The 72,089-nt window shown below is 43.3% G+C and overlaps 1 protein-coding gene across 1 annotated transcript; it reads left to right on the top strand.

The window, feature by feature from the left end:
• Positions 1-8,157: 8,157 nt before the first annotated feature.
• LOC124622223 (leucine-rich repeat-containing protein 38-like) lies at positions 8,158-56,089 on the top strand. The gene is made up of 4 exons (XM_047147875.1): positions 8,158-8,211; positions 33,241-33,599; positions 39,625-41,200; positions 56,001-56,089. Exons 1-3 carry the CDS (start codon positions 8,173-8,175, stop codon positions 40,163-40,165), a joined length of 939 nt encoding a protein of 312 aa, XP_047003831.1. The 5' UTR covers positions 8,158-8,172; the 3' UTR covers positions 40,166-41,200; positions 56,001-56,089.
• Positions 56,090-72,089: the final 16,000 nt, after the last annotated feature.

The following is a 72,089-nucleotide window of genomic DNA, read 5'->3' on the forward strand; positions in this document are numbered from 1 at the left end:
TTTCTTTGTTTGGAACACGCAAAAACAATTTTCTGGAGTTGTTGTAGATGTACAGTGCAGTACTACGCAATATTTTTAGACAATTTCCCAAAACGTGAATGCCCAAACAATATATCACTGCTATACTGACTGTTACGGCAGCGACAGCAGCATGCTGGACTGACGTCACAGGCTACACAAGACTCACGTGGAGCGTCTTAGCGGGCTTTCAGATTATTTGGATTTCATTTCCATTTAATAAAATAAAATACTCAAATTTACGATGGAAAAAACCATGTTATGATCATAAGATGACGCCATTAACCACTTAAGACGATTTCTAGAAAACAGACAAATACCGTGTTGCAAAGCACTGCCAGGTTCGCTATTTATACAATAAAGGGCGCCAACTGGACGACTCGCCCGGGGCACCTGGATGGCTAAGGCCGGCCCTGCAGGTAAATGCCAACAATGAGCAACGACCAGAACGCAGTACCGCCGGGAGAGAAACGAAATCCAGAGCGAGTACCAGACTGGCTGGACTAGGGTTTTTTTTTCCTTTATTGAGTTTCGATTCCCCCTAAAGGGGGCGGGCTGGCAGCAGCTTATTACGCCGCTCTTCAGCCTACAGAATTTGTTTTAAAAAGATGAAGATAATAAAAAATAATAACAGTTGGCGATAAAATCGGTGACTTAAAGGTAAAATGGCAGAAAATTCTGGAGCTTAAAAAATAAAACACAGGGTTGATGATGCTAATAAAATACACAGGAAGCAGAAAAATAATAGACAGACAATTAAAAAACACGGCGACAGTCTGGGTTCTGTTTGCAAGAGATATAAAATGCACAACCAGCGACAGCATGATTTCTGTTCGCAACACTGTGGAAAGACGCACAACACTGAACACTCACTTAAACACTGCACTGAAATTTAGCACAAATATGACATACCACACCCGAGAGCAGGTGGGGGGGAAACTGGTCAGATGACGGTAAAAAAAGGGGGGGAAGGAGAGGAAAAGTGAAGGGGGAGGGGGGGAAGGAGCCAGTGGAAGATGAGGATCCATAAGAGGGGTGGGGGGGGTGCTGAGCAGACGTGCCAGGGAGTGGGGAAGGCAGAGGAGGGGAGTACAAAAGGACTCGAGGGGGTGGGGAGAGAAAGGAGATAGGGAGAGGGTAGGTGGGGAGAAAACACAGGATGGAAGGGGGGAGGAAGAGTGAGCCCAGGGAATGGACGGAGGAAAGGAGGGGGGTGAGGATCAGAGTTGATAGGAGGGATAAATGGAGGGAGAGAGGGCACCATCTGGGAGGGGGAGTTGATGGAAGCCACCTTGGGAAAGGAGATGTAGGGTGTAGTGATGGAGGGTAGGGGGGATACAACAGTGAAGATATGGCAGGGGGCGGGGATGGGAGAGGAGAGTAGCAACCAGGGGGTGAGGGGGTTCAAAGCGGCAGGAGGTGTAGAGGATGCGGATATGTTCGAGGAAGAGGAGCAGATAGGGGAATGGACTAGGGCAGAGCGGGTCCCTATATACGAAACCGGAGGGAGCGGCTATTGGCCGCTGTCTGCACGTGGCTTAGCGGTGGCGCCCTCGCTGCGCGAGAGCCGCTGCTCGGAATAGCTGCCGCGGAGGCGGAGCCCTCTATGGACTGACCACGTCCATTTGTTCTGCCGCGTGTTCGACTTCCGCGGAGGAAGGTACAAGAAAATGAATAAATGAATAGAGTAAAATTACGTTCTGAAATAACAGATGAGATTTTAAGTGAATATAAATTTATTACACCAAAAGGAGTGACACTGGACGTAAATTGACAGACGCAACATCAATTATGTTCATGTTCTTGTATAACGCAATGGCTGCAGGGAGAATTGGCGACTGTCCTAAACAGCTGGAAGCTGTGTTGACTACTGTCGACAGGCTTCAGACTGCAGCTCTGACCTGTGGTGGCGTCGGGGCAGCTACGGGGAATGCTTTGGCATATCTTTAGCCGACAGTATCGCCTTGGATCCCCAATGCCACTGTGCCTCCCGATTCGCACTTCGCGGCCGGTCGACAATTACCTGACGGTGATTGGCGCACAGTGACAGGGTTACGATCCCTGAGTGGCAGGTGAAAGTAGGTACTGGTCGCACCGATGCCCCCTTACGTCTTAAAAACAGTTTCGTGGTGTTACCTGCTGCTGAAAGTACGTCTGAGCCAACATGGGACTCCTGACTGTTGGGACTGGGGCTGATCTTCCTGGGAAGTCCGGACAAGGGTCTAGGATAGTATTGCTTATCACTGGGAGCTCCCACTGTTAGGTAGGCGACGGAGTCCCTCAGGAAAGTAATTGGCAGGGTGAAAAAGAAGGCCAGTGTCCACTCTGTTTGGGCGCACTGGGTGAACCTGACTGCACATCATGGCTCATGTAGGCACGAATTACTCTGCCGCCGGGGTTCAGAGATCATCTTCTGTTTCTACAGGCGGCTAGTTGATTTGGTCAAGCCAGCTAGCCTCGCCCATGGGTTGGAGGCAGAGCTATCGTTTCGCGGTTCGTTCCCAGAACCGATCACAGTCCTCTGGTTTGGAGCGGAGTGGAAGATCTAAACCAGAGGCTCAAGCAGTTCTGCGATGGATGGGAAGCAACTTTCTCGACTTCCGCTATCGCGAAATGTCTCCAGAGGCTCGATAAGATGCCGCCTTCTGGACAGAGAAACATTCGTCATAGCAGATCGGAGAAAGAAAATTTTAATATAGTAATAGTTAACTGCAGGAACATACATAGAAGGGCCCCATAACTAATCTAAAAAGTAACAATGTCCACATAGTCCTTGGGGCAGAAAGCTGGCTGAAACCAGTGGTTAACAGCAATAAGGTTCTAAATTCCGACTGGAATCTTTACTGCAAAGATAGGTTGATCGCTAGTGGTGGTGTCGTGTTTATAGCAATAAAAAAACACGATGATTTTCAGTGAGATTAGTACACACTGAGAATGTGAAATAATTTGGGTGAAGGTAAGTATTAAGGGTGGATCAAACGTGGTCATAGAACGCTTTTATTGACCCCCTGCGTCAGCAATAGTTGCTGCGGGGCAGTTGAGAGGAAACTTGGAGAATATTTCGCGTAAATTTCCAGGTAATGCTTTAGTTGTAGATGGAGACTTTAACTTATCAGCTATAGACTGGGAGACTCAAGTTATTAAGACGGGTGGAAGGCACAGAGAATTACGTGAAATTGTTCTAAGCTCCTTGTCCTAAAATAACCTTGCGAAGTTAATATTCGTGAAGGTAATATCTTAGACATGTTGGTGGCGAACAGCTCCGAACTTTTCGACTCAGCGTAGAACAGGGAACCAATGTTCGTAAGACCGTTACAGCGTAACTGAATACGACTGTAAATAGTAACACGAAAAAAGGCAGGAAGATCTTTCTGTATAGCAAAAGAAAGAATAGACAGGTTTCAGATTAGCTGATAGGTCACCATGAAAATTTCATTTCCAGCACTGGCGTTGAACATCAATGAACAAAGTTCAAGAACATTGTTAAATACCCTTTAGACAAATATGTCCCTAGCAAAACTGTGAGGGGTGGAAAAGACACACCGTGGTTCGACAAACGTGTCAGGAAGCTGCTACCAAAGCAAAGAGAGCTTCATTGCGAATTTAAACGTAGCCACAGCCTCACAGACAAATAAAAACTAGACGAAGCCAAAATTTGCATAAGGAGGGCTACAGATGAAGTGTTCAGCGAATACGAAAATAAAACTCTGTCAACTTGACAGGAACTCCTAAGAATTTCTAGTCTTATGTCAAATCAAGAAACGGATCGAAACTATCTATCCAGACACTCTGTCACCACAATGGCACTGCCACAGAGAGTGACGCAGAAAGGAATATTGAACGCCTTTTTCCAAAACAGACGAACATCACACTGTAGTTCCACCTTTAAATCATTGTACGGATGACGAAATGGCAGTAATCGAAATAAAAGAAAAGCAACTCAAATGGCCTAGCAGAGGAAGAGCCATTGGACCTGATGGGATACCAGATCGATTCCAAACAGGGTATGCGAAATAACTTGCCCCTCTTCTAGCAGCAGTCTATTTTATGTCTCTTCAGGACCGAAGCGTTCCCAATGATTGGAAAAAGACATAGGTCATTCCCGTTTTCAAGAAGGGCCTATATCTCTGACGTCGGTGAGTTGTAGAATTTTAGAACGTGTTTTATGCTACCTAGTTAGTAATTGGTAGTAAGTAAGCTAGTAAGTTACCTGTTACATGGATCATTTTGCACGACGGATAATAATGATATGGAAAGGGCATTATGGCATTTCTGTTCGAAAACAACGATCGTGTGAGGATCAGCTCACTTTGTTCGTCCACGAGACCCAGAAGGCGGTAAATACCGGCGCCCCGAAAGATGCTGGTTCCTCGACTTCCGCAAGGCATTCCATACGGTTCCGGACGGCCAGCTGCAGAAAAAAACACGAGCGCATTGAATATCAAACCGACTGAAGAGTTTATAGCAAACAGAACACAGCATGTCATACTGAACGGTGAGAAGTCTTCATACGTAAAAGTGACTGCGGTTGTACCCCAGGTGAATGTTATAAGACCATTAATTTTCACATTATTTATAAATGACCTAGCAGATAATGTCGGAAGCTCCGCGAAGCCTTTCGCGGATACTGCTGTTCTGTATAGAGAATTCGCTTAGAAAATTGCAGCGAAATGCAGAGGATCGTCACTTGGTGCAGGATGCGGAAAATGACCCTCACCGTACACAAATGTAAAGTATTACTGACAAATAGAAAGTAAGCCCCTTTATCGTATGACTACATAACTGCAAAAGCATCTACTTCCATAAAATTGTGATTATGGCTACGGAGCGATTTGAAGTGGAACCATCTTACAAAATTAACTGCGAGTAAAGAAGATGCCAGACTGAGACTCACTGGAAGAATCCTCAGGAAATGCATTCCATCAACGAAGGAGGTAGCTTACAAAGCACTCGTTCGGCGGACATTTGGAAAATGCTTGTCGGCATGGAAACCGTACCAGATACGACTGGTAGAGGACACAGAGAAGGTCGAAAGAAGAGCAGCACTTTTTGTCACAGGTTCATCTGGTAAGCGCGAAGGCGACACGGAGATGCTCAGCCAACTTCAGTCGCAGTCGCTGTACGAGAGGCACTCCACATCACGTTACAGTCTACTGGTAACGTTCAGATAGTGTACATTCTTAGAAGGGTCAACCACCATACTGATTTCTCCTACGTATTCTTGAGAGAAGACCATGAAGATAAAATTAGAGAGTTTCGGGCTCACACGAAGGCTTATCAGCAAACGTTCTTCTTGCGAACCGTATGCGACTGGAACAGAGAAAGGGGACTGTGACACCGGTACACGAAGTACACTCCGCCACACACCGTAAGGTGTGTTGGGGATATATATATATATATAGGAGACGAGATACTGGCAGAAGTAAAGCTGTGGGTACCGGGCGTGAGTCGTGCTTCGGTAGCTCAGATGGTAGAGCACTTGCCCGCGAAAGGCAAAGGTCCCGAGTTCGAGTCTCGGTCGGGCACACAGTTTTAATCTGCCAGGAAGTTTCATATATATATATATATATATATATATATATAATCAAAAGTATCCAGAAACCCACAAAGACGTATACGTTTTTCATATTAGGTGTATTGTGCTGCCATCTACTGCCAGGTACTCCATTACTCCATATCAGCGACCTCAGTAGTCATTAAACATCATAAGAGAGCTGAATGGGGCGCTCCGCGGAACACGCGGAATTCGAGCGTGATCAGGTGATTAGCTGTCACTTGTGTCATACATCTGTACGCGAGATTTCCACAATCCTAAACATCCCTAGCTCCACTGTTTCCGATGTGATAGTGAAGTGGAAACGTGAAGGGACACGTAGAGCACAAAAGCGTACAGGCCGACCTCGTCTGTTGACTGACAGAGACTGCCGACAGTTGAAGAGGGTCGTAATGTGTAATAGGCAGACATCTATCCAGACCATCACACAGGAATTCCAAACTGCGTCACGATCCACTGCAAGTACTATGACAGTTAGGCGGTAGATGAGAAAACTTGGATTTCATGGTCGAGCGGCTGCTCTAAGCCACACATCACGCCGGTAAATGCCAAACGACGCCTCGCTTGGTGCAAGGAGCGGAAACACTGAACGATTGAACAGTGTAAAAACGTTATGTGGAGTGACTAATCAAGGCACACAATGTGGCGATCCGATGGCAGGGTGTGGGTATGCCAGCTGGAGTGGCCGAGCGGTTCTAGGCGCTTCAATCTGGAACCGCGCGACCGCAATCCTGCCTCGGGCATGGATGTGTGTGATGTCCTTAGGTAAGTTAGGTTTAGGTAGTTCTAAGTTCTAGGAGACTGATGACCTAACATGTTAAGTCCCATAGTGCTCTGAGCCATTTGAACCATTTGGTGTGGGCATGGCGAATGCCCGGTGAACGTCATCTGCCAGCGTGTGTAGCACCAACAGTAAAATTCGGAGGTGGTGGTGTTATGGTGTAGTCGTGTGTTTCACGGGGAGGGCTTACACCCCTTGTTGTTTTGTGTGGCACTACCACAGCACAGGTTTACATTGATGTTTTAGGCACCTTCTTGCTTCCCACTGTTGAAGAGCAATTCGGGGATGGTGATTGCATCTTTCAACATGATCTAGCACCTATTCAAAATGCACGGTCTGTTTCGGAGTGGTTACACGACAGTAATATTGATGATGTCGTGTGACGAGAGCCTCCCGTCGGGTAGACCGTTCGCCTGGTGAAAGTCTTTCGATTTGACGCCACTTCGGCGACTTGCGCGTCGATGGGGATGAAATGATGATGATTAGGACAACACAACACCCAGTCCCTGAGCGGAGAAAATCTCCGACCCAGCCGGGAATCGAACCCGGGGCCTTTGGATTGACATTTCGTCGCGCTGACCACTCAGCTACCGGGGGCGGCCTGTTACACGACAGTAACATCCCTGTAATGGACTGGCCTGCAAGAGTCCTGACCTGAATGTTATAAAACACCTTTGGGATGTTTTACAGCGCCGACTTTGTGCCAGGCTTCACTGACCGACATCGATACCTCTCCTCAGTGCAGCACTCCGTGAAGAAAGGGCTGCTATTCCACAAGAAACCTTCCAGCAGGTGATTGAAAGCAAGCCTGTGACTGTGGAAGCTGCGATCAAGGCTAAAGGTGGGCCAACACCTTATTGAATTCCAGCATCACCGTTCGAGGGCGCCACGAACTTGTAAGTCATTTTCAGCCAGGTGTCCGAATACTTTTGATCACATAGTGTGTAGATGTAAATGTGGATTAACAGATCGGCTGCTTCCCTATTATGGCGATAAACGATTCTACAACTAAATGAAACAAAACAGAGTTGTATCACGTTTCAAACTCTGAGACCTTATGCGGTCTCTGTACTTTTGAATATTATTGTTCCGAACACCGTTATAAACAGCAAAACCAGATCTTCAGAAGCCAGAAGTAACATCGCACTATCTCCGATACACGCTGACTGTATTTCCCTGAAATCATTCCAGGGTCTACTGAGCACGTGTTAGAGGTTACTTCTAAGAGAAAACTACCTCTAATCTGCAATTGCACGGCACCCCCACGGACTCAGGTCCACAGATGTTTGTACATTTCCAGTACAAATCGTCAAATCATTTCGTTACCCAAAATTTTTCTGAAACGTCGATACAAATACTGGAATCTCGCCACGTTTGTAAGTAGTAGTCTAGCAAGTTACTTTTTGAAAAGAAATTTCTTTCAGCAACGAACTTCTTTCCAAGTTGCCGTGGTAAGATTCGGTGCTAGAAAGAGCACTTAAACTGAGATACAATACGAATCGTATTTTGCGCGTTATGCATGTCTTCCTAAATACGTAAACATATCAGAAAATTAAGGCTGTCCGTGTACTATTACTTGGGGCGACTTTATAATTATTTTGCAATAATCTCAATGTACAGTATATTCCCCGTAAAATGTTTTTTCGACGGTTGAAATAGGTTTTTCCTGCTCGTTTCTTTGAAGCACCTTAGTGTTGGAGAAGCAGACATTATCAACGCTATTGCTGAGATAGCTTTCGTGTTATCTTGTTACTCGATAAGGCACCCTATAAGTGAAGAGATTTTCCGAGGCTACGTGATTAGTACGGGAACCTCTCGTATGCACATGTATTTTGGTAGCCCCTCAGCTACGGAAATGGTAAGTTCCTACAAGATTGTTTTTTACACTTATAGAGTAGCCAGTCATATGTGGACGTTATCTAACTGTCGTATGAGCTTTTATAAAACAATAAACGTGGTGCTCAATAAATTGCAACCACTGAAGAAGAAGAAGAAGAAATATCTCGACTTCTGTGCTTAGAGGCCTTCTGTCGGTCATACTTTCTCTCGATCTCTAACATTTCGACGATAGTTGAGTTCTTCAGTCTGGAACCGCGCTACTGCTACGGTCGCAGGTTCGAATCCTGCCTCGGGCATGGATGTGCGTAATGCCCTTAGGTTAATTCTAAGTCTAGGGGAATGATGACCTCAGATGTTAAGTCCCATAGTGCTTAGAGCCATTTTTGATAGTTTAGTTGAGGATTTGGTTAATTAAAGAGCAGATCAGATAGCTGACGTCAGTCGTATTCCAGGATTAACTTTAAAAGATGCCCGGTCTGCTAGCAGTCCGCTAAAGTCAGTAGTTACAGGTGTCTTCGGCAGATGAACTGAAAATGTAGTACCTGATGCTTAGCCAATGTGGAGCAACCGTTATACGTTGAAACTGCTCGACAGATCTTGACTGGGGTGTTCATATTTCTAGCTCCTTCAGCATTCTACACTTTTTTTTTGTTATTGGGTATTCCATCCATCAATTATTGTGAAACCTGAAATCCGGTATTTTCCACATCTATATCGTACTTTGCAAGCCACATAACGGTGCGAGGCGGAGGTTACTTCTGGTACCACTAACTAACACCCCTTCCTCTTATACTTGTAAATAGTGCGTGGGAAGAATAATTTCGGTAATTAGCTCTAATTTCTCGAATTTTCTCGTCCTGATCACTTCGCAAGGCGTCTGTGGGAGGAAATAATGTGTTGGCTGGCTCTGAGCACTATGGGACTCAACATCTTAGGTCATAAGTCCCCTAGAACTTAGAACGACTTAAACCTAACTAACCTAAGGACATCACACACACCCATGCCCGAGGCAGTATTCGAACCTGCGACCGTAGCAGTCCCGCGGCTCCGGACTGCAGCGCCAGAACCGCTAGACCACCGCGGCCGGCAAAATAATGTGTTACCCGATTCTTCCCGGAAAGGGTTCTCTCGAAATTTCAATAGCAAACATCTCCGTAACGCACAAATCCTGTCTTGTAATATCCGAAACTTGAGCTAATTAAATATCTCTTTAACGCTGTCTCCCTGACTAGACGATCCCGTGACCAAACGAGCCACTCTTCCTTGGGTATTCCCTCTCTCTCTTCTATCAGTCCTACCTGGCAATGGTCCCATACGGATGGAGAGTACTTAAGAATCTATGGAACAACACGCTGTAAGCCGCTTCCTTCGTGGACGATTTACATTTTCTTAAGGTCCTTCCTACGAATCTTAGTCTGGTGTTTGCTTTTTCTCTAACCGGCAATACTGGACGGTGTCAATTGCCTTCCTGAAATGAAGGAACACGGTATCAACCGGAGCGCCATTGTCTTCAGCGCTGTGGATCTCACGGAGGAAAAGAGCGAACTGCGTTTTCCAACATCTCTGTTTGCGGAATCCATGTTGATTTTTATAGAGGAGATTTTCGTTCTCCAAGAACGTCATAGATCTGGGAAAGCCGTAGAAGCAACGAAAAAAATCAAAATTTCCGAACTTTCTGCAAGTAGCTGGGTGTAGTTTCCGCATAAAGTACCGAAAGATACATATCTCTTCTCTGTGGAGACTAGCAGCTAACGGGAACAGCCTTCGGACCCGGTACTATATACAGAGGAGTGGAGCTGGTGTTCCTCACACACCTAAGCAAATACCTTCTTTCATCAAGGCCACTGGTGGTGGACGGCATCTCTATCTACCCCTGTTTCTTCCCGATGCCACGTGACCATGAGCTATTCACGCGATTCAGGCGGGAAAAAGTGACTGACTGTCGATCGCAGCACATTCTGTACGGAAAGGGAGATGTGATGGGCACTGCACCCAGCATAAATGTTTACTGTGAAGTCGTTTACCGTCTGGAAAATACAATTGCATCACATTTGTCATGTGCAGAAGCTTACGCGTTGTTATCCTGTTCTACCTCGTGCTCAATTCAAATGGCTCTGAGCACTATGGGACTTAACATATATGGTCATCAGTCCCCTAGAACTTAGAACTACTTAAACCTAACTAACCTAAGGGCATCACACAACACCCAGTCATCACGAGGCAGAGAAAATCCCTAACCCCGCCGGGAATCGAACCCGGGAACCCGGGTGAGGGAAGCGAGAACGCTACCGCACGACCACGAGCTGCGAACTCGTGCTCAATTACGACAGATTTTTGGGGCTCTGGCTTTTTGTATGTACTGCCAAAGCTATTCATAGCAGCTACCAACGAGGGACGAGACATGAGTCCATCTACATTTCTAATGACTCGTATTGAATTACACCTGCGCTAAACTGGAGGTACACGTTTGAAGTTCTTATAAGAACAATTTCATCGAACTCGCTTTGTTTCATTAGGTACACATATTGAACTTAAGCTCAGCGTCTACCTCCAGCTAGAAGTGTTCACTGCAGAAAGATTAATATCGCTGTGCACTACGACGGAAAGTCACGTAGCACCAAAGTGTCATTGCTCAACCTTTTCAAAACACACCGAGAGAAAATTTTACACCATACAGCAATAGTTCTATATTTATCTTATTTTGTGGAAATGTTCATCACACAGTAAGTATGAAATGATTCAACTTTTATTCTATTCCGAACTGATGTCAACCTCCATACGTCATTAGTTACATGTTCCATAGTTCATTTGGACGATTCTTCTTTCGAAATGTCGTGGAACGAACGAGTCAGTTTACAAGGTATGTATACATGGATAACGTTAACATTAATTAACACATTATTTTACAGTCCCACATGCAGAAAGGAATCTTTTTATAGGCTATAAATTTTTATATAGAAATTCGTTCGTAGAATAGAAGGCTTAGACCAGGAAAAAGGATTTGTGGGTTACATTTAAAACTAGTATGTATAAATTCGTTCGTAGAATAGAAGGCGTAGACCAGGAAAAAGGATTTGTAGGTTACATTTATAACTAGCTTTGCTACCTGTCAGACACTTTGTGTTCCTGGGGAAATGATAAAAAAGTTTTGTTGCTGTATATTGAACTTCTTTCTGGGCCAGTGGAGCTTTAGTAATGGTTAATAGAGGTTATTTTTTTCCTCTAGTGTTGTGCTGGGTTACTTATGACGAATTTCATTAGCGAATATATTTATTGCGACGATGTACTTAAAATATATAACTCTAGGAAGAGGTATCTGCATTAATGCCTCGGGTGAACACTACATATTGCCAGCCGGGGTTGCCGAGCGGTTCTAGGCGCTACAGTCTGGAACCGCGCCACCGCTACGGTCGTAGGTTCGAATCCTGCCTCGGGCAAGGATGTGTGTGATGTCCTTAGGTCAGTTAGGTTTAAATAGTTCTAAGTTCTAGGCACTGATGACCTCGGTAGTTAAGTCCCATAGAGCTCAGAGCTATTTGAACACTTCATATTATTCTCACTGCTCGCTTTTGTGCAATTTGTACCTTCTTTCTAAGTGGTGACTTATCCCAGAAAATTATTCAGTAATACATTATTGGGCGGAAATATGCAAAATATGCCATAACGTTAATTCGTCTGTTTCCAAGACCAGCGCCAAGTGGAGTAGCCGCGGTCTGGGACACCTTGTCACGGTTCGCGTGGCTCGCCCAGTTCGAATCCTCCCTCGGGCATGGGTGCGTGTGTTGTCCTTGGAGTAAGTTGGTTTAGGTTAGATTAAGTAGTGTGTAAGCCTAGGGACCGATGACCTCAGCAGTTTGGTTCCATAGGAGCGTACCACGGAATTCCAAGACTTCTCTTAGTTCAAATTTCACCAATAAGTACACCCAAAAACTTGGACCATTCTACTGCATTTACTGACTCCTGTTCATGGGCTACATCAATACTGTTGGTATAATTTTTTGTTGTACAGAACTGTATATAGTGCGTTTTCTTTTTCAAAATTAAGGCGGTGTTCATTTTCAGAGAACCAATTAATAATATCTTGAAAAACATCATTAACAATGTCTTCTGTGACTTTCTCTCTAGTGGGGTTTATTATAATGCTAGAATCGTTTGCAAAAGTGTCAGTTAAGTGCGAGGTGTGGCCCCCGAGACCACCAATACACTGATGTATTCGTTGTGGCGTAGAAGGAAATGGACTCAGAATGTCAGTTTGAGGAATTGTTTGTCATGTTTGATTAGAGGCTAAGGAAGTATACGTCTACCCATCGCGTCCCAGACATGTTCTGTAGGTCATAAATAAGGGAAAGTGAAAGATCCATACATTTCTTAAGGCGTACGTGGTGTGAACTGCAATGTCGGGTCTTGCATTGTCCTGCTAAAATTTGCCATTTTGTACCCTATTCACGGAGGGTGCGACAAAAGGGTCCACCTTTCTTGCTACACACTGGAGATCACTCAACCACGCTTCAGCAGTTTCTATACCAATACTGCTGTTGTTTTCAGTAGCTTCTCACTCCATGATTCCAGGAGTTGGGGAAGTACCGGTATCGAGAATCATTGTTTCAAGTGACGTCTACCGATAAGACACCACTCAATGTCACAGTTTATTCTGGCTCTACACCACCCATGTTTCTTTTGTCTATGCTATGGTCCCGATGGTAAAACACGCCTGCCAACTAGAAATCTCAAATCAGCTGCCAGTAATCTGCCACCAGTGGTGCGTGGTGACATTCCGCCTGTAACCTTCGCCCAGATTTCAGCCATTGCCATCTGTCAATTCGTCAGCGCCAGCCAAACGACCTTAAGATTTTCCTGCTGTGTTCTTTCCCATGAGTACTCTTTTGGCCACACAGTTATACACACTCCAACTGTCTGTGTGATACGTCGACCTGAAGCTCCCATGTGCCGCATAACAATAATTCGACATTTCCCGAAGTCCAAAAGATGGCAATAAGCTGCACTTGCACGTGGTCTAGAGATGCTGTATTGCGATCTCCACCTGAGAAGGTCTAATAGGTTAGACTCACCCTTTTAGCTAGAGAAAGGAAAATTTCTCAAAAACGGTAACACGAAAGTAGCGGTTTTAAGCGAAATAACGCAAAATCGGTGATTTTTACGGGATTTCGTGAAATTTGTAATTTTGTCATATAAAAGAGTTTACTAATATTCGTAACTTATAGTTACTGAGTATTAAACTGCATTTCCGCTTCTAATTTTCTTAAGGCTGAGGTTCGTGTATAATCTCAAACTGATGTTCATTTCCCGCGTAACGAACTTTGATGTGACACCGAAAATAGCATCGGAAGTAGCAAAAACAACACGGAATTTAGCAGAAAACACAGAATCTGACGAAAAACAACATCAGATTTGACAAACAACATTGAATTGGCCAAAAAGGTAACAACGAATTTGGCAAAAAATAACACCGAATCTGGCAAAAAGTAACACCGAATTTTGCCTAAAATAAAACCATTTTTTTTTCTGTTTCCACGAACACGTACCACGTACTCACCTAGATCTTCGGCTATAGGAAGGGCTTTTAATCTATACTGAAAATAGCCTCGCATAAGAATGAAAGTTTAGTTTAGGCATGGAGATACTGAATCATGAGTTTGCTGGCGTTCGGTCAAGGTGTTCCTGGAGTAACACTTCTCATTCCCGTCACTGTAACTACTTTATAATAAGGGTACATGCTATAGGACTGCTACGGCGCCGCCTATTAGAGAAACATTTAGCAGCATATTTAAGGAAACCGCGTCGTACTATACAGAAATATCGTTCTCCAGGAACTTTCTCCCTATAACTAATTAACGTTATATTTATTAACTGAAATAATCGTTGGGTCTGTAAAGGTCGGTACACAGATACTCGTCGTTTTGCTTTGGTGTCGCTGGCACACTTTTCTGTGGCTTCGATAAACCACTCTGTGCCAATGCTTGCTGGGAGAATTCCGGAATAAATGATTCGCTCCTTGTGACATAAAGCTGGTGGGACATTAACCACAACTAAAGAAAAATCTTCTCTGAGTACCACACGCAAAACGTATGAAGACAGATTGATAAATTTAGTTTGCATTAATTTATACATGGTACAGGTGGTTTAAGTCCGTGCTGTGGATTGAATTACTTGAAGAAGTGCAGCAACAAATAAATCACCGGAAAAGAAATTTCTACGAAATTGCGTTGATGAGCGTTGGGAAGCCTAATTATCTTGCCAAGTTTTCTTGAAACTGATCCGACGCCAATTTCTTTGTTGGTCTTTATCTTAAGTGATGTGTGTCACGCGCTCTATAAAAGAAAACTGATAAAAACGAATGTCGAGCAGTGATAAAACATTTTTATCTTATAAAGTCAACTGCGGTCAAAGTACAATATACGTTCCAGCAAGTACTTGCAGTGAAGTTCGAGTATTACAGAAAATAACATAAAATGAAATAAAAACCCTGTCATACGATAGTTGCACGTTTAAAATGTAACAGTCTCCAGACTATTTTTTCCGAAGGCATTGCCCATAGATTTTACGTGATTATGGTAAATAACCGACATATCAGAATTTCATGAGACTGTTCAGGTTTCTGACATTTCATGGTAGTTAATAATCTGAAGGAATCTCTGCGCGTCTGTTCTAGTGTACGACAATTGTTTTGTTTTGTTGCCTATATCTACAGCTACATCAGTATTCTGCAAGCCACCTGACGGTGTATGGCGCCCCCCCCCCCCCCCCCTTTCTTGTTCCATTCGCGAATAGCGCTTGAGGAGAATCATTGTCGGTAAACCTCAGTATTAGACCTAATTTCTCGAATATTCTCGTCGAGGTCATTTTGCGAGACGCATGTGGGGGAAAGTAATACGTTGGCCGACTCCTCCCGGGACATACTTTTCTCGGAATTTCAATAGCAGGCCTAAACCAATCCATGGCGCACATTGCCCCTCTTGTAGCGCCCACGTGTGGAGTTTGCCGAGCGCCTTGTAACGCTTTCACGCAGGTAAAGGACCCTGTGACGAAACACACTGCTCTTGGTTGGGGCTTCTCTATCTCTACTGTTAGTCCTACCTGGTGAGGGTCCCAGAGAGATGAGAAATACTCAAGGATAGGTCGGATAAGCACCTTATAAGCCACTTTCTTCGTGGATGAGTTACATTTCCTTAACATTCTTTCCATGAGTCTCACTCTAGCATATACCTTTCCTGATGTTTGTTACAGTGGTCATTCCAGTTGAGGTCGCTCCGTATGGTTACTCCTAGATATTTTACGGGAGATGCTGTCTCCAGAAATTTGAGATCAATGGTGTAATTGTACAATACTCCTTCTCTTATACATGTGCATTATATTACGTTTATCTGCGTTAAGGGACAACTGCCAGAGCTAATCAGCCCTCTTCAGGTCCTTTTGCATATCGCTACAGCCTTCTGGTGAGCTGCCTTCTCGCAGACAACCGCAAAATTTGCGAACAGCGTTATGGAGTTTCCGACACTTTCTACTAGATCATTTATATGCACAGGGTGTTTATTTCAACTCGAGACAACTAGATATCTCGAAAATGAAGCATCGTGCGGAAACGATGTTCTAGTCACACGTTAACACAAATAAAGTGGGCATCGTTTGTGCTGCAACTGGCCAACTCCCAACCACCCCTCCCGCCTGGGAGGTTCGTTTCCTATTTTCAAATCGACTCTCCCCCCCCTCCCTCCCCCCTACCCATTCTTATTGCATATTCGACAAAAATTCGTACGGTTTACTCAAACTATTGTTCTTCGTTCGTGGTAGATGGCGATGTAGTCGACAAATATCAAGTGTGCCTTTTTTTGCAATTAAGAACCGACGCCGGCCGGGGTGACCGAGCGGTCCTAGGCGCTTCAGTCCGGAACCGCGCGACCGCTACGGTCGCAGGTTCGAATCCTGCCTCGGGCACGGATGTGTGTGATGTCCTTAGGTTAGTTAGGTTTAAGTAGTTCTAAAATCTAGGGGACTGATGACCTTAGAAGTGAAGTCCCATAGTGCTCAGAGCCATTTTTTAAGAACCGTCGTATTTGATCCTACATTACATTGAGGATGTAAATGTTAGTCTTTGTAGTATGACGGTTGCTATTAATGTTGAAACGTTTCTTGAATGTTGCAAATGTGATTATATAGTACAAATTATATGGCTAGACATTTCTGGCAAATAAGCTTCTTGGATGGTAACGTAGCTTTCTGTTTCCTTCGGTGTTGATCTTGGTGCGTCTTCAAACCATTGGAATGCTTGATTTCGGTGGCCGCCCCCGAATCCTGCCACCGGGGTGACTGATTTCGGTGTTTGTTTCCAGCCAACCGCCATAACTCTCGCGCTGGTTTCTACGCGGCTGCCTGTGAGATACAAACCACAACCATTGTAATAAGGTATTAGTCGATCACTATATTATTGCGTCTGGGGCTGAGGACGCTTCGGTCAGCCAATCGCGAGCTGCTATCGTGATATCTTACGAGGACATGTGCTAAACCTCTTGATAGTTGGTGCACAAGTGTCCTGAAAGTATTCAGAGCGCAATGCGTTTTCCTTAGTCACCACCGTACTCGTTTACTGTAACGTCCCCGCATATTTCCGATGACTGCCAAGGGAGGCCAAATGTGGTAATATCGTGGTCGAGTAGAAATATGTCTATGAATTGATATTGACGGACGCAACTACCATGGATACACACCTATCGTGTAAAACACTCTCTCGCTCGCCCCATCGCTCACTCTCCACGCACGCGGAACACCCCATTGCCTCGGCACCACTCATCTCTGGAGCCTGTTCTGGCACGGGTTCACATTTACATCGTAAATGAAAAGTAGAGCCGTTTATTAATTGCAAAAAACAGATACATTTCGTATTTGTCGGTTACAGCGCCATCTACCACGAACGGAAAACAATAGTGTGAGTAAACTGTATGTATTTTTTGGCGCAGAGCCCGAACATGCAGTAAAAGTGGGGTATTATGGTGGGTACGAGGTGGCAGATTGTAGCACAAACAACGCCCACCTTACTTACATTAACTTTTCACCTAGAACATATTTTTTGTACGGTGCGTCGTTTTCCAGATGTTTGGTTGTCTCAAGTCACAACAAAACACACTATATATTTCACATTTTTATTAGTTTAATACACTTGGGCATCAAGGACTAGAACTTCAGTCGGGCTGTGTTATCTGGTTATGGCTCTAACCAGGTAGATCAGCTTCCTCAGCTGTAAGTAATTTTAAGTGTATCTTACTTCTCATACGTGAAACGGGTAATATTTTCTGCCTCTTGTACTGGATTGTTATTTAACACTGAGATACATTTTGTTACTGCGATTTCCAGGGTCCAGTCTGCGTGTCCTTTTAATTTGGTTTCTACTGCTAGATGTCGCAATCTTCAACCCGCGATGGGGTAGCGCGTGCTTGACTTCACAGTATTCAGTGTGTAGCTAGCGCTGTAACCTGCACTTCTATTTGACGACTGCCAGTATACAGTGAAGAGCCAAAGAAACGTATACCTGCCTAATACCGTGTAGGGCCCCCGCGACCACGCAGAAGTGCCGCAGCACGACGTGGCATGAACTCGACTAACGTCTGAAATACTGCTGGAGGGAACTGACACCACGAATCCTACAGGGCTGTCCATAAATCCGTAAGAGTACGAATGGGTGGAAATCTCTTCTGAACAGTACGTTGCAAGGCAGCCCAGATATGGTCAATAATGTTCAAGTTTTGGAAGTTGGGTGGCATGCGGAAGCGTTTAAACTCAGAAGAGCGTTCCTGGACTAACTTTGTAGGTACTCGGGACGTGTGTGGTGTCGCATTCTCCTGCTGGTATTGCCATGTCCGTTGGACTGCTCAATGGAGATGAATGGATGCAGGTGATTAGACAGGATGCTTACGTACATGTCATCTTTCAGAATCGTATCTAGACGTATCAGGGGTCCCATATCACTCCAACTGCACAAGCCCCACTCCATTACAGAGCCTCAAGGAGCTTGAACAGTCCCCTGCTAACATGCAGGATCCATGGATTAATAAGGTTGTCTCCATAATCGTACACATCCATCCGCTCGATACAAGTTGAAACGCGACTTGTCCGACCAGACAACATGTTTCCACGAGCTTGAACAGTCCCCTGCTAACATTCAGGGTCCATGGATTCATCAGGCTTTCTCCATAACCATACACGTCTATCCGCTCGATACAAGTTGAAACGAGACTAGTCCGACAAGGCAACATGTTTCCAGTCATCGACAGTCCAATGTCGGAGTTGATGGGCCCAGGCAAAGAATAAAGCTTTGTGTCGTGCAGTCATCAAGGGTACACGAATGAGCCTGCGGCTCCGAAAGCCCATATCGATTGTGTTTCGTTCAATGGTTCGCACGCTGACACTTGTTGGTGGCCCAGCATTGAAATCTGCGGCAATTTGCGGAAGGGTTGCACTTCTGTCACGTTCAACGATTAGATTCAGTCGTCGTTGGTCACGTTCTTGCATCATGATTTTTTTCTTGCAGGATCTTTTTCCGGCCACAGCGATGTCGGGGATTTGGTGTTTGCCGGATTCCTGATATTCACGGTACACTCGTGTAATGGTCGAACGGGAAAATCCCCACTTCATCGCTCGTGCGCCGACTATAACACCACGTTAAGCTCACTTAAATCATGATGACCAGCCACTATAGCAGCAGTAACCGATGTAACAACTGCACCAGACACTTGTTGTGTTATATAGACGTCGCCGACCGCAGCGTCGTATTTTACCATCTCCGAATTAAACTGCTTGATTGCACTTTACATTATGTACACGTTTTTTTTAGCTATGGTTGCGCGACCTATAAGGTTATTTGTACACTGTACATTGTGAACGGTAACAATTCTTTCGCATTTCCTTGGTATACTCCTAAAATTGTTGTATGTTGTATGTTAACCGGGGACCTAGAAACGACGGAGAGGCTCCGTCCCCGCCGCAGCGGCAGTCGTCGACGACTACCGCAGTCCACTTCACCCCTCAGCCGCCCCACACCGAACCCAGGGTTATTGTGCGGTTCGGCCTTCGGTGGACTATGGACCCCCCTCCCCCCCCCCCCCCCCCCCCCCAGGGAACGTCTCACAGCAGATGAGTGTAACCCCTATGTTTGCGTGGTAGAGCAATGGTGGTGTACGCGTACGTGGAGAACTTGTTTGCGCAGCAATCGCCGACATAGTGGAGCTGAGGCGGAATAAGGGGAACCAGCCCACATTCGCCGTGGCAGATGGAAAACCGTCTAAAAACCATCCACAGACTGGCCGGCTCACCGGGCCACTCGTAAAATTACTTTTACACCTGTCGATTTTGTTCCTTTAAGAAAGACGTGTTGAGTTCTCTGTGCAAGGAAGTCTTGAATCCAGTCGCTGATCTATCTATAAATCAAAAGCGCCCCAGGAAGTAATTTCCAAATTTGTGTTTGGAAACCATGAAGGAAAATATAAGTTAGTATACGGCAATATATAATATAAGATGTAAGTAAACATCGACAATTTTTTTTCTCTGATCAGTCTTCTGACTGGCTTGATGCGACCCGCCACGCGTTCCTCGCCTGTGCCAAACCTTACATCTCAAATTAGCACTTGCAACCTAGTCTTCAGTTACTTGTATAATACACTCCTGCAAATTGAAATAAGAACACCGTGAATTCATTGTCCCAGGAAGGGGAAACTTTATTGACACATTCCTGGGGTCAGATACATCACATGATCACACTGACAGAACCACAGGCACATAGACACAGGCAACAGAGCATGCACAATGTCGGCACTAGTACAGTGTATATCCACCTTTCGCAGCAATGCAGGCTGCTATTCTCCCATGGAGACGATCGTAGAGATGCTGGATGTAGTCCTGTGGAACGGCTTGCCATGCCATTTCCACCTGGCGCCTCAGTTGGACCAGCGTTCGTGCTGGACGTGCAGACCGCGTGAGACGACGCTTCATCCAGTCCCAAACATGCTCAATGGGGGACAGATCCGGAGATCTTGCTGGCCAGGGTAGTTGACTTACACCTTCTAGAGCACGTTGGGTGGCACGGAATACATGCGGACGTGCATTGTCCTGTTGGAACAGCAAGTTCCCTTGCCGGTCTAGGAATGGTAGAACGATGGGTTCGATGACGGTTTGGATGTACCGTGCACTATTCAGTGTCCCCTCGACGATCACCAATGGTGTACGGCCAGTGTAGGAGATCGCTCCCCACACCATGATGCCGGGTGTTGGCCCTGTGTGCCTCGGTCGTATGCAGTCCTGATTGTGGCGCTCACCTGCACGGCGCCAAACACGCATACGACCATCATTGGCACCAAGGCAGAAGCGACTCTCATCGCTGAAGACGACACGTCTCCATTCGTCCCTCCATTCACGCCTGTCGCGACACCACTGGAGGCGGGCTGCACGATGTTGGGGCGTGAGCGGAAGACGGCCTAACGGTGTGCGGGACCGTAGCCCAGCTTCATGGAGACAGTTGCGAATGGTCCTCGCCGATACCCCAGGAGCAACAGTGTCCCTAATTTGCTGGGAAGTGGCGGTGCGGTCCCCTACGGCACTGCGTAGGATCCTACGGTCTTGGCGTGCATCCGTGCGTCGCTGCGGTCCGGTCCCAGATCGACGGGCACGTGCACCTTCCGCCGACCACTGGCGACAACATCGATGTACTGTGGAGACCTCACGCCCCACGTGTTGAGCAATTCGGCGGTACGTCCACCCGGCCTCCCGCATGCCCACTATACGCCCTCGCTCAAAGTCCGTCAACTGCACATACGGTTCACGTCCACGCTGTCGCGGCATGCTACCAGTGTTAAAGACTGCGATGGAGCTCCGTATGCCACGGCAAACTGGCTGACACTGACGGCGGCGGTGCACAAATGCTGCGCAGCTAGCGCCATTCGACGGCCAACACCGCGGTTCCTGGTGTGTCCGCTGTGCCGTGCGTGTGATCATTGCTTGTACAGCCCTCTCGCAGTGTCCGGAGCAAGTATGGTGGGTCTGACACACCGGTGTCAATGTGTTCTTTTTTCCATTTCCAGGAGTGTATATTCCAATCTCTGCCTTCCCTTACAGTTTTCTTCCTCTACAGTTTCCTCTATAGCCATGGATGTTGCTGTTGCACAGAGATGTTTTCCCGTATGTCCTATATCCGGTGCTTTTCCTATGAGACCAAACTGCTGAGGTCATCTACATCTATATCTACATCCATACTCCGCAAGCCACCTGACGGTGTGTGGCGGAGGGCACTTTGAGTACCTCTATCGGTTCTCCCTTCTATTCCAATCTCTTATTGTTAGTGGAAAGAAAGATTGTCGGTATGCCTCTGTGTGGGCTCTAATATCTCTGTTTTTATCGTCATTGTCCCTTCGCGACATCGTCGAAAGTTTTTTCCAGGTCAACAAATCCTATGAACGTGTCTTGATTTCTTTTCAGTCTTGCTTCCATAATCAACTTCAACGTCAGAACCGCACTTCTGTTGCCTTTTCTTTTCCTAAAAGCAAACTGATCGTCATCTAATGGAGCCTCAGTTTTCATTCCCAGTCTTCTGTGTATCATTCCTGTCGCCAATTAGGATGAATGAATTGTTAAGCTGATTGCGCGATAGTTCTCGTACCTATCTGCCCTTGGTATCTTCAGGATTGTGTGGATGACATTTTTCCGAAAGTAGGACGGTAAATCTGCAGATTCATAGACCCTACAAACCAACCCGAATAGTTGTTTGCCTGCCACTGTGAACTTGAGACGTATGCTCCACTTGCAACTTAAGTACTATTACCATGTCATCAGTTCTCTGGTCACTAGACAACTGTTCATTAAGTTACACGAGTTTTCTCTTACGGCAGAGCTTATGACGGCTACTCGACGCCCCAATACAACAAGTAAAACCAGCCTCATGCGATGTTCTTTTATTTGCAGACAAAGATATTTTGCCAAAGTGGAGGAGATGAATAAGTTTTCATTGACGTCCTGCAGTGAAAATATTTTGTACCATCTCACTGAACTTCCAGTAGCCCTCTTGCAATCTTCAAGAGACATTTGCTTAGTTTCAAAACGCTAAGGATATTGTGCAGAAGGAGCAGCTTCCAGTGCGGCTGAAATTGCAAATGAGTCACTCCCAATAAATTTTAGAGTATCTGTTTGTTATGTGATATCGTGTTGTTGTAGACAAACATTTTATCATATCACGAACCATTAAATGATAAGTCTGAAACGGATTTTCCTTATGAGATTAAGAAGAACCACGCTTGCAATCGATTCCCGGCACTGCAAATTATCACGAATGTTAATGGATCTAATCATACAAGGACAAACCGTACTCAGCCAATCGTTTAATGTTTCTTGGCGATGAGAGTTGTCTCTACTAACAGGAAAAAATGTTATCATATAGATTTCTTATTATGCGTTTTACGTGACATTTAAAGGGTATGTTAAGTGCCTTATGAGTTTACAAATGGCCTCATTGGAGTTTTAGTGGCAAAATTAGATTTTTTTGTGGTCGCGGAAAGGTTTTCGGCTTTTTAGGCCATCTTCGGGTGACAACAGAATGTCGTAGACACAGATAAAGTTATGTGCGACTTACACATACATTATTTGTACAGAAGGGTAAAATGGCGAGGGAAATATCATTTTTTTGTTACACAGAAATAATTAGGTTTTTTATGTATAGATATATTTAATAACTGCTGAGAAATAAGTTGAATCTACAATTTGTATGTAGCATTTGTAACAAAAACTTAGTTTAACGTAGGTGAAAAAGGAAATTGAGTCTTATCGTTTAAAACTAAGCTGGCGTATTGTGACAAATGTTTCTTGATTTCCAGTATTTCCAAGAGAGTGAAAGGTCATCTTTCTACTTTCCTGAACGGAATGTAAAACTTGACATTCTACATCAAATGAATCGTTTACTGTTAAAATATGATCGGCAAAGATTGAAACTTTCTTCCTTAATCTCCAGTATCTTTAATGTTCAGATAACCTAATTGCTACAGTTCTGCCTGAGTGACCAATATATACTTTCCCACATTGCCTGCATGTTATTTTATACACACCACACTGTGTCAAGGCTGGCAGTTTGTCTTTGCAATTAAATAAAAATTTTGATATGCGGTTGGTATTATAAAATTCAGATCTGTAATTGAGAGACATTAGATTTTCTGCAAGATTATCAGAAATGCTGCCAATATTGGGGAGTTTGCACCAGTTTTTGTAACTATTGACTGACTGCCGTTGAACAGCGTATAATGTTACTCATTTTCTTTTTTCATAGTATGTTATCAATCAAAACAGAGTGATAGGCAATGCCGGAAGCGATATGTTTCATGGTCTGTAGTTCTGTCTGAAAGGCTGATTCAGATAATGGAACGGATGTGTGTGACCCACCATCGAATGGAAAGCTGCATGTTTGTGGCTGTCTAGATTACCGTATCTGTACCTATGTTTTTTCTGTAATGTCTAATTAAGTGTGTCCTTGTGCTAATGTCTATATCAAAGACCAAGAAGTTTATAGGAGAATCTCCAGCTCCATATTAAACTGAATTTTCTTATGTTGAGAGTTGAAATATTTTAGGAACTTACCTACTTTCTACATCTACATCTACATTTATAATCCGCAAGCCACCCATCGGTGTGTGGCAGAGGGCACTTTACGTGCCACTGTCATTACCTCCCTTTCCTGTTCCAGTCGTGTATGGTTCGCGGGAAGAACGACTGCCGGAAAGCCTCCGTGCGCCCTCGAATCTCTCTAATTTTACATTCGTGATATCCTCGGGAGGTATAAGTAGGGGGAAGCAATATATTCGATACTTCATCCAGAAACGCACCCTCTCGGAACCTGGACAGCAAGCTACACCGCGATGCAGAGCGCCTCTCTTGCAGAGTCTGCCACTTGAGTTTGCTAAACATCTCCGTAACGCTATCACGCTTACCAAATAACCCTGTGACGAAACGCGCCGCTCTTCTTTGGATCATCTCTATCTCCTCCGTCAACCCGATCTGGTACGGATCCCACACTGATGAGCAATACTCAAGTATAGGTCGAACGAGTGTTTTGTAAGCCACCTCCTTTGTTGATGGACTACATTTTCTAAGGACTCTCCCAATGTATCTCAACCTGGTACCCGCCTTACCAACAATCAATTTTATATGATGGTTCCACTTCAAATCGTCCGCACGCATACTCCCAGATATTTTACAGAAGTAACTGCTACTAGTGTTTGTTCCGCTGTCATATAATCATACAATAAAGGATCCTTCTTTCTATGTATTCGCAATACATTACATTTGTCTATGTTAAGGATCAGTTGCACTCCCTGCACCAAGTGCCTATCCGCTGCAGACCTTTCTGTATTTCGCTACAATTTTGTAATGCTGCAACTTTCCTGGTGGTACTGGTCCATAAGTGCAGCACATCATCCACTTTCCTGAACCAGTGCTTAACTTTGGTCTTCAGTGGTTCTTTCTGTTAGGAAATTTGTTCGGAACGTCCATGAGAATTCCAGATAGTATAGAACTAAGGGGTGAACTCATATGTAGGCCATCAGACTGACTATAATACTTGTTCTGAAACAGGAAATAATTCTGTTTACACACTTTTGACTACCAACAATTATGTCACGTAATTATTATTTACGAGCGTTTTTTTTCTAGGGTCTGTCGGTCACAAAATTAAACCCACTGTGAAAATCCGCCGAATCTTTGCGCAGGTGTATTGCGCAGTGTCTCTAGTATGTCCGTCGATCGCGTTACGTCGCACTTTTTAGTTCTGAGCACACAGTGAGCACCCAGATATGCCCAGAACAATAGTATATATGTGAGTGGTGCCTGTTCTGTGGGGCCTACCAGGCAGAACAGACGCCACACGTGATGACGCAGCTGGTGAATATTTTTTTGTGAAATATAGGAAGGGGAAAGAATGGGGGAAAGGATGGGTAGGAAGCTCATGACATTCAGCCACACAGGGCACTGTAGTAATGCAATGGAGAAAGCTGAAAATCGGTGCTGTACTGCGACTCGAACCAGATTTACCACCTTTCATGAGTGCTTGCCTTAACCGATTCGGCTATCCGGACGCGGTCCATGAGCGACTCAAATTTCCAAATTATCGAACGCTGCAATGCAGCGTCCCTCGTCCATCAACCCAATACTTGCGAATTATTGATTCCAGTACGAGTTTTCACGATATTAGGGCTTCCGCACTGAAACAAACTTCAAAGAGTCGTCACACTCTTACAGAAATGTACACTACTGGCCATTGAAATTGCTACACCACGAAGGTGACGTGCTACGGACGCGAAATTTAACCGACAGGAAGAAGATGCTGTGATATGCAAATGATCAGCTTTTCAGAGCATTCACAAAAGGTTGGCGCCGGTGGCGACACCTACAACGTGCTGACATGAGGAAAGTTTCCAACCGATTTCTCATACACAAACAGCAGTTGACCGGCGTTGCCTGGTGAAACGTTGTTGTGATGCCTCCTGTGAGAAGGAGAAATGCGTACCATCAAGTTTCCGACTTTGATAAAGGTCGGATTGTAGCCTATCGTGATTGCGGTTTATCGTATCGCGACATTGCTGCTCGCGTTGGTCGAGATCCAGTGACTGTGAGCAGAATATGGAATCGGTGGGTTCAGCAGGGTAATACGGAACGCCGTACTGGATCCCAACGGCCTCGTATCACTAGCAGTCGAAATGACAGGCATCTTATCTCAATGGCTGTAACGGATCGTGCAGCCACGTCTCGATCCCTGAGTCGACAGATGGGGACGTTTGCAAGACAACAATCATCTGCACGGACAGTTCGACGACTTTTGCAGTAGCATGGACTGTCAGCTGGGAGACCATGGCTGCGGTTACCCTTGACGTTGCATCACAGACAAGAGTGCCTGCGAAGGTGTGCCGGCCGGAGTGGCCGCGCGGTTCTAGGCGCTACAGTCTGGAACCGCGCGACCGCTGCGGTCGCTGGTTCGAATCCTGCCCGAGGCAGGATTCGAACCTGCGACCGTAGCGGTCACGTGGTTCCAGACTGTAGCGGTTAGAACCGCACGGCCACCCCGGCCGGCTGTGCGGATGAAAGTCACTAGTTTCCCACCTATCCTTCCCCTTCTTTCCCCACGCTCTCTTTCACATTAATAAATCAATAGTGGGTCCTGCCCAGTATGAAGTGAATGCTGTTATTCGATTTCTTCATGTTGAGGAGTTCCGCCTGATTACATGCAGGCCACATAACGTACCTGTCATGTGTGACAACAAAGTGCAGTAGTGATGCTGGAACTTTGAAGCAGGACATACAGACGTTCATGGTGCATGCAAGTATTTGATCGCCTCCTCTACAGCCGCGACTGGATTCCATCTGATTTTCATCTCTTCGCTCACATGAAGCAATGGCAGCGTTTTCGCACAGTCAACGAGCAGCAGACCAACACGGAGAATTGGAAGTTAGCACAGGTGGTCTACTATGACGAGGGTGTACTATAAATGCGTAAAACAGACTGGCGACTATGTAGAGAAGTGTTTGGAACATGTAGCTAAGTGCTGCAAATAAAACATTTTTGATTTTCACTATAGTTTCGATTTCACAACCAACCGGACCTAAAAAATTATAAAATATTAAAGACTCGTATTTGTAAAATGCAAAATCAGTGAAACAAAATTGTATTAGACGTTTCCTTTACGTTTCTTGTCTAAGTAAAATAATATTACCTTGCTGCATAAGTTCCTAGAGCTTTTGTTTTACACGTTGGTATTTCAACCGCTCTGGGTTCGTTTATCGATTGTCATTTTTCATTTGTGCTTCACTGTAGCTGGCTAAGTTTACGTATTGCCATTTTTTCGTCTGGAGACAGTGAGAGGAGCTGTGGACACTAGAAAATCGAGTGCCAAGTGTAGAAATTAGAACATTTCCGATACAAAAAAATTCTTCTCTTTGAGTTCAATAGAGGAGTGACAGGAGAAGAAGCACCCAGAAACATTTTTGCGGTGTCTGAGGATAATGCCTTTCGATGGAACAAGTTAGAAAAATGGTTTTCTCGTTATCAGGAGGGTCGTTTTGACATTAGTGACTTCAGGAAGGCCTGTGGGGTTCTATGAAGATCCTCTAAACGCATTAATACACAATGATCCGCGTCAGTGCACTCGAGAACGGCCAAATGTGATGAACTGTGATTATTCCTCCGTCGTGTGACATTTACATGTAAGTTCAAGTTCAGATGTGTGTTATATCTTATGGGACTTAACTGCTAAGGGCCGCGCGGGATTAGCCGAGCGGTCTCGGGCACTGCAGTCAGGGACTGTGCCGCTGGTCTCGGCGGAGGTTCGAGTCCTCCTTCGGACATGGGTGTGTGTGTTTGTCCTTAGGATAATTTAGGTTAAGTAGTGTGTAAGCTAAGAGACTGATGACCTTAGCTGTTGAATCCCATAACATTAAAAAAAAAAGAAAAACTGCTAAGGTCATCAGTCCCTAAGCTTACGCACTACTTAACCTAAATTATCCTAAGGACAAACACACACACCCATTCCCGAGAGAGGACTCGAACCTCCGCCGGGACCAGCCGCACAGAGTATGACTGCAGCGCCCAAGACCGCTCGGCTAATCCCACGCGGCATTTACATGCAACGGGTACGGTTCAAAAATCAGGTGTATGGGTGCTGAATACTATAACCCAAAATCACTCAAACCGGCGGGTGGTCATATGTGCACCTATGCTTGTTCGTCATCAATTGGCTCGTGAGCAACACCGATCATTCCCAAACCGTATCGTTACTGCTGACGAGGAATAGTGCCTTTATGCTAACACAAAGAAAAGAAAGTAATGGCCGAGCCGAGACAAAGCATCAACTTCCTACACAAAGACCTCCGCGCATCCACAACAAAATAATGTTATGTGTCTGGAAGAACGGTGACGGTGTGTTGCACTACGCATTGCTTCCCCGAGTTGTAACCACCTCTGTTGACATTTATTGTCAACAGCTGAGACGTCTTGCAGACGCAGTCCAAGAACAACGACCAGGAAGACTGCGTGAAGCGACGCTGCTCAACGATCACGCCCGACCGTACTCTGCTAGACTGACGAAAAACAATATGCAGGAGTTGGCAAGTCATTCCGCACCCACCTTATCGACTCTCTATCAAGCAACTCTCAAGGAATTACCTCTCTGGATGAAAATGCGCCCCGAACATGGCTCGAGGAGTTCTTCGTCTCAAAACCACGTGACCTCTACAGTCGCGGAATCGAAAAGTTACCCCTGCGTTGGGAGCCAGTTGTAAATAGTGAAAGGTAATACAGGGGTACTCGGGGCAGAACGGGATAGCGAGGCACAATGGGAAATTGCTCTTTTCTAGACTGGACAGTGTTGCAACCTGTTGTATGGGCACGTAACTATTTCTCCGAATGGAAGGGAAGTGAGGGCAGCCATTCTGATTTAGTTTGAAGTGCGAGATCTAAGTGCATTGTTGTCCGTCACGTTACCGCTTGCGTTATTCTAACGTTTGGTGAATTTCAACGCCAGGTAAGCTGTTAAATGTTAATTGTATATCCTGAAATGACACATTCCCTTAAAGTGCATGGCATTTGTTAGACTTTAGTTATTTAATGTGTTTAAATACGTCAGTTATTACACTCCATAAAAGTTGTTAACATGAAAAGTGCTCTTGGGGCGGAACGGGACGGGGCAGAATGGGATAGTGTCCTGTTCTGCACCGTCATATTTTGATGCAAGTAGAAAGCAAACCCAGCCTGGATGTCCATGGATGCCAGGCTCTCCCAACCAGCTATGTTCACCGAACAGCTCAGCTTTCCAGGTATCGCTCAAGGCTGTCATTCCAATCCCACTGATCTGTCAAAATACTCGGCGGACTACAAGACGAAAAGGAAAAACCGTCGTATTAAAAGATTCTCCTTGTAAGAAGGAACTGCAGAATGCTGTCGCACGTAATGTAGGCCTACAGAAAGGAGGAGGGTGCACAAATATGAACAATGTCAGGACAGAGACGTCAGGTGCAATGCAACTTAAGGCAAAAATATCAAACTGTACACCCAAGAAAACCAAATCAGAGGACATCAAAGACCTTAAGAAAAATAAAAGGAAGAAGATGATGGAGAAGAGAGAATCAGAGAGAGAGGATTCTGAGTGTCTCTACTGTGGGGACCTCTACTCCGTTTCTAATGAGGGCTGGGTCGCATGCCAGAGTGGGCACACAATTCATGTGCTGGCATAGACAGTGAAGATGAAGAGGAAATACTGATTTGTGACTGTTGTCGAAAGGGCTAGTAGTTAGTGGTTTGGTGGTTATTAAGCATTGTACATTTTTCAGAATGACATTAAAATATTTTCTTATATTGAAGAATTACTTTTTAATTGTTTAAATTACACATTCCTTAGTCTGATTTGCCTGTTATACAACATTTTGTCATAGTTTAATACGATATTAATAATTCAAATTCAACTTTTATGCAATAATTTAACAAAAAATACTCTTATCCCATTCTGCCCCGTGGGCTGGGCGGAGCGGGAAATATGCAAGACATTCTTTGAAAAATTGTAAAAAAAATGCAAAATGTATTGTTTTAAGTGATTTTAAAATAAGGTACATTAGGTTACACTACAAGGTGTTTTCTTATCACTTTAAGAAGTGTTTCCTTGTGTTCCCTTATTTTATAGAAATTGTTAAACATTAAGTATCCCGTTCCGCCCCGAGTTCCCCTATTATTGATGAGTAAAGTCTCTGTTACATGTATCTGTTATGTTGATTAAACGTGTATAAAACAGTATGAACTTATGCACCAACATTGTAAGTTTAAAAATAAAGGGTATACAGGGTGTTACAAAAAGGTACGGCCAAACTTTCAGGAAACATTCCTCACACACAAATAAAGAAAAGGTGTTATGTGGACATGTGTCTGGAAACGCTTAATTTCTATGTTAGAGCTCATTTTAGTTTCGTCAGTATGTACTGTACTTCCTCGATTCACCGCCAGTTGGCCAAATTGAAGGAAGGTAATGTTGACTTCGGTGCTTGTGTTGACATGCGACTCATTGCTCTTCAGTACTAGCATCAAGCACATCAGTACGTAGCATCAACAGGTTAGTGTTCATCACGAACGTGGTTTTGCAGTCAGTGCAATGTTTACAAATGCGGAGTTGGCAGATGCCCCGCGGTACGTTTGTATCGAGACAGATTTCCAGAACGAAGGTGTCCCGACAGGAAGACGTTCGAAGCAATTGATCGGCGTCTTAGGGAGCACGGAACATTCTAGCCTATGGCTCGCTACTGGGGAAGACCTACAGGGTGTTTCAAAAATGACCGATATATTTGAAACGGCAATAAAAACTAAACGAGCAGCGATAGAAATACACCGTTTGTTGCAATATGCTTGGGACAACATTACATTTTCAGGCAGACAAACTTTCGAAATTACGGTAGTTACAATTTTCAACAACAGATGGCGCTGCAAGTGATGTGAAAGATATAGACGACAACGCAGTCTGTGGGTGCGCCATTCTGTATGTCGTCTTTCTGCTGTAAGTGTGTGCTGTTCACAACGTGCAAGTGTGCTGTAGACAACATGGTTTATTCCTTAGAACAGAGGATTTTTCTGGTGTTGGAATTCCACCGCCTAGAACACAGTGTTGTTGCAACAAGACGAAGTTTTCAACGGAGGTTTAATGTAACCAAAGGACCGAAAAGCGATACAATAAAGGATCTGTTTGAAAAATTTCAACGGACTGGGAACATGACGGATGAACGTGCTGGAAAGGTAGGGCGACCGCGTACGGCAACCACAGAGAGCAACGCGCAGCTAGTGCAGCAGGTGATCCAACAGCGGCCTCGGGTTTCCATTCGCCGTGTTGCAGCTGCGGTCCAAATGACGCCAACGTCCACGTATCGTCTCATGCGCCTCTATCCATACAAAATTCAAACACGGCAACCCCTCAGCGCCGCTACCATTGCTGCACGAGAGACATTCGCTAACGATATAGTGCACAGGATTGATGACGGCGATATGCATGTGGGCAGCATTTGGTTTACTGACGAAGCTTATTTTTACCTGGACGGCTTCGTCAATAAACAGAACTGGCGCATATGGGGAACCGAAAAGCCCCATGTTGCAGTCCCATCGTCCCTGCATCCTCAAAAAGTACTGGTCTGGGCCGCCATTTCTTCCAAAGGAATGATTGGCCCATTTTTCAGATCCGAAACGATTACTGCATCACGCTATCTGGACATTCTTCGTGAATTTGTAGCGGTACAAACTGCCTTAGACGGCACTGCGAACACCTCGTGGTTTATGCAAGATGGTGCCCGACCACATCGCATGGCCGACGTATTTAATTTCCTGAATGAATATTTCGATGATCGTGTGATTGCTTTGGGCTATCCGAAACATACAGGAGGCGGCGTGGATTGGCCTCCCTATTCGCCAGACATGAACCCCTATGACTTCTTTCTGTGGGGACACTTGAAAGACCAGGTGTACCGCCAGAATCCAGAAACAATTGAACAGCTGAAGCAGTACATCTCTTCTGCATGTGAAGCCATTCCGCCAGACACGTTGTCAAAGGTTTCGGGTAATTTCATTCAGAGACTACGCCATATTATTGCTACGCATGGTGGATATGTGGAAAATATCGTACTATAGAGTTTCCCAGACCGCAGCGCCATCTGTTGTTGAAAATTGTAACTACTGTAATTTCGAAAGTTTGTCAGCCTGAAAATGTACTGTTGTCCCAAGCATATTGCAACAAATCGTGTATTTCTATCGCTGCTCGTTTATTTTTTATTGCCGTTTCAAATATACCGGTCATTTTTGAAACACCCTGTAGAACGACGAGGACCTGCAATGGACGAGGCAATTCTTCGTGCAGTTGACGATAACCCTAATGTCAGCGTCAGAGAAGTTGCTGCTGTACAAGGTAACGTTGACCACGTGACTGTATGGAGAGTGCTACGGGAGAACCAGTTGTTTCCGTACCATGTACAGCGTGTGCAGGCACTATGAGCAGCTGATTGGCCTCCACGGGTACACTTCTGCGAATGGTTCATCCAACAATGTGTCAATCCTCATTTCAGTGCAAATGTTCTCTTTACGGATGAGGTTTCATTCCAACGTGATCAAATTGTAAATTTTCACAATCAACATGTGTGGGCTGACGAGAATCCGCACGCAATTGTGCAATCACGTCATCAACACAGATTTTCTGTGAACGTTTGGGCAGGCATTGTTGGTGATGTCTTGATTGGGCCCCATGTTCTTCCACCTACGCTCAATGAAGCACGTTATCGTGATTTCATACGGGATACTCTACCTGTGCTGCTAGAACATGTGCCTTTACAAGTACGACACAACATGTGGTTCATGCACGATTGAGCTCCTGCACATTTCAGTCGAAGTGTTCGTACGCTTCTCAACAACAGATTCGGTGACCGATGGATTGGTAGAGGCGGACCAATTCCATGGCCTCCACGCTCTCCTGACCTCAATCCTCTTGACTTTCATTTATGGGGGCATTTGAAAGCTCTTGTCTACGCAACCCCGGTACCACATGTAGAGACTCTTCGTGCTCATATTGTGGACGGCTGTGATGCAATACGACATTCTCCAGGGCTGCATCAGCGCATCAGGGATTCCATGCGACGGAGGGTGGATGCATGTTTCCTCGCTAACGGAGGACATTTTGAGAATTTCCTGTAACAAAGTGTTTGAAGTCACGCTGGTACGTTCTGTTGCTGTGTGTTTCCATTCCATGATTAATGTGATTTGAAGAGAAGTAATAAAATGAGCTCTAACGTGGAAAATAAGCGTTTCCGGACACATGTCCACATAACATATTTTCTTTCTTTATGTGTGAGGAATGTTTCCTGAAAGTTTGGCCGTACCTTTTTGTAACACCCTGTATATTGCTGATTACGGGGCTCAGCAGGTCATCAGTGATACGGGCCCTCGCGTCTTGAAGCCGGTCGTGACAGTAGCCACAGCTCCTCGAACCTCCTTCTCTGTTTTTTGCAGACAATGGATCTGCTCTTTGATGTCCCATCTGTGGTGGCCCGGTCGCAGTGTTGGCGGCTGCTGTTGGCAGTCTGGCTGTTGGCCAGTGTGTCGGCGTCCAGTCCGATGCAGTGCAAGTGCTGGAAGGAAGAAGCCCACACGTACCGCTGCGTTGGCTGCTCACGCCTGCCACTGAACGTACCGACGGACGCGACCCGCCTCAGAATGGCCGGAAACCGCGTCTCTAACACCCACTTCGTCTCGTCCAGACTGGCCGACCTCAAGTCCATCTACCTGAACAACAACAGCATCACGTCTCTCTACACTTCGGACCTCTGTCCCCTGAAGAGTCTGATGGTGCTGGATCTATCAGCCAACAAGTGAGTACCACTTCCATCGAGCCGGCCGCGGTGGTCTAGCGGTTCTAGCCGCTCAGTCCGGAACCGCACGACTGCTACGGTCGCAGGTTCGAATCCTGCCTCGGGCATGGATGTGTGTGATGTCCTTAGGTTAGTTAGGTTTAAGTAGTTCTAAGTTCTAGGGGACTGATGACCACAGATGTTAAGTCCCATAGAACTGAGCCATTTGAACCACTGATTCATCTTACTTATGATGATATTCTTTGCTAGGTTGTGAGTGCTCAATTTGAAAAGTAAATCAATTTTTAGCTGTCGCGCTCAGTTTTCTCCTTGCGTACCACCTTCTGTCTGTGGAATTACTTGAAAAAGCTGCAAATTCTTCTGGGGCCCATCTTCGAACAGGCGTTTAGAAGAAAAGAGGTGTAGGTGACAAAATCATGATCTGCGAAAATGGTCTCCAAAGTCTGTATCAGATTTAAATTTCTATGTTCATTTTTTTACATTGCCTGCAATAGCCACAAAATACAGTGGTTATTAATTACGCAATGTCAGTGAATTAAATTGAGAATGATGTTGTCAGTACTGTTTATACGACTAATCTGCTTGCCACTTACACCCTTCTGCCTCTAACGATGTCACTTACATACCTTTTACTGTCATTAATGTCAGGTTTGGAATGATCCATAACAACATAATGTAATATTTTGTCCCATTTTCATCTATTACATCAATCCATACACAAAACTTTTATTGAGAATATGTACAATGAAGTGGAAAGGCAAATGAATAAACAGTGTTGCATCCATACAAATTACAAAAAAAGAAGTATATGTATGTGTATATTTATATATGTATGTTCCAAATCTCCTCCTAAACCACTGCAACGATTTCAATCAAACAAGGTACAAACATCACTTACTGTGTGTTAAGAATCACTGTGGGGGGTGAAGAAGCAGTGTACCCAACGACGTTCAAATACCACTGTGTATTGTGTATTAAACGGGGAACCTAGAAACGACGGAGAGATTTCGTCCCGCCATAGCTCTCAGTGGTTTACAACCCCACAACAGGCCACAGCAGTCTACCCACCCCACCGCCGCCTCCCCAGTATGCATCCAGCAAACTAATCACTCTACAATATACCTTTCCTCTGGTCCTCAGAAACGTACTCACACAAGCAATTTCCACTTTCTCTTCATCTCCATATCCTCAAACCACACCCCTTAGAAATATCAACATGTTAGCTGTGCCAGATGCCAGAATCCACGGCGAAATTTGAACTATACCGGATATACAGGGTGCTCCGTAACAAGTGGTGTAAGTTGATATGATACTAGCAGAAAGAAAGTCTCTCAAGGGGAACCAACCATAGGTCGCTCTCTGATACAGTCTAAACTTCTCAGGGTGAAAGTACGGCGAAAATAAAGAGAACTGCCGGCCGGTGTGGCCGTGCGATTCTAGGCGCTTCAGTCTGGAACCGCGTGACCGCTACGGTCGCAGGTTCGAATCCTGCCTCTGGCATGGATGTGTGTGATGTCCCTAGGTTAGTTAGGTTTAACTAGTTCTAAGTTCTAGGGGACTGATGACCACAGATGTTAAGTCCCATAGTGCTCAGAGCCATTTGAACCATAAAGAGAACTTTATTTTGGCCTAGGTGCCAACTCTCAGTAGCTAACATTAAAATGACGGTCAAAGTTTCGACGTGACATCGTCAACCCGCCCGATCGGTGTAAAATCAAGTGAAGCGCTGGCGCAGTGTAAAAGGGCACAAGGTCTCAGTGTAGTACCTGTGTTCAAATCCATTTGTATGTTTCTTTTATTTCGTTTGCTGTCCTGGAAGTATGTGACCTCAATTTTTTTTTTTGTTATATCACGAAATGCAACGAAATTATTGGCCAATCGGGCGACAAGTGAAAATTTGTGTCAGAGAAGGACCTCAAATTATTGGCCAGTCGGGCGACAAGTGAAAATTTGTGTCAGAGAAGGACCCCGAACCCTGCTTTACGCGAGCGACCGCCTTAACCGCTTCGGGTATCCCAGCGCCATAAGGCCTGCGGTTTGGTCGCACTAAGAGACAGCGCTCACCAGGCCGAGATCGTACGTTCAAACGACAATCACTTGTGTGCGGGCAGAATCTGCTCTCAACGCTCAAGATCAGTGCGCACCATTCCATCTTCCAAGTGTTCCTCTGATGGCGCCAGTCGAGCCGTGCACGTCGATGCTGCGGCGTGAGAGGAAGACGGGATAGAGGTGTGCGTTCCAGTAGTCCCACTGCTAACAAGTAGTTCACAGTAGTTCGAGTTGACATGTCTGGGCTCACAAGCCCTCTTACCTGTGCTGTGGTAGCTTTACAATCTGCTGCTGCTGGCCGGCCGGTGTGGCCGAGCGGTTCTAGGCGCTTCAGTCCGGAACCGCGCTGCTGCTACAGTCGCAGGTTCGAATCCTGTCTCGGGCATGGATGTGTGTGATGTCCTTAGGTTAGTTAGGTTTAAGTAGTTCTAAGTCTAGGGGACTGATGACCTCAGATGTTAAGTCCCATAGTGCTTAGAGCCATTTGAAGCTTTTTTTTTGCTGCTACTGCTGCCCTTGCAATACGACGATCCTGGCGGGCGTTGTCTTGCGCGAATGTCTGGAATCTCGCCTAGGGGTGTGAGAATATTCACTTGATCACTGATACCAGCATCGTCGCACAACTGACGAAGCACGTCCTAGGTCTGTGGCAATTCTCCGAAAGGACCGTCCCGTCACTCAGTAAGCCACAATTTGACCCCTTTCAAACTCACTCGTTTGGTACGGTTGACTTCTTGCTTCGCATGTGAACCATCAATTAGGGCAGTTCACAAACAACAACTCAAGTACACATGTTATTCCAAAAACGATATCGTGGAAGTAGGGGCCAGGAGGTGCTGGTGAAATAACACACGCTGCTACGGTTATCTTTTTATTGTAAAGGCTTTCTCTATAAAAAAAATTAAGTCTGGCATTTTAACACAAAAAACAATTTCAAAAACAATTTCGAATAGCTGACAAATTTTCTTTATGAAAAGGAGATTCCCAGGTATGACGTTAACAACTTCTCAATAGTAGGATTTTAACTTTATATATATAAGACAACAATTGAAAAAACTCTTTTAAATAGCTGGCAAATTTTCTCTATGTAAAGGATATTGCAAGGTATGACGTTAACAACTTCCCAATCATAAGATTTTAAACTTGTTATATCTATAAGAGAACAATTCGTTTAAAAAACACCTTTAAGTAGCTAGTTTGTACTAAAGCTAAAATAGTTCTTCTCGCCAGTTAAATAACTTACATTACACCTGTCAGTTGCTACAAGATAAATGTGAATAAGCCAGCACACAAGCCTTCACATTAAAGGCAGTTCCCAAAAAGATTTTCCTTAGCTCGGTGAGGGAGTGACACGTGTAAAGCGGCCCAAATGACAATAGGCTGAATAGTTACTGGTGGTCAACAGGGCGATAGCACATCAGCCCCAAAACTTCCATTACAAGCCGCCACCTCCCCGAGTTTCCCAAAACCAGAAGATGTAGCAAGGCCGGTGCCTGCACAGACTCCGAACCACAGAGACACGCGACACCGACCCTAAATCACCCAATCTAGGTGTGAATGAAACGGCCCGACCAAGAAGCAATTACCACCCACGTTCCCACGGACAGGCAGACGAAAACTGTGGTGGGAAGACCCCAACAAAACCACTGGTGAAGAAACTCATACACTTCACTAGAACTTGAAAAACCCCCTTCTCACACTCCACCACAGCGCAGGGAACACGTTGCACTTCCAAATGCTCGTCAGAGCCAACCGCTGCCAGTGGTTTCAACGGCCGATAAGAAGATATACGGTCCTGCGCGCTGATCTCCTGCACCACGGCTTCTAAGCTTCATAAGCCACGTACATGCGTGTAAGGCAGACTGAACCCCTGACAGCCAAGAGGTCGGGCAAATCACGTGGCGAGCAGTTGACGACCCCCAACAACAGGACCCCGCTCGCGCCACCACCTCTCTCGGTCACCATCCAGCACGTACTCCTCGATCGTCACGCGACCGTACACTTGCTCCACCTCGCGCCAGAGGGCGGTAGCGATCCAAACAGCGCGCCAAACCGAAAGCGCCACCGCAAACACTAGACGCGAGGCGAAAGCACTCCGCCTGGAGCGATTTTCGAAGAGCCGGACACTACTACGGCTCAATACGTTTGCACCACAATGAGCCTTCTTTCTGTGAGCATTCCCTATTAAAGCGCAGACACAGATGGCGCTCTCGTAGCTATGCCACTACGATATCTGTTAGCGGACGACGTTGAAATCATTATCAGCACATCTACTATCCCCCAGGTGGCATATGCCGTCATCAGATGAAAATCGACGTCGTCTTTCCAAGTGTATATCATGAATTACTGCGCTGGGAAAGCGTATCCGTGTATTCATCCTGGAGATGACTACCAAACTTATAAAATTGAAAAACTGTCTTATACAGACATACAGAGAGACTCAATAGGTGCCAGAGGAAAACTGGGCAGGCCAGCCCATTTTCTGGCAAAGCGCAGGACCGTGACTGTTTCGCTATCTAAACGCACGATACCGTTCCAAAAGTGGTATCAGGAGCCTACATTTCGATTGTCAAACGTTACGAGCAACTTTGGTGCCGCATGTACTGTCTACCTTCGCATTATATGAGTATTATTCGTGGATTAACCTACGATCGACTCTTTAAAAAACAGGTAACTTTTTTGTAAGAAATCTGCACTTACATGTTCACATTACCTCTCCACACAGTTGCCATCCAAATTCAAACATTTGTCGTACCGTGGCACCAGCTTCATTATACCTCCATCAAAGGATGGTGCCGCCCGGTGCTTCAGCCAGTTCTTTACAGCATCCTTGACCTCACAGTCGATCGTGAAGTACTGAGTAGCATGCCGCGTCTTCATCTTGGGGAAGAGATGAAAGTCCCTTTGCGCTATGTCAGGGCAACAGAACAGATGTTGGAAAGTATCCCAGCCAAGAAGTCTGAGATTTCCTTTAATTTGGTTCGCAGTAAGGATCGCACATTGTCGTGAAGCAGCTTAATTCCTTCGGCAATCATCGTACGCCGCTTGTTTTGGTTTGACCTAAGGAGTTTCGCAAGTATGTCGCAACAAACCTATGACGTCACAGTATTCTCACGCGTTACTTTCACGAAATCTGCTGCCAAAGTTACTTTACGATAAAAAAACTGTAAACCTTTTTCCGGTTTGACAGCGTCTCTTTGAATTTTTTGGGCTTATCGGGAGAAAGAGTTCACATACTGCATCCACGACTCATCGCTAGTCCCGATTCTGCTATGAAATTCCTGCTGCCCTTCCTCGTAGGGTTAAAAGAATATCAAAGCCGAACCCATTCTTTTGGTTTTGCGAACATGGCTTAGTCATTTTGGTACCCTCCGTGCTGAAAACTTGTGTTAACCTAATCTCTCTGTGATACTGTTGAAAAGGATTTTCCTCGAAACCTAAGGCACATCTTGATAAACTTCGGAAATTGTTAATCTTAGCCTCGCATGCACAATTTCATCAGTATGTTCATTAGTCACCCGTGAATGCCTTTCTCGACTACTTTCACCAAGCAGATCTGTGCGATGAGCCTTGAATTTTTTGCAGTGCTCTCTCATGGAACCATCAAACGCCGGCGCCCTACACACTGCAAAACTGACGACGAATCTCGGTAGTATTGACTCTTTCTGCAGCGGGAAGCGAATGACGGAACATACCTCGCAACTGTCGGGACAAGTGTTAAAACCGTCCACTTCAATCATTGGCAGCTTACACACTGGCGAATGCCACAGCGAACTGAATGAAGCAACTTGAATCTTCAAAGTCACCTTTTCCATCTACGCTAATATGATGAAGCTTTGAGTATATTTAACACGCAATCGGAGGTTAATTTATAAATAGCATTCGTACGAAATCTCACGCTTTTGACTACTGCCGCAATATCCTAGACTGCTCTCTTTCATTGTCAGCTAAAAAAACTCTTTCTTTCCTTTTGCAGCCTGGAATCTTTTGATGAAGATAGCATCGCTTGCAACGACCAACTGCAGAAGCTGGTCCTGGACGATAATCCACAAATCCAGCTGGTTGCCCTCCGCAGCCAGTCGCTGAAACACCTCTCCCTGCGGAACTGTGGGCTCACCAGTTTCGACCCACAACTGCTGAGGCGTCTTCGGAAGCTGCGTGGGTTGGATCTACGCGGCAATGACGCTCTTCCTTGTGGTCAAGTTACCCAGGACCTCCACAAATACTGGCCGCGTCTCAGAGTATACTGCGACGTTCAAACAAGTGCCACAAAAAATACCAGCACCGGCGCCACCACCACTACCACCACTGCTACCAATGCAGGCCTTCCACCACACTCACAAGATGATATCGTTCAAAAGATCCAGTTAGTTGCCCCCATTCCAATAGTACCTCTCGTTGTAATACTGGCGGTCGTATTAGCAGCTGTCCTCTTCAGTTTATGTAAGAGGTCTGGCCATGACTGTCGGCCAGGCGTCGAGTCTGGAGACGGAAAGCTGCTCGAAGAACCATGTTGAAAGCTGTCGACCTGTGCGACATTCGAGCTACCTCCCCTAAGAATGCCTTTGTGGTCCTGATCGGCCATAGAGACGAGTTGTCCTCTCCTCGCACTCGATCATCCAGTGTCACCTCGAACGCAGTGGCGCACGCGCTACAGGAGAGTACACTGTGCTGGAAGGGAGAGCCAGTGCGGTTTCCTGTGCTCTCAGTCCGGCTCCCGGGTACCGCCGGGTGGGGTTTTCCGTGGTTTTACTCACCAACAAGTACATCAGAACGCACTTCACCCAGTCCACGGACGTCCTCTCCCACATGTCGCTCCGAACACCGAGCAAACGAAGTGCGGACCACGCGGTATCCGTTCCAACATGCTCCAAAAACTCCTCCTCCAACTCCTACTCCTTTTCAAGGCCCTGAAGTCTCGGTCGGTCTGACCACATCAGCTCGGTTGAGATCTCGTATGTCCCGGTGCGAACGTCTGCTCAGTTATATGGCCAACGAGATCTCGGTCATAGTGGAAATATTGTCAAGGGTGGGTGAGGGGACAGGCAGACCTGCATCGCACTCGGTGCTCAGTCTGTAGACACGACGCGTCGCGGTATGCGTGTAGTGCATGCCGATCCTTGCACCGTGGTGGAAGAGAAATGTCGTGTCAACACCAGCCGCGACTGTCTCGCCTTCAGCTGGCACCCCTTGACAGGGTACACTTTCATAAACCGCTAGTTATGTCCTATACAGTCCTGAACCATTCCCTGGCCTGCAGTGCTGTGGTGGTGCACAAGTATCCAAATCGTAGCTGAGGGGCTAACCGGCCGACCATCTGCCATCAACTGAAATGTGCATCGAGGGATTCCTGACTAATCCGAAGACCGCTTGCCGCTGCGGCTCCAACAACTAAGGCGAATAAGAGTATCCAGTGTGTAGACTAGCGTGTCGTGGTGCACGCAGAGCCTTGCACCGTGGTGGAAGAGCAAATCCGTGTCAACACAACCACGACTGTCTCGCCTACAGCTGGCTACACTTCTCAAGACCGGGTCTTCAGCAACAGTTCACCAGTAAGTTATATCGAAGATTTCTCCACTGACGCAACTATCCACTGCTCTGTCCTACAGAAAAACCACTGACACGTTCTGCAACAGTTGACTTGGTTTTTTTCTTCTTGCAGTGATTACCTTCAGTCCCAAGACTGATTTTGTGCGGCCCCCACACTTGTCTATCGTACATAACTCTCTTGATATCTGGATAATTGTCGCAGCTTAAATCCTGCTTACAGCAGTACAGCCTTGGTTCTATCTATAATTTTTACTTCAACCCCCCCTCGCCCACCCTCATCCCTCCACCCCCAGCTTCCACCCATATTTCCCTCAGATACCCTACTGACTGTTCCTAGACACATCAGGATGTGTCCAATCAACTGATCCCTTCTTTTAGTCGCCGGCCGGGGTGGCCGAGCGGTTCTAGGCACTACAGTCTGGAACCGCGCGACCGCTACGGTCGCAGGTTCGAATCCTCCCTCGGGCACGGATGTGTGTGATGTCCTTAGGTTAGTTAGGTTTAAGTAGTTCTAGGTTCTAGGGGACTGATGACCTCAGAAGTTTAGTCCCATAGTGCTCAGAGCCATTTGAACCATTTGAACTTTCTTTTAGTCAAGTCAGGCAATATATTCCTTTTCACCATATTCTAACTATTCCTCTTCATTAATTATTCGACCTATTCATCTAATCTTCAACATCCTTCTGCAGCGTTACATTCATACAGCTTCTATTTTCATCTTGTCTATAACGATATTATACACATTTTAATTCTGCACATGGCTGCAGTCCAGACAAGTACCTCCAGAAAAGGCTTCTCAACATTCAAATTTACATTGAGGTGAAAAAGTCATGGGATACTTTTTATTTCTTGTTGGACCTCCTTTTACCCTGTGTAGTCCAACAATTCGACATGGCATGGACTCAACAAGTCGATGAAAGTTCAAAAATGGCTCTGAGCACTATGGCACTTAACATCTGAGGTCATCAGTCCCCTAGACTTAGAATTACTTAAACCTAACTAACCTAAGGACGTCACACACATCCATGCCCAAGGCAGGATTCGAACCTGCGAGCGTAGCAGCAGCGCGGTTCCGGACTGAAGCGCCTAGAACCGCCACAACGGCCGGCTCGATGGAAGTTCCCTGCAGAAATATTGAACCATGCTTCAGCTATAGCAGTCTATAATTGCGAAAGTGTTGCAGGAGCAGGATTTTGCCCACGAACTGACCTCTCGATTATGTCCCAGAAATTTTCGATGGGGTTCATGTCAGTCGATCAGGATGACCAAATAATTCTCTTGAATTGTCCAGATTACTCTTCAAACCAATCTACATCTACATCCATACTCCGCAAGCCACCTGACGGTGTGTGGCGGAGGGTACCTTGAGTACCTCTATCGGTTCTCCCTTCTGTTCCAGTCTCGTATTGTTCTTGGAAAGAAAGATTGTCGGTATGCCTCAGTGTGGGCTCTAATCTCTCTGCTTTTTATCCTCATAGTCTCTTCGCGAGATATACGCAGGAGGGAGCAGTATGCTGCTTGACTCCTCGGTGAAGGTATGTTTCGAAACTTCAACAAAAGCCCCTACCGAGCTACTGAGCGTCTCTCTTGCAGAGTCTTCCACTGGAGTATATCTATCATCTCCGTTACGCTTTCGCGATTACTAAATGATCCTGTAACGAAGCGCGCTGCTCTCCGTTGGATCTTCTCTATCAACCCTATCTGGTACGGATCCCACACCGGTGAGCAGTATTCAAGCAGTGGGCGAACAAGTGTGCCGTAACCTACTGCGGCCCTGTGACATTACGGATTGCCATCCACAAAAGTTCTATCGCTGTATGGGAACAGGAAGTCCATGAATGAACGCGGATATTCTCCATGTAGCCGAACATAACAATTTCCAGTCAATGATCGGTTCAGTCTGACAGAGAACCCAGTCCATTGTTGTCAGCTTGGATCCATGGCTTCGTGGGGTTTGTGCACACTCCAACCATACTATCAGCTCTTACCAACGTAAATCGGGACTGTTATAACCAGGCCACGGTTTTCCAGTCCTCTAGGGTCCCGCCGATATGGTCTCAAGCCCACGAGAGGCGCTGCAGTCGATGTCGTGCCGTTAGAAAAGGCAATCGCGTCGGTCGTCTGTTGCCATAGCAAATTAACGCCAAATTTGGCCGTATTGTCCTAACGGATGAGTTCGTCATGCGTCCCACTATGATTTCTGCGGTTATTTCACGCTGTATGTTAGGACTAACAACTCTACGCAAACACCGCTGCTCTCGGTCACAAAGGGAAGAACGTCGGCCACTGCGTTGTCCCTGGTGAGAGGCACTGGCTAAAATGTGGTATTCTACCAGACACACTTGACACTGTCAACCACGAAACATTGAACTCCCTGACGATTTCCGAAAATGGATTTCCCGTGCGTCTAGCTGCAACTACCATTCCGCGTTCCAAAGTCTGCTAATTGCCGTCGTGTGGCAATAATCATTTCGGAAACCTTTCCACAAGACTCACCTGAGTACAAATGATAGCTCCAGCACTGCCCTTTCATACCTCTTGTGCGAGATACTACCGCCATCTGTACAAGTGCATGCCGCTGTCCCATGATTTTTGTCACCTCGTTGTATGTCCAATGTTAAGAAATTCTTGTTTTCCAGAAATGTCTTTTGTGATGCAGTCAATCTGCATGCTATATCCTCGTTATTTCAGCCATCATCACTTTTAGTGTCTCACCTCCTAATCTAATTCCCTCAGCATTGCTTCATTTAATTTGTCTACATTCCATTAGTGTTATTGTACTTTTGATGATGCTCATCTTATAATCTCTTTTCAGTACATTATCCATTCCACTCAACATCTTCCAAGTCCTTTCTGCCTCAGATAATTACGATACCATATATTAAATGTTGTGTCTAGACAAGACAGCCTAGACACAATGAGAGGAAGCCGAAAGGCACGCGCTACGCTCACGCAGATGGGCGTGAGGTCTGAAACAGGATACGTAATGAATGCTATAAAGAAAAGTACGTAGCTTCTGGAATACTTAACTTTAATCCATCCTGTTGGTACATCTGGAGATTGTGGCGATACAAGTGAGACTCTTTAGGTACATGCAATGTTACTAATGGCGCCTTGCTAGGTCGTAGCGATGGACTTAGCTGAAGGCTATTCTATCTGCTCGGCAAAGGAGCGAGGCTTCGTCAGTGTAGTCGCTAGCTACGTCGTCCGTACAACTGGGGCGAGTGCTATCCCGTATCTCGAGACCTGCCTTGTGGTGGCGCTCGGTCTGCGATCACACAGTGGCGACACGCGGGTCCGACATGTACTAATGGACCACGGCCGATTTAAAACTACCACCTAGCAAGTGTGGTGTCTGGCGGTGACACCACATTAAACGTCAAAGTTTTCAATTCTTCTCCTTGAAGCATTATACCTTTTCCAAATTTACCTTAGCCTTGCTTCAAATTTTGGAAACACACAGTTCATTCACATTTGCACGAGTAGAGATCGAGGCGTCGAATCGAGTGCAGCCCTCAGTTGCCTCAGAAGTATCTGTTTTTATACAGCATTTAGTTTATCCTTCGTTGTCACATGCTTCTGCGAAGTAGTGAAGAGTGCATTTGTGTTTAACTGTGATGACTAGTGTTTAGTAACTTTTCTGTATTGAGTGCGCTGACGTTGTAGCATAGTGATATCAGACTGCATCAGGCGCCTGCTTGGTTTAGGATTATATTTATTTATTTATTGTTTATTTAGCCTGAACACATTAGGTCCTCAAGACACTGTCTTGCATCTGACCAGGAACAACACATACAAAAAATACTACAGAACAATCACAGTAATAATAATTTGCCTTGTTAATAGAAATAATAATAACGATGAAATAATGGAGGCATTAAGAATTATATTATTAGTTTAGCACTTTTGGAGCCTTGTTTGTTACTAGAAGTGTAAGAGATGGTGGAAGAGGAGAACACTGAAGTGAACGTGACAGTTTTTGATAGAAAAGGGGAGAATTTCAATAGAGAACTCTGTAGACGAGTGGAGAGAAAAGTGGTGGGGGACGGAGGTTTGACGAGAGTGAGCTGCAAGAAGAGATAGCTACTGTAGTAGAAGGTGGGTCATTAACTGAATTTTGAAGTCTGAATCAATTTTAATGTCTCTAATATTTTGAGGAAGATTGTTCCAATGTCGGGTTCCTTATACAGAAAATGATTTAGATAACAAGGCAATGTGTGTAGTGGTACAGAGGGGATTTTACTTTGTTGGGAACAAATATTTCGGCTGTGTTGTTCAGCTAGTACTGTAAAGGTTGAAGATAAATAGAAAGTAGTGCAATGATTGAGAATTCAATGAAGCAAACGCTGGGTACGATAATTTCTACTCTTATCAGTACATAGCCATGATGACCGTTGATAGGCAGAGGTAATTAGTCGAAATAGCGTGCATCACAAATGTATCATACACAAGTCCTTGCCGAAGTCAGATCTCATATGAAAGTCCTTGGTGGATAGGATCACCATAATCAACGATGCAGAGTATTTGCGATTCTACGAGTTTCTTTTTTAAGCTCGAGAGGAAATACATTATGTACTCTCTGTAAATAAGAACGTAGATTAAAGATGGAGGGGGTCTGTGAGTCTTGTGGACGGATGCAACTGAAACTGGCTATTGTCCAGGAACTGTTGGAAACTGTGCTGGACATGTTTGACGGGCTTGAGATAGCTGTGATGATCTGGGGTGGCTTCGAGACACCCGAGACGAAACTTTTGGTACTTCTCGTGCTTATATCGTCTGCTGATAACGCAGTGCCTTCCGATATGGTCGACATGGCCAATATGCGTTCACCTGAGTGTGGATGGCGGACAGTGGTGGGGTCATGAATCAATGGCCAGAAGACGAAAGTGGACAGTGGCCACACGGCTGTCCCTTACACCTTAAAAATAGGTCTGAGGTCTTGTCCACTGCTGAAACTACATCTCACCCTCTGGACGCCTCGTCTGTTGTGACTGGGGCTGATCGTTGTGAAGGCCTGGACAAGAGAAGAGGTTGGGTGTCATGGTCACTGAGAACTCCAACGTTATGCGGGAAAAGGAGCCTCATTGGGAAATAGGTGGCAGTTCGGGAGGAAGGTCAGTGTCCATTCTGTTTGCCTTCCAGGGGATCTCGTCCAAGGCTACTGTCAACAGCTATTGAGCGTAACTGGTGCAGCTGGCTGCAGGTAGTAGCAAATGTTGGTAGGGATGATGCCTACCGCTTGAGTTTAGAGGCTATCCTCTGTACCTGTAGATGGCGAACTGCATTGGTCAACTTAGCTAGCCTTGCACCTGCGATGGAAGTAGAGCTAGCATATCTCAGCATCGTTCCCAGATCCAACTGCAGTCCTCTGTTTTGGAGCCGAATCAGGCGCTCAAATAACAGATTCAGGCAACTCAGTGGCGATCTGCGGTGAGGAGTTCTCGACCTCTGCTATGTGGTAGAGAAACGTATTACCCCTTTTAATAGGTCATGCGTACAATACGTGTAGGAAGCAGCTACTAGGGTAACAGAGTAAGTGTTTTGGAAGGAACGGGCCTTTTAAGATAGAGAAAACCCTCCAGAGACCTGATAATATGCTCCGATTTCCGAGAGGAAAAATATGAACTCTATTCATTACAAAGAATAGTATTCGTATTGGCAGATAGAAGAAAAAGAACGTTAATAGAGTATTAGTTAACTGAAGAGCCTCCTTGGTAAGGTCCTTATAAACGCTAGTAATGGAAACCTCCTATCAGCAGCTGTTAATAGCAATGAAATTTTAAATTACAATTGCAGTTATATCGGAAGCGTAAGGTGGACGTCGAAGATGTGGGTGTATTTGTAACTGTATTTTAACAACACGGTAGTATTTGATGAGGTTAGCACAGAACCCGACTGCGAAACTGTTTGGAAGAAGATAACATGATGCCAAGTTCGCGTAGTTTTGTTCAACGTAGATGAAGATGTAGAGCCATATTAAAACGTTCAATAATTTCTGAGCATGTTGTACATTACAATGAATACAGGTGGTACAGGAGCAGAAAGTAATAAACAAGGCAAATAATTGAATTTTTGGCGATAAATATTGATTAGACTTAAAAAGGTAAGAAACTTTGTTCTAAGCTTTTTTGCTCTAAGAATAGTTGTTAACTTTGAGAATATGGAGCTAATTAAGTTAAGTGCCTTTGCTCATTTTCTTTCACTGGTCTTATGTGCGATAATACTTTCGGTAAATTTTCTGTTACACAGGCAGTATATGCAGTAAAGGAGGAAGTAATTATAACAATGGGACATGCATTATACGAGGGCTGTCCAGAAAGTTAGTTACGATTGATCGCGAAATGAAAATCACAGTGAAAATCAGAAATGTTTCATTTGTAACAGTTAGCTACACCTTTCAGCTACTTCTCTGCGTAGTCGCCGTTCTGACTCAGACATTCGTCGTAGCGTTGTACCAACTTTCCAATACCCTCATCATAGAAGGCAGCCGCCAGTGCTTTCCGCCAATTCTCTACGCTGGCCTAAAGCTCGTTGTCTGTGTCAAAATGTTGTCTTCATCGCCAGCGGTTCGTTTGAGCAGAGATGAAACTCAGTGGGAGACAATTACGGGCTGTATTGTGGGTAACCAAACATTTCCAATTGAAACGGTGCAGGAACATCTTCATTGCCCCTGCAGAATGAGGCTGAGAATTGTCTAGAAGAAGAAACCGCACGACAGTTACGTAATGTTGGTTGCATAGCTTCAGGGGAAAATTCTCACCAGGCCCTCGTACTTGGCGGGAGACACTATTTTCTATAACATCTTTCCGCGCTCACTAAGAGCTCAGGAATGAAAAGAGCGACATAATTCTACCTAGAGTCACACTGAGACACTGCCCAACACATCTTTGCAAAGCTTTATCGGATTTTCATAGTCGTTTCCATTTCGCGACCGATCGTAACTTATTTTCTGGACAGCCCTCGTAAATATTTATTCAGGCAATAGTAAATGCTCGCAATAGCCTCGCAGTAGATCTATTCTCAAACAAAAGTTAATACTAACAATACATTCCTTTATAAAAACAGTTTATTTTAAGGAAATTTGCCATTCAGGGAATTTGGCATTTAACTGCACTTTCACTTGATGAAATTCGACGTGAGAAATCCATCTCAATTTGAGAAGAATTGCGATATTACCAACTACAACAGCAGAAGTTACTTGCCATATATATCAAGTTTCTGATACGTAGTAACGCAAATTTAATCATAAAATTATTTCTTCTGGACAACTCCTTCTATTCCGTGGACGAATTTTTATTTAAAAACTGATTGCCTCTAAGAAAACCAGTTTTATTGTAGATACATTAGTATGTCTAAAATATGTTGATTAACGTTGAATTAGTGCAGTATGCCATTTAGAAACTTGAAAACTGCTAGTATGTAGCCAGCTACTGAAACTAATCATGTATGCGTATCCTGTGAACTGATTAACATCGTTCAGAGATATATGAATCATGTAAGTAACTAACAAGCACAAGTAGAATATTAGAAAATTAAGAAATTAAAAAATCGGTCAAATGTTTGTGAAATGATTAGTCTAAAAGTAAGAAAGAAAATAGAATAGAGAAACATTTGACACACCTCGTTTGCTGTACAGGATTTCGGTCATTATTCAAAAGCACTTCGAACGTTTTATTTATTACTTCTAGGCAAACCATGTCACAGAAAATTTGACCGCTTTTCCAAGCATTCCTTTTTTCCAAGATTTGTTTGCAAAGCGTTTTCTTATTGACACCTTATTTGCTTTCCTAGCGTCTTTTGTTATCTAAACGGCCTGGATTTAGTACTTGATTATCAGGAAGCAAATTTTGGCAGTTAAGTAACACACCAATACAACTTTCTATGCCCAAAATAGACAGGCCTTGAAAAGATAAACTGTTTGACATCAGTGTGCTCCCTGCCGCCGTTGGATAAGCAGCTGAGCAGCAAGTCGTATACTCCTAGCTCACTCATTTGTTACATAGTTTAATTCTTAATTTCTTTGCGTGTTTTTGGTTCTTGCATTGTTTAATTCATAAATTTCGGGCGTATTATAGTATTTGAGAGTGTAGCATCGTGTTTTAGTACCTGAATAGTGTAATTTCGCTTAGTCTCCTTCCTCCGCCGAGCAGTGTCAGCAGTGCGCAAGTAGCAGCATTACTGCATTTACTAGGCAATCTTGTATTTTAATAACCGTTTAAATTTTGTCGATTTGTTTGCGCTCTCTGTAGATTAGTTCAGACGTTCTTAGCAAAACAGTTTTTAGCATGGATAGGGACTGCAACTGCTGTGTTCGGATGCAGGCTGAGTTGGCATCCCTTCGCTCCCAGCTTCAGGCAGTGTTGGCTTCGGTCACACAGCTTGAGGCTGTTGCCAATGGGCATCACTGTGGGGGTCGGGATGGGGGTTTGTCGGGGACGGCCAGCTCGTCCCACGCATCCCCTGATCGGACTACGACTGTGGTTGCCCGGGATACTGCCCGCATTGAGGCTGATCCCTCACCTGTGGTAGAGTGGGAGGTCGTTTCAAGGTGTGGCAGGGGGCGAAAGACATTCCGGAGGGCTGAACGGAAAGCCTCTCCAGTTTGTCTGACGAACCGGTTTCAGGCTCTGTCTCAGGCTGATACTGATCTTCGGCCTGACATGGCTACGTGTCCTGTTCCAGAGGTTGCCCCTCAGTCTGCAAGATCCGGGCAGTCGCAGAGGGTGGGCTTACTGGTAGTTGGGAGCTCCAACGTCAGGCGCGTAATGGGGCCCCTTAGGGAAATGGCAGCAAGAGAGGGGAAGAAAACCAATGTGCACTCCTTGTGCATACCGGGGGGAGTCATTCCAGATGTGGAAAGGGTCCTTCCGGATGCCATGAAGGGTACAGGGTGCACCCATCTGCAGGTGGTCGCTCATGTCGGCACCAATGATGTGTGTCGCTATGGATCGGAGGAAATCCTCTCTGGCTTCCGGCGGGTATCTGATTTGGTGAAGACTGCCAGTCTCGCTAGCGGGATGAAAGCAGAGCTCACCATCTGCAGCATCGTCGACAGGACTGACTGCGGACCTTTGGTACAGAGCCGAGTGGAGGGTCTGAATCAGAGGCTGAGACGGTTCTGCGACCGTGTGGGCTGCAGATTCCTCGACTTGCGCCATAGGGTGGTGGGGTTTCGGGTTCCGCTGGATAGGTCAGGAGTCCACTACACGCAACAAGCGGCTACACGGGTAGCAGGGGTTGTGTGGCGTGGGCTGGGCGGTTTTTTAGGTTAGATGGCCTTGGGCAAGTACAGAAAGGGCAACAGCCTCAACGGGTGCGGGGCAAAGTCAGGACATGCGGGGACCAAGCAGCAATCGGTATTGTAATTGTCAACTGTCGAAGCTGCGTTGGTAAAGTACCGGAACTTCAAGCGCTGATAGAAAGCACCGAAGCTGAAATCGTTATAGGTACGGAAAGCTGGCTTAAGCCAGAGATAAATTCTGCCGAAATTTTTACAAAGGTACAGACGGTGTTTAGAAAGGATAGATTGCATGCAACCGGTGGTGGAGTGTTCATCGCTGTTAGTAGTAGTATATCCTGTAGTGAAGTAGAAGTGGATAGTTCCTGTGAATTATTATGGGTGGAGGTTACACTAAACAACCGAACTAGGTTAATAATTGGCTCCTTTTACCGACCTCCCGACTCAGCAGCATTAGTGGCAGAACAACTGAGAGAAAATTTGGAATACATTTCACATAAATTTTCTCAGCATGTTATAGTCTTAGGTGGAGATTTCAATTTACCAGATATCGACTGGGACACTCAGATGTTTAGGACGGGTGGTAGGGACAGAGCATCGAGTGACATTATACTGAGTGCACTATCCGAAAATTACCTCGAGCAATTAAACAGAGAACCGACTCGTGGAGATAACATATTGGACCTACTGATAACAAACAGACCCGAACTTTTCGACTCTGTATGTACAGAACAGGGAATCAGTGATCATAAGGCCGTTGCAGCATCCCTGAATATGGAAGTTAATAGGAATATAAAAAAAGGGAGGAAGGTTTATCTGTTTAGCAAGAGTAATAGAAGGCAGATTTCAGACTACCTAACAGATCAAAACGAAAATTTCTGTTCCGACACTGACAATGTTGAGTGTTTATGGAAAAAGTTCAAGGCAATCGTAAAATGCGTTTTAGACAGGTACGTGCCGAGTAAAACTGTGAGGGACGGGAAAAACCCACCGTGGTACAACAACAAAGTTAGGAAACTACTGCGAAAGCAAAGAGAGCTCCACTCCAAGTTTAAACGCAGCCAAAACCTCTCAGACAAACAGAAGCTACACGATGTCAAAGTTAGCGTAAGGAGGGCTATGCGTGAAGCGTTCATTGAATTCGAAAGTAAAATTCTATGTACCGACTTGACAGAAAATCCTAGGAAGTTCTGGTCTTACGTTAAATCAGTAAGTGGCTCGAAACAGCATATCCAGACACTACGGGATGATGATGGCATTGAAACAGAGGATGACACGCGTAAAGCTGAAATACTAAACACCTTTTTCCAAAGCTGTTTCACAGAGGAAGACCGCACTGCAGTTCCTTCTCTAAATCCTCGCACAAACGAAAAAATGGCTGACATCGAAATAAGTGTCCAAGGAATAGAAAAGCAACTGGAATCACTCAATAGAGGAAAGTCCACTGGACCTGACGGGATACCAATTCGATTCTACACAGAGTACGCGAAAGAACTTGCCCCCCTTCTAACAGCCGTGTACCGCAAGTCTCTAGAGGAACGGAGGGTTCCAAATGATTGGAAAAGAGTACAGATAGTCCCAGTCTTCAAGAAGGGTCGTCGAGCAGATGCGCAAAACTATAGACCTATATCTCTTACGTCGATCTCTTGTAGAATTTTAGAACATGTTTTTTGCTCGCGTATCATGTCATTTCTGGAAACCCAGAATCTACTATGCAGGAATCAACATGGATTCCGGAAACAGCGATCGTGTGAGACCCAACTCGCCTTATTTGTTCATGAGACCCAGAAAATATTAGATACAGGCTCCCATGTAGATGCTATTTTTCTTGACTTCCGGAAGGCGTTCGATACAGTTCCGCACTGTCGCCTGATAAACAAAGTAAGAGCCTACGGAATATCAGACCAGCTGTGTGGCTGGATTGAAGAGTTTTTAGCAAACAGAACACAGCATGTTGTTATCAATGGAGAGACGTCTACAGACGTTAAAGTAACCTCTGGCGTGCCACAGGGGAGTGTTATGGGACCATTGCTTTTCACAATATATATAAATGACTTAGTGGATAGTGTCGGAGGTTCCATGCGGCTTTTCGCGGATGATGCTGTAGTATACAGAGAAGTTGCTGCATTAGAAAATTGTAGCGAAATACAGGAAGATCTGCAGCGGATAGGCACTTGGTGCAGGGAGTGGCAACTGACCCTTAACATAGACAAATGTAATGTATTGCGAATACATAGAAAGAAGGATCCCTTATTGTATGATTATATGATAGCGGAACAAACACTGGTAGCAGTTACTTCTGTAAAATATCTTGGAGTATGCGTACGGAACGATTTGAAGTGGAATGATCATATAAAACTAATTGTTGGTAAGGCGGGTACCAGGTTGAGATTCATTGGGAGAGTGCTTAGAAAATGTAGTCCATCAACAAAGGAGGTGGCTTACAAAACACTCGTTCGACCCATACTTGAGTATTGCTCATCAGTGTGGGATCCGTACCAGGTCGGGTTGACGGAGGAGATAGAGAAGATCCAAAGAAGAGCGGCGCGTTTCGTCACTGGGTTATTTGGTAACCGTGATAGCGTTACGGAGATGTTTAATAAACTCAAGTGGCAGACTCTGCAAGAGAGGCGCTCTGCATCGCGGTGTAGCTTGCTCGCCAGGTTTCGAGAGGGTGCGTTTCTGGATGAGGTATCGAATATATTGCTTCCCCCTACTTATACTTCCCGAGGAGATCACGAATGTAAAATTAGAGAGATTAGAGCGCGCACGGAGGCTTTCAGACAGTCGTTCTTCCCGCGAACCATACGCGACTGGAACAGGAAAGGGAGGTAATGACAGTGGCACGTAAAGTGCCCTCCGCCACACACCGTTGGGTGGCTTGCGGAGTATCGATGTAGATGTAGATGTAGATTTGTCTTCCTAGTATCTGCTGTTCTCGAAATGTCCCAAATTTAGTACCTGATTCGAAGGAAACCGTTTTAGAAATCAAATATCACACTGATACACTGATGCAACTTTTGTTACTTAAAATACTACACCTTGAAGATATGAACTTTTTGTCTCCTCATTTACGTAGCGCCGGGCGGTGTGACCGAGCGGTTCTAGGCGCTTCAGTCCGCAACCGCGCTGCTGCTACGGTCGCAGGTTCGAATCGTCCCTCGGGCATGGATGTGTGTGATGTTCTTAGGTTAGTTAGGTTTAAGTAGTTCTAAGTTAAAGGGGACTGATGACCACAGCAGTTAAGTCCCATAGTGCTTAGAGCCATTTACGTAGCTGTTCGTCAAGTATTTCAATTTTCCGACGTATTAGAAGTTAGCTTTTTCTTAGTTACACTGATTACTTTCAAGCAATTAAAAATGTTTTCAAGTCAAGACCTCGCACTGGTTAATTTGATACTCCGTTTGTCCATTTCCCACTCTTCATTTGGCTGGTAAAATTCGAACGGAATCTTGTTTGAGCGAAGCGAAAACATCCGAAAAAAAGTATGATTTCCACTATTCTCTCTCTTAAATTTGGTTAGAAAAGACATTAATTACGCTGATTGATAGTCAATACACACAAAAAATAGGTTTAATGGTTCAAATGGTACAAATGGCTCTGAGCACTATGGGACTCAACATTTTAGGTCATAAGTCCCCTAGAACTTAGAACTACTTAAACCTAACTAACCTAAGGACATCACACACACCCATGCCCGAGGCAGGATTCGAACCTGCGACCGTAGCAGCCTCGCGGTTTCGGACTGCAGCGCCAGAACCGCACGGCCACCGCCGCCGGCTAGGTTTGATGGATAGCAGAGTGTACTATGGTATCAAACTGAACTCATCCTTTCTTGATAGTGGCTTCGACAACGTAGGTGTGTTTCACAGCAGAAATAACTAACCGTTACGTAGCACAAGTATTTTATATTTTGTAAATATGCGTCCGTATCAAATAAGAACTGGTCTTGGGGCATGACATGCTATAGGCCTTTATGATGGAGCCGTGATAACAACGTGGTTCCACATTGAAGCCGATTTGTGACGCTACAGTGGACTTTTTTTGTGTTTTCCTGTCACCGTGAGTAAATATCATTGGACGGAGTGTCCTACCAGACGAATTTGAGGCTTCTCGATTTAGTGGGCACATAAAAATACATTTTAGACAACATTTTGTTTGAAATAGTTATCCGTTTCCCTTTCACACTGAACATCGTGTAAGACGTTCCTTCATTAGGTCGATTCCAGCCGTACATCGTAAATAAAAATTGGATGTATCTCTAGATACAACAGAGAAATGGCACCAGAGGACTCTATAGAGAAATTTTACGTGCATGGTGATTACGTGTTGGTGACACAACAATTCTGAAAAATAAATTGATGGAGAAGGGCAAATGAGTTTTCAGGTCGGAAACTCTGGTCTGTAAATGAATGAGTAAAATTTCGCAAGCGAATATTAGGAAAGATTATGTTAAATGACGCTTTATTGGAGGTCTGCTTGTGTGATTGGATACAACATACGACAACGTTTTGGGTGGGGGGATTTGTATGCACTGAATCTATTTAGAAAGTGCGATGTTTCGTAGAAATAGCATGCAGGTGCTGTACATGGAATATAATATTAATAAACAGCGAAGAGGTGAAGAGAAAAAATGTTTATTATTGTGTAATAAAAATCATCTGGTCAAGAGGACTGATTCAAGTCGAGTGGGAATAATGTATTTCACGATGGATTCCAAAATTTGGGAGAGGGAGTCTGCTGATGTTGCCCTGAATTAAGATGTGGAGGGTACAGAGTCAAAATGGGGGGGGGGGGGGGGGGGGGGGAGCTATATGTCGGTTAGGCAGCACCACACCATACAGAGCCACACTTAGCACTTGTTGATATCTCAGAAACGAATCCATTCCAGGGAAAAAACGCTAGCTGCCACAAGAAACGAGATGATATAACAAGAATAGGATTATAGAATAAGGTAAAGTGCTATCACAAGACATGTTCCGTAAAACAGTATCCAAAATATGTAACTAGGAAAAGTTCTGAAAACCAACTTACACATTTAAAATAGTAACAAAACTGGTAACTTTATTCCCTTAACACAAACCAGTTGTTAAGAGACTGGTTGTTTTTAATACCACACCTAGATGTAAGACTTAAACTCATTGTGACCATAAGGGAAATGGTCTACAAAAATCACTGCATGACAAATACAAACAGTGGTTCTACTTTGCCGCAAAATTCGATATTCTTCATATTTTCAGACTGTCACACTTGTTGATTCCCATTAGAGTTTCAGTTCCAGTTGACAGTAAGAATGTCAAACATCTGACAAAATATCGACATATTTCAGCATTCTCCATTCTCTGTCTCTTTCAGAGGTCACTAAATAGCCTTCAGTATTTTCTCATCCGAACGTATTCTCTTCTAGTTGCATTTACTGCATTTTGTATGCAACATTGTCTTGTACTGGAGAGGAATTAAGTCGCACTTGGTTATAGAACCGACTCACAGGTGTTACGTGCAATGTAAGAGAACAGTATAGTTCTCCGAACTACAGACATATTCTTTGGTATTTTGTGTTTCAGGTGGACTGTCGATCCATGGTCTCTCTCCGGCCGCGGTCTTCGCAGCGCGTGCGTTACTGCAAATAAACAAAAAATTCAAAAAAATTCTAGCCTTTACTTTTTTACTTAATTTTCCCTTCCATTTCTAATTATCTGTTATTTCCCTCTCCATTGACCTCCATGCGTCTTGTATTTCTTAACACGTGCTTGAAATCAACAGAACAGACGAGAATGTGCAAAAACCTCGCTATTTCACAGTGACCCGCAAATGAATGTGATCCGCAGGCAGAGAACGGTAAATCTTGTCCAGTGATTGCAGCTGTAGGAAGGAATGTTTTATTCTAAAATACTTATCAACTATATGACCACTGAGGACGCTGAATGTAGCTGCAGTTCTGAGATGAAGAGACATAAGCGGACATCGTGGCGGGTCACAACAAACCTGAGAGAAGACTGATGAAAAACAGTAAATAAAATAAGATCCCATATAATAGTAAAGTAGTAAAGTTCATCTTGCTAGAGCACACACACACACACACACACACACACACATATATATATATATATATATATATATATATATATATATATATATATATATATATATATATATACAGGGTGTTACAAAAAGGTACGGCCAAACTTTCAGGAAACATTCCTCACACACAAATAAAGAAAAGACGTTATGTGGACATGTGTCCGGAAACGCTTAATTTCCATGTTAGAGCTCATTTTAGTTTCGTCCACCTACGCTCAATGGAGCACGTTATCATGATTTCATACGGGATACTCTACCTGTGCTGCTAGAACATGTGCCTTTAAAAGTACGACACGACATGTGGTTCATGCACGATGGAGCTCCTGAAAATTTCAGTCGAAGTGTTCTTACGCTTCTCAACAACAGAACAGATTCGGTGACCGATGGATTGGTAGAGGCGGACCAATTCCATGGCCTCCACGCTCTCCTGACCTCAACCCTCTTGACTTTCATTTATGGGGGCATTTAAAAGCTCTTGTCTACGCAACCCCGGTATCAAATGTAGAGACTCTTCGTGTTCGTATTGTGGACGGCTGTGATACAATACGCCATTCTCCAGGGCTGCATCAGCGCATCAGGGATTCCATGCGACAGAGGCTGGATGCATTTTGAACATTTCCTGTAACAAAGTGTTTGAAGTCACGCTGGTACGTTCTGTTGCTGTATGTTTCCATTCCATGACTAATGTGATTTGAAGAGAAGTAATAAAATGAGCTCTAACATGGAAAGTAAGCGTTTCCGGACGCATGTCCACATAACATATTTTCTTTCTTTGTGTGTGAGGAATGTTTCCTGAAAGTTTGACTATACCTTTTTGTAACACCCTGTATATATAGCCATATAGTGTATATATATGCCATTGATTATAAGGAAAGTGTCGAAACGTAATTCCCATTCCAGTATTCCCAATTCCTTTCCCCCCTCAGTTTGCTGTAATAATTTGAAAAAGACCTAAAGTTAAAATTGAGAGATGGCAAGATCTCCACGTGTTAGGAACAGATGGTTGCCAGCATCAATCGAAAGGATGATGACTTAAAAATGTCCATTCTTTTTTAGTCTTACAAGTTTTACAGATGTTAGAGTAGCTACGAGCTACCTTCCAGTTCAAAATTATGGAGACGAATTCATTTCTCCCAGTTTGCAGCATATTTCTGTTGGTCTTGGTTCCACCGTGTAATTAATTCCTTACATCTACGTCATCGGAATCTTGCTACAAAATTGACACGACGTCAAATGTAATGTTTTCCATAAATCAAGAAACAACAATGAAACATTATTAACAACAACAATGAAACATTGTTAAGACAGACAAATTTATCGGCACTAACGAGAATGGATATAACACCAGACTCAAATGGTGTTCTTGTTTCTGCTAACATTAACTGCAAGGGCTATCTTTTTTATAGTTAGGCCACTTTTATCATTATGATGAGACACACACCTGTTGGTTCTTTAGAGTTCTGTCATTGGCCTAGCATAAAACGTCTACACATGCTTATTAATAAAGCCCGATTTCTAATTAAGTCACGTACTGTGCAGGATAGGTCTTGATTGATAGGTTTTTGATGTCCATCTCTACAGACTCTTACGTTTCTGGAAATAACATATATTTAACAAAACATTTCACAAACTTAGAAGAGTAACTCAAACGACAGTATCGTTTTGCATTGCAAAAGTTTAATAGTTATTTAAAGCTAAAATGAGTGAATCATAATGAACAGTTCAAATATTCGGCAAATACTGAGAACGTCTTTGTAATAAGAACCATAATAGTTCTTTGGCATGATGTTTATATCGATGAGATGTTGAAAATCCTTCAGGCAAAAGAAAGTGAGTAGAATAAGCTTTAACCTGTCTACTTTCTCACCTACGTGCAACGGCGCAAGTGTCACTTCTGTCTCCTTCAGAACTGGTAGCAGTGACAACTGACCCTATTTCATTAAGGGATTTAATTATGGATGACGCAATTCTATGACAATGTAGCTCATTAAGTTTTTATTACTTTCCTCCTTTGCTACTTCATCACCTGAATTTGGTTCGTGGCCTTATTTTCCTTTAATACATTCCAGAGTATCAGAATGTCCTTCGTCTATATTGTCATGCAGTATGACACGCGAATGCGCTGATAATAACATCATTATTTTACATGGAAATGGGGCAAAAAATATCATGTATGGGTATATTCCTGAAAAGGGACAACTCAAAATATGTTCTTCAAAACCGAGGTAAATGAATACGTTAGAGAAAAAAAAATAAAAGATCTATAGAAAAGGAAGCCAAAATTTCAACACTACAGCATCGCAAATAATACAGTTCATATTTTAATCAAAAGTATCTTGTTTACTGAGGAAGAATAACAAAAATTAAATTAGAAAATAACGAATTCCTAATGGCCAAAGCACAGAAATCGAACACATCGGTTTATTCATTAAAACTGGCATAACTCGAAATTCCCTGAAATGATTCTTCAAAACTGCCACAGTCCAAAATACCTCACCGTTATGCACTTACCTTCTTCAACAAAAGAGACACAAACAGAAATATCGCATTGCAGTCTGTGACTTCAATGCTAAAAAACTACACAACTCAAAATAATACGCTCTTTGGAGTTCTTAACCATGATCTGTTCGCTATGGGATTCAGTGATCAGATAACAATGCAACGCTCTTGTTGTTATGAGCACGTTCCTACTCAAATGAGTTAAAGTGACGTAAATTTAATTGACTTTTTCGCAATCATTAACATTTTGTTTCATCTGTTATTACTTTTATGTTGTAATTTCATATTCTGACACGTTCCATGACCTTGGAGATATGCTCCTCAATTTGGTCCTACGGATCTAGACGTGTGAATAAAAAATTAAAAAAATTCCCAATAAAAACCAGAAACATACTTTCAATGACTGGACAAGTATCGTTTCTTCAACTCTGTCATAGAAAGAACTCAAAAATGAATAACTGTACAGTGAAAGATAGAGGGTAATATACAGGGTGTAAATTTTAAATTAACAAACCAGAATAATTCGAAAAATAAGCTTCACACGAAAAAATGTGTAGAATCAAAGTCGATTATTTTCGAGGGGGACATCTGCTGGTGCTAAAATTAGCTTGCCACCCCAGCCGCTTCGGGCTGGCGTGGGAGTCAACTTTAAAATTTCAAATGGGAACCTCCATTTTTTTTATTGCAGAATCAAATTCTACATAAAAAACTACGTACATTTTGTCTTTAACATTTTTTTTTTATTCTTGGTAGTTGGCGCTGTAATTCAAGAAAATCCATGTTGTCATTTTTGCGTGGAAAACGATTACAGATAAATAAAAAATACTTATTTACTTCGTAAATTTTGATTCGCTAAAACTAAAACTCTGCCCCTCTCCCCATAGGGTGGGGTTTTAGAGAGAGGAACTAGAGTTTTACAAATGTTGACCCAAATATTAATTTTTTCAGCAGATTCAGATAAGCTTTGTTTGTTTCGTGGTCATGAGGCCACACAACTTATAATTATGAAACAAATCATTTGACTAGTTAACTAACTAACTAAACATCCTACTTACTAACGAGATAACTCATTAACTCACAGCGTAAACAAATTAAAAGACTAACTGAGGAAAAGACGAACCAATTCCCGTTTAAAATTTGGTGATCCTGAAAAGGAACGATTTGATTCGTTTCATTGTTGATCATTTTCAAATACTTGCAAGTGAATGAATTTCAGGGTGCTTATTTCCAGTGAGTCCCCTCATCTCTCACTTTCGGCCTGCTTGTTGACCGTAAATCCCTTGCATCTCCCCGTTTTATGAAATCAAATGTTCAAAGTGATGCCTCCAACTTCCATGCATTTATTGACTCGTACTGTCATTTCCTGCACACATCTTGATAACGTATCTGGTGTAACTGAAGCGCAACCTTTTGTTATTCTTTGCATCATGTTTTCGCGAGTGGTAGGCGTTTCCTGATAAACGATATCTTTTAGATAAGCCCATAAGAAAAAATCTGGCGAGGTAAGGTCAGGCGATCTGGCTGGCCAATTCACAGGACCTGCCCCGCCGATCCTGCGACCATGGATTTAAGTCAATAAATTTATGAATGTCGTTTTCTACGTTTTTCCACCCGAAACTAAAAGACTCAAACTAAGCAAGCACCCCAGTTGTGAGACTTCTCGACAAACAAGAGCGATTACTCCGAATCTAATAAGAAATTAGGTTCGTGGGTCAGTTAGTCTTTTAGTTAATGAGTTCACTCGTTATTAAGTAGGATGTTTGGTTGGTTAGTTAGATTGTCAGCTGATTTGTTTGATAATTAAAAGTTGTGTGGCCTCATGACCACTAAACAAACAAAACTTATCCGAATCTGCGGAAAAAATTAATATTTTGGTCAACATTTGAAAAACTATAATTCCTCTCTCTCAAATCCCACTCCATGGGGAGAGAGGGAGAGTTTTAGTTTTAGCGAATCAAAATTTACGAAGTAAGTAAGTATTTTTCATTTATCTGTAACCGTTTTTCACGCTAAAAGGAGAACATGGATTTTCTTGAATTACAGCACCAACTACCAAGAATAAAAAAAATGTTTAAGACAAAATGCACGTAGTTTTTTATGTAGAATTTGATTCTGCAATAAAAAAATGGGGGTTCCCATTCGACATTTTAAAGCTGACGCACATCTCAACCCCAAGGGGCTGGGGTGGCGGGCTAATTTTAGCACCAGCAGATGTTCCCCTCGAAAATAATCAACTTTGGATTCTACATATTTTTTCGTGTGAAGCTTATTTTTCGAGTTATTCTGGTTTGGCAACTTAAAATTTACACCCTGTTTAATGATTATCTACCCTGTTCAATGTGCATGTGCAATATGAGCGGGGGAAAAAAATAAATATCTACATACCTCTGTAAGTGTCCTATTGCTCAGCTATTATTCCAATGCTCCCTACAAGAGATATGTGATGTTTACAGCATAATGGTCGCATAGTATTCTTTGAATACCGCTTCTCTAAATTTATCCAACATGAGAGAACTACCGTCGTCTTTCTACCAAGGGTTACTAATTTAAGTTCCCTGAGCCCTTCTACTACATTTTTGTGTGGCCTATAGCTTAATATTACGATGCTAATAGTGTCCCTTAAATCTTTCCATGTCTGCAGTGACGCCTACTTAATAAGTATTGCCGACCGTTGTGGCCGAGCTATTCTAGGCGCTTCAGTCCGGAACCGCGCTGCTGCTACAGTCGCAGGTTTGAATCCTGTCCTTAGGTTAGTTAGGTTTAAGTAGTTCTAAGTTAAAGGGGACTGATGACCACAGCAGTTAAGTCCCATAGTGCTCAGAGCCATTTGAACCATTTAATAAGCATTCCAAAAGCTGGAACTGTACTATTGAACTGGTCGCGCTTTCCTTTACAGATGCACTTCACTTTTCAACAACGCTTCCCACAAATGTATTACAGGTTTTAAGCGTTCACTCCAACTTCTACAGTTCCTTAGTATTACCAATAAATACAACGACGGAAAAAAATAGTAGCAACAAAAAGCAGCTGTGTGACATAAACGAAAGGTCATAGGCATGTTTTTACATCTGAAAGATGATGTCTGTTTGTACTTCGCACCAGTCGTATAAAAATGGTAGTCGTAGCGTCAATATGAGCACGGAATACAGGTTTGCTTTAAATAAACGGAGTAACGGTCACGAGCGTTAGTTACCTTTGAGACTGGACGTGCTGAGTTGATTTAGTCAAGAATGCCGTAAGGCGACAAAGACGCACTGAACACGGACCTTCAAGCAACACCTATGAACATAGCTCGGATATCCCTTAGCAGTTACGTGGAACTACCTGGTGATTCTCAGTAACCATCATGTGCTATTCAGCTTGGGCGTTGTGTGAGGCGTAGCGCCGTATACCCATCCTGCCTTGAAAGCGTTTAAGTGGGAGATGTGTCTCACAGCTGGATAGTGACAGATGGTGATGCGAGACTGGACGCGCACGTAGTTTATGTATCAGCCGATAGAGGACAGTATTGGGCAGGGGACTGTGATTTAGTTTCGATTGCGCCCACTAGAGTGCACTAAAGTAATAGAATGTTTTTCATAAACTGTTCTACTTAGTATTTTCATAAAATGTTATTATGTCTTTTTGTGTATGTAAAATGTTATAAATGTGTTTTAGCAGTATGAATGGTGCGTGAGTGTGGTTTAAGGTTAATATGAAGATAATTGTCAAGAGAGGTCGTGTAATAGGGCTACGAGAAGCTGCATTTTGCTTCTGCAGTGTTTCAGAAAGACTTGGCTGGAATGTAGCCACTGTACATGATTGCTGGCAACGATGGTCATTAGAAAGTGCGGTCGCAGGAAGACCGGGCTGCAGACGGGCATGTGGCACTCCCGATAGGGAAGACCATCATGTCTGGTGTACGGCTGTGGTGCATCGTACTGCATCTGCAGCATCAATCTGGGCAGCAGTTTGCACCGCAGTGACACAACGAACTGTTACAAATGGGTTATTTCAAGGACAGCTCCGAACCAGACGCCCTGTAGCGTAGATCCCACTCATCTAAAAACCACCGCCGTTTGCGACTTCAGTTGTGTCAAGAGAGAGGTTATTGGAGGGCAGGGTAGACGTCTGTTATATCTTTATGATGAAATCTGGTTCTGCCTCGGTGCCAGTGACGACCGTGTGTTTGTCAGAAGGAGGCCAGGTGAGGGCTTGCAACTAACCTATTTGCGTGCTAGACACACGGGTCCTACACCTGATATTATGGTACACGATGCGATTTCGTACGACAGCAGAAGCTCTCTTTTGGTTATCCCACACACCCTGACTCCAAAATTGTACGTCAGCCTGGTGATTCGGCCTGTTGTGTTGCCATTGAAGAACTGCATTCCAGAGGATGTTTTCCAACAGGATAACGCTCGCCGAGTTGCCGCTGCTGTAACCCCACATGCTCTACAGAGTGTTGGCGTGTTGCCTTGGCCCTCTCGATCGCCAGATATGTCTCCAATCCAGCACATGTGGAACATTATCGGACGACAGTTTCAGCATTATTTACAATCAGGATTAACCGTCATTGTATCCACAGACCAAGTGCGACAGGCATGGAACTCCATCCCACAAACTGAGATCCGGAACCTGTACAATACAATGCATGCACATTTGAATGCTTTCATTCAACATTCTGCCTGTTGAATAGGATATTAATGTACCAGAATTTCACATTTCCTGTGGCTTATCTTGCAATGTGAATCACTTGAAAGTGTTGCCTAGGCAAATGCATTCGCTAAATTTCATTTCTCGACATTAATTAGCTTTTGGTGTAGCAGTTTTTCCGTTAGTGTGCTTCAGTTATCAGCTCGTCTACAAAACTACAAATAAACACGATTTTGAAATGTTATGTAAGAATATTCTGCTACTCACTTGGGAATCAACAGATGCGTCCCTCTATGTACATTCAACTTCTTCATAGAACTTCATTCAGGTTAATATGACAGGTTTGCACGATATTCACATCGAATTACTACTCCCACATGTTAACAGAGCTCTTCTGTTACGAATATCATAATTTCCAAAGAATTCTTCTCCAGAGAAAAACACAGTACTGAGTAATTCACTGACATTTATTGTTATCCCATCAAGAAAGATAGCCTTTAGAGATGTAGAACGAGCAATATGTTAATCAGTTAGTGGTTCTGCATTCAAGCTGAGAGGATCGCAGAGGTTAAAGTCAGGCATCAGGGAAGGAGTAACCTTATTGCTCATATGACGCGTTTCGGAATTTACCCACCATCAGAGTTCTCCAAAACATCAAATACAAAAATATTTTATAAAAAACGGTAATGGATAGCTATAGATCTCCACTTGACAGAAATCGATACTGATTTTGATATTTTCCCCTTCGTGTACTGTATCGTACCATATATGATTCTGATAAACACTTCTGTTTCTGCTTAATTTTATATAATAATACATCTCCCCTGTCTCTCCCTTTCGTCCCTACCCTCTCGCTCCAAACAGTTTCCACCGTCCGTGTTTTATATTTTATGGTTTGAGATGTACGACTACACTCTGTATTTCGTACTCTGAATTTATATCCTTTGTAAAGAGTCACAAGACGTTACGATTTTAACGTTTGATGGTGCGTCGCAGCAAGTAATATTTCTTACGTATTTTTATATGGACGTATCTCCCATAACTGATTTTTGTTTATACTAAAATACGTCCTATATTTTATAAAAAAGAACTGGGTGTATTAATTAAGAATAAATGGTTCTACAACTGATGTAAGCGCAGTGGAATATGTTGGGTACTTTCTGGTACCGAATTTGGGCTTGACAAACGTTCTGTTAGAATTTCAACGAAAATATTGCATTCCCCTTCCCTTGTTTTATTACCTACGTTTAACTTTGAGGCATATGTCTTTACTGCTATTTTATGTTTTGATTTTATATCACTTGTCAAATCGCACAGGTTTCGTCATTGTAGCTTTTGACGATGTATAGCGCCACGTCATATTTTGTGTAACCGTTTATCACTGTAATATCGTTTTTACCATTTTTGTAAAGAAAACATTCCTTTCATGTATATTACAATAAGTGGTTCACAGCCAATAGGAACATGGTATGATAAATGTTAATGCACCTTGGTGCCACTATACATTTTAAAATGCCTCTTGGTGGCAAGAATATCTTCTTGGTCCACAGAATAGAACTGTGTCTGTAGCCTGCGAATGTTTGTTTCCCATGCAGCTTGAAACGCCATAACAGCGTGCAGCAGTCGCTTCTGGGTAGGTGTAGCACAGTTTGCACTCAATGATTTGAAGTGGAGTTATATTGCTATCGTATAAAGTGTTTTTTTCTCTTTTTTAGTAGCACCTACGTCCTCAATTATTTGCACAACCTTCTCATTCCTTATCTTATCATCCCCCCCCCCCCTCCCCAATTTTCAGTATTCGTCTGTAGTACCACATCTCAAATGCTTCGGTTATCTTCTTTTCCGGTTTCCCAGCTTTCCATGTTTCACTACCATGCAATACTGTGCTCCAAACGTACTTTCTCAGAAATTTCTTCCTCAAATTAGGGCCTATATGTTTCAAACTAGTAGACTTCTCTTGTCCAAGAATGCACTTTTTGCCACTGCCAGTCTGCTTTACATGTCGCCCTTACTCCATCCGTCATTGGTTATTTTTCTGCCTAGGTAGTAGAATTCCTTAACTTCATCTACTTCGTGGCCATCGGTCCTGATGTTAAATTTCTCGCTGTTCTCATTTCTGCTACTTCTCATTACCTCCGGCTTTCTTCGATTTACTCTCAGTCCATACCCTGTACTCATTATACCGTTTATTCCATCCAGCTGATCAGGTAATTATTTTTCACTTTCACTCAGGATAGCATTGTTATCAGCGAATCTTATCACTGATGTTCTTTCACCTTGAATTTTAATTCCACTCCTGAATCTTTCTTTTATCTCCACCATTGCTCCTTCGATGTACAGATTGAACAATAAGGGCGAAAGACTACAGCCTTGTCTTACATCATTTTTAATCCAAGCGCTTCATTCTTGGTCGTTCACTCTTATTATTGGACTGATGACCACAGATGTTAAGTCCCATAGTGCTCAGAGCCAGAACTCTTATTATTCACTCTTGGCTGTTGTACATACAGTGTATTACGCCTCTCTCCCTATAGCTTACCTCCATTTTCCTCAGAATTTCAAGCATCTTGCACTGTTTCACATTTTCAAACGCTTTTTCCAGGTCGACAAATTCTTATGAGCGTGTCTCGATTTTTCTTTAGTCTTGCTTCTATTATCAACCACAACGTCAGAATTGCCTCTCTGATGCCTCTATCTTCCCTAAAACCAAACTGATCGTCATCTAGCACATTCCCAATTTTCTTTGCTATACTTCTCCATATATATTGGATGCATGAGCTGTTATGCTGACTGTGCGATAATTCTCGCAAATTTTTCCGAAAGTCAGATGGTATGTCTCTAGACTCATAAATTCTACACACAAACGTGAATAATCATTTCGTTGCCACTTCCCCCAATGAGTTTAGAAATTCTGATAGAATGTTATCTATCGCTTCTGACTTATTTGATCTTAAGTCTTCCAAAGCTCATTTAAATTCTAGTTCTATTGCTGGATCCCCTGTCCTTTTAAACGGACTCTTGTTTTTTCTTCTATCACATCAAACAAATCTTCCCCCTCACAGAGGCCTTCAATGTATTCTTTCCATCTATCCGCTCTCTCTCCTCTGCATTTAACTGTGGAATTCATGTTGCACTCTTAATGTTACCACCCTTGCTATTAATTTCACCGAAGATTGTTTTGACTTTCTTCCATGCTGAGTGAGTCCTTCCGCCAATCATTTCTTTTTCGATGTCTTCACATTTTTTATGCAGCCATTTCATCTTAGCTTTCCTGCACTTCCTATTTATTTCATTCCTCAGCGACTTGTATTTCTGTATTCATGAATCTCACTGAACATTTTTATACTTTCTTCTTTCATCGACCAGCTGGAATATTTCAGCTGTTACCCATGGTTTCTTCGTAGTTATCTTCTTTGTACCATGTTTTTCTGTCCAACTTCTGTGATTGTCCTTTTTAGATCTGTCCATTCCTCTTCAACTGTACTGCCTACTGAGCTATTCCTTATTGACGAATCTACTGCCTTAGAGAACTTCAAGCGTATCTTGTCATTCCTTAATACTTCCGTTCCCATTTCTTTGCATATTGATTCTTCCTGACTAATCTCTTAAACTTCAGCCTATTCTTCATTACTACTGTATAACAGTTTTCATAGTTTAAAAATACTTCAGAAGTTCTATAAGTTCCCCACTATGTGTTTCTCTATGAAATGTAGCCCAAATTTACTTCCCACTCTACAAACAGTCTATGTATTATCAAAATTATGTACCCACAAAATCTTAACCAACTTAAACTCCTATACTAACCTTTGACTAAATAGAACCTAATTTGAACTGAACTGTAACTCATCTAAAAACAACTTGTCTTTATGTTAAATGCGCAACTGAAGTAAAACAATTATCTGTCTCTATGCACTGTTTCCACTTACCTCACGTCTTGACAACATTGTTGCAGAGTTCTCATAATCACAACAGCAAACAGCAAGCAGGCAGTGGCTAAGCCAGATTTCTGTTTCTGAACAAAACTTCCAAACAGTATTCAAACTGTTGCAAACTACATGGTGCAATGTAGAAATGTATAATGATAAACCTTCTTTAAACAGTGGCCTGGGGATCGTAAGTATTCCTACGAAATGATATTCCAAAACAAGAATTTTAGAGTGAAGAGTGTAAAAAAAAGTAAAACCTCATTTTGATTTGAACAATACTACGTTTAACAAAGTGAACAATGATTTAAAAAGGGTGAAATATTAACAGTGAATTTCTATAAAAACCAAACAACTTTATCAGTTGATATGTTAATTCATGACTCAGGAAAGTGAGGTGGTCTCTCTCTGAGCTCTGAGCAAGTGCACAAAGTTATGTAGCTGACAAAAATCATTCTAAAAAACTAGCTGCTCAGTGTTGCAGTCTTACCTCAGACTTCTTCTCTTTAAAACAATTAAAATTATACAAAATTTGTATTATTTTCATCTTTCAATACATACATCATATTTCTCCTTGTTGTTCTTTAGAATAAATCTTTTCTCATCCAATGGATACAATCAAAAGGCAACACAGTACTACTGAATAAATCCATCCTCTCCACACTTCAACTAAGAAAGAAACAGACTGCACAGAGGCAAAGACTATGTCATAACAAGATCAAAGATCGTTTAACAGTAACACAACTTGCTCTCCCTGAAGTGTGCATCGATAATTTACAAAAATCCAAATGACATGCCCACCTTACATATCGTCCACTTTCCCTGAGTAGAATTTTGTACGATGGTCATTTCAGACAGTAATTGGATGAGGACAGAATTCTAAACATTATATATAGGAACATATAAAACATATTACAAATACGAAGAGAAAAATAGTTTTGCAAGGATATGAGTTTAAGAACTATAAGTAAAAAATATTTGTAAAATTCAAGAACAGGTGAATAAAGTAATCAATAGAAAGAGACACATAAAGATAGTGCTCACACACAAGAAATAAACAAATGAGGATAGTGGTCACACACACAGACGAAGAGAACACAATTATATACCTAGGTAAACATGGATTAGGGAGTAAGAAAGGTTCACATCAAAGAGTACTTTATGCAGTCAGTCAAACATCAGTTTGTTATTGTACTTAATACGGTCAGTAATTAGCATGTTATCTAGTTTATTTTATCCCTTAGTTTGTGCACCTCTTAATCATTTTACCTGTAATTGCAACAAATACAATTTTTTACCCTATCTCTCAGCTTCTTTTTGTCAGATATTTTATACATTCTTATAAATTCAAGTTATTTAGCTTCATCGCCCTACATAACCATTTGTAATATTTGCCCTACCTGACTATTTCCCCTATTTGCCCTGTGTAATCATATTTCATCTGATAATTACCCTACCTAATCATTTCATCTCAAATTCATCTTTGCAACCATTTGTTTGCTAGTGCATATATTGTACAACTTCCTTTCTTACCTCTTTCTCTTTGCTTCTGCCTGAAGTATCTTTCATAACTTCTTACATATCTTTCATGATTTATGAGAGCTCACACAGTACTACACATCACTTAATTATTATACTAATGGCTTCACATCCTACAGTAACAATTTTTTACAGAGAATATGCATTATAAAGAAACTCAATAAATGACGTAAGTGTAAGAGGCAAATTCATCCTGAAAATTCCTTAAGCTAAACCATTGCTTGTTATTATGTCATTTCACATGTAAATACAAGAAGACAGTTAAACTGAAATGTCACTCATGCTACAGAAAAATATATACAAAAGAATCTTATACCATGGCAAAAATAATAAAGCTGAAAAAAGAACAAAAAAAAAACATCATTAGTCTCCCACATACTTCCTGCATCTCATTTCTCTTATTGATTTTTTCTAATTCTAAGAATATTGTTTATTCATGTCACTCCTCAAGGGTCATGAATTTCATCTTCACTTCCAAAATTTCCCAAACATCTATACTGATGGACAATCTTGTTATGAAATCATTTCATACATACGTAAAGTTTATCTGTTAGACAAAGAAAAGGCAGATTAGTTCAACAGAATTCAATAGAAGTTAAACTTTGAGTACACGCAGCTATATACAAATTAGACGAAAAATTTTGTTCATTAGTATAAACAAGAAAATAGACGCTAGCACACCTATAAGTCACAAAAAGTTAAATGAGGTACCATATGCTAAAAGAGAGTGTCACAGCATAGAGTAGCAATCACAGCTGACTCAAATCTTTGCAAAAGAATTTTCGTGAGCAAATGGGGACAATAACGTACACTTCTCGAATTACTGTAAAATTTTCGTAACTGTAACGTGTTGTCTTGTTCTGCTGAAAAAACTGACGCTATATATTTAGAAAAAGACTGAATAATTTGCAAGAGATAATCATAAACTCCACATCAAAGAAATAACTGCGTTGTCTCAAGCCACATTACCTTCATTCACTATCGTAATCTAGCCACATCTTTTATAAAACTGACCTTTTATGTTTATAAATACGAAATGCATCCTCATGGCTATAAGCTGACTGCAACAAGGAACGGGAACCCTATGCTCTAACCATTCCTCGATCACTCTTTCTCTACATTAATCGTGATAGTACTTGCCTCATTCTAGAGCAGTATGCATCATAAATCTCATAATTATCATCTCATGTACCTAACAAACACAAATATCATTATTTTATTACAATACTAATTACATTCACTGCCTTCTTCTCAGTACAGACTACAAGTAACAATTCCCTGCTCTGTTATTCTCCACTTATTTCCACATAAACAACATCTCATAGCTATAATTGTAAATATTTAATATTAATAAACACAACTTCACTACCTCTCACATAGATCCTAAATAACTTTTTTCATGAAAACACCTATTACTCTCTTTCCTGACTACACAGTTTTCATTGTAACAACCTGTATATTTCATCAAAAGAGGTAGAAAATGTTATAAGTCTTTGATTCTCATAACTGTGTACAGTCAAAAATATTTCTCAAGTGAACAACACATTGCTCATAACCTGTCCATTCACTCAGAAGTGATTTAAAACAATACTATCAGTGTTCATTTTATTAGAAATTATTTGTTCTTATTCGGATTCTAGACGAAATTTTGAAGTTCTTGGACAGTTTGTTTAGCATATGCATCGTGACAGCAAATCACTCAATTGGTTGCGCGATAAATGAAGTTTGTTGCTCGACGAAGGTCGCCAGAGTCTTGTCAAAAGTTTCCTGCCTCGTGTGTGGTGTAATAGTATTAGTTCCCGCGCGATGTGTAAAAACAGTGGAATGTGTGCGCAAAATGTCCAGAAGATACTTTCTGTCAGTTACAGTAAATTCCTTTACTCTATCCACTTTCTCCTAAATGAGACTCTGTGTATTGATTTCCTGATCCATTTCATCATAAATAGTATATGCATAGCTTGGGACACAACGAAAGTACTCTGATGGAAATTATGATGCATTATTTATAAAAAAAACACAAATAATTTATTTCTTTTTCTTGTTTGTGATCCAGTCTTGAAATGTTAATGAAACTGACTTACCTTCCACTTCCACTCCTACTTCCTCGTCATTGAAATTCAAAACGGCTTTGTATTTGCTTAGAAAATGTGCTCCTAATATCCTTCAACACTTTTTCCACATTTCGCTCCTTTTATTTTAATCTTACGTATAGGTAAAGTCGGACAATGCATTGTTGTCGTACATCTGTAGTTGCCATACATTTGTAGAATACAGTGTCACTACTGACCACAGAACTAGGGCTACCTGAATCAAGAAAGGCGGAAAGAATAGTGCCTACTGAAATGTTTGTTTGTCATCAGTCTCTTCCAGTAAAAAGTCTGTAATGTCTACAAAACGCAGAAAAGTCGCAGTTTCGGCAGCGGCGTGTTTCGTGTGATCCACAGCATTGTTTGCTGCCGGAGTGCGAGTCATTGTTATGTATTGCTTCCTTGTTGTTGATTAACTCGTGGATTTGGTGAGCTGACTACAGTAATTTCTATCTGTCGTACTTGGCTTGCCCTTCCAGAATTTACCAGTGTTGAATTATGTCGTTGATTACTGTGACTGTGTTGGTTTTGACTGTTTTGGTTGCTGTTTGCATAATTGTTGTTGTGTCACATGTTTTAAGAATTTGATCTACCTGAACCGTGCCCATGAGAATTTTCATGATTACAATGTGAGTTAGAGTATTACCTGTGATTATTTTGATTGTTATGATAATTGTGATTACACCAGTTCTCATTAGCGTAATTGCTGTGACGAGTGTTATTATACTTATAGTCAGGCCTTCGGAAGTTACTTCTGTCACAATAGGGAAATTACTTGTGTTACAATTTTCACTAAACTGCGAGAACTGTTTCTCATATGGACCATGTCAGTTATTCCGTCTGTGAATGTTTCTGTGGTTGTAACTCCTGAAAACTTCGAATTTACGTA

This window comes from Schistocerca americana, chromosome 7 (genome assembly GCF_021461395.2).
Source record: "Schistocerca americana isolate TAMUIC-IGC-003095 chromosome 7, iqSchAmer2.1, whole genome shotgun sequence".
Taxonomy (NCBI): domain Eukaryota; kingdom Metazoa; phylum Arthropoda; class Insecta; order Orthoptera; family Acrididae; genus Schistocerca; species Schistocerca americana.

Excerpts from the sequence above, each read along its gene's own strand:
- LOC124622223 (XM_047147875.1), top strand. The coding sequence starts at position 8,173 with ATGCACATGTATTTTGGTAGCCCCTCAGCTACGGAAATG. Across the intron at positions 8,212-33,240 it reads GCCCCTCAGCTACGGAAATG|ACAATGGATCTGCTCTTTGA; the intron begins GTAAGTTCCTAC and ends TGTTTTTTGCAG. Across the intron at positions 33,600-39,624 it reads CTGGATCTATCAGCCAACAA|CCTGGAATCTTTTGATGAAG; the intron begins GTGAGTACCACT and ends TTCCTTTTGCAG.